The sequence below is a fragment of the Barbus barbus genome, assembly GCF_936440315.1.
Source record: "Barbus barbus genome assembly, chromosome: 2".
Classification (NCBI taxonomy): domain Eukaryota; kingdom Metazoa; phylum Chordata; class Actinopteri; order Cypriniformes; family Cyprinidae; genus Barbus; species Barbus barbus.
In genome coordinates, this window is record NC_136730.1 from 26,596,653 (window position 1) to 26,668,741 (window position 72,089).

The 72,089-nt window shown below is 39.1% G+C and overlaps 1 protein-coding gene across 2 annotated transcripts; it reads right to left on the minus strand.

Annotated features, from left to right (window-relative positions):
- Nucleotides 1-3,611: 3,611 nt before the first annotated feature.
- On the minus strand, nucleotides 3,612-55,812 carry LOC306882072 (cadherin-11-like). Of its 2 annotated transcripts, none has more exons than XM_079436521.1 (12): nucleotides 55,723-55,812; nucleotides 19,327-19,784; nucleotides 18,277-18,571; nucleotides 17,470-17,589; nucleotides 16,105-16,272; nucleotides 14,369-14,556; nucleotides 11,984-12,237; nucleotides 11,725-11,861; nucleotides 10,961-11,082; nucleotides 9,981-10,098; nucleotides 6,453-6,704; nucleotides 3,612-5,379 (listed from the first exon to the last, which is right to left on the minus strand). In XM_079436521.1, the coding sequence occupies exons 2-12, from the start codon at nucleotides 19,576-19,578 to the stop codon at nucleotides 4,883-4,885; spliced, it is 2,403 nt and encodes an 800-aa protein (XP_079292647.1). In that variant the 5' UTR covers nucleotides 19,579-19,784; nucleotides 55,723-55,812; the 3' UTR covers nucleotides 3,612-4,882. The 2 variants fall into 2 exon arrangements, with proteins under 2 accessions (XP_079292647.1, XP_079292646.1); XM_079436520.1 differs by having other exon boundaries at nucleotides 55,332-55,809.
- Between the last annotated feature and the right edge of the window lie 16,277 nt (nucleotides 55,813-72,089).

The following is a 72,089-nucleotide window of genomic DNA, read 5'->3' on the forward strand; positions in this document are numbered from 1 at the left end:
AGTCAGAGCAGTTACCATTCTTAATTGAGGGCTTAGTGCTGAATGACAACACAAAGGGAACAATGCCTTATGCTACTGATCGAAGGAAAAAAAAAATATTAATCAGGATTTATTTAGTTACACATAGCAGAGTACATTAACATCACAAATAATTAATTAGCAAAATGCACAAGGCTGACATTTTCTATCATTTATTTGACAACAGCTCATATTTCTATAATTTCAGGCATATAATATTAAGCAATTATAAGTAATAAAAGCAACATACTTAATAATAATAATATAACAATTAGTAGTTACAATTAGTACTAGTAACAGTGTTACTCATGTAATAATTATTGATTGCAATACATAATAAAAATGTGTACTTGTAATAAAATAACTGTATAGGAAAATACACGTGTAATAAAATATAATTCATAAAATATGTATATATTGTAATTATAATCAAATCATGTGATCATAATATTACTGCTAATGGGCTAATATTTGCTCACTTGTTCATAAAGCACTGTTAAACCCTATAAAGACGATAAAGTGGAGGTGCGATATGCTTCACACCCAAACACCCACATACACAAACAGTCAGAGAATTTGTTTGTTGCAGATTGCCCCTCGGCTATGGAATACAGATACCCAGCTGCTATGAGACAATGCGACCCTCTTACAAAATAATTTTGATCTTGAACCCTCATTGACACTGGAATTGATTTTGGTAAGTATGCATTGTTGTTTTCTCTGATTAGTTGTAGTGTTTCTGACTTTTACACAGAGAGTTCACTCCTATTCTGCACGTGAATCTGTCATATGCAAAGATAGGTTTCTAGGACTTTCAAGCATTTTGTGTAGGTTTGAATCAGCCTCCTCCAGCCTTCTCTGTCTCAGGTACATCGCAGTGCACCCAACCACACTTAATGCTTGCAGCGCCAGTGTCAGGAAGGAACTATTGATTCATAGTTCCCAGGGAAGAATCTGACACTTTTTGTATAGATCCTTGAGATACGAGTCAAAGCTGCAGTCTTCCCCTCCCCATCCGCTCCCTAGACACTGAGGAGAGACAGAGGTTATAGGAATCACCCATGCCCTGTTAGTGGGACTTAGATGGCCCAAAGGGTGGCAGGATAATCACCAGAACAGTCAGGCTAATGACAAGTAAGTTTTGTTGAGAGAACTGGTTAATAAAAAGGCCTATTTATACTGAAATAGGATCTGAACTGATCTAGGAACTGATCGACACATGATTTCAGAAACCACTCACAGTTCTTTGTGTTTAAATGCGAAAGTTATCTTTATCCTTCTTGTGCTCTCTGTGTTTATCAACAGAGTGTAACTCCCCTTCCAGAAGTATTTTATCCATTCATTTTCCCCATAAGGATTTTATAAAAGTCTGTAAGACATTATCCGAGCAACCAGCTAAAAGGTGAATAACAACAATGAAAACTTGGATTTGAAGCAAAATGTTATTGAAAATCTGACAAAAAGACAAAGGTACAAGACTGTGTTCTTAATGAGGAAAATAACTACAATCCCATGAACCTGAATGACAAATTAAAAATAAAGTAAAAATATAAAAATATCCATTTAAAAATTGTTGGTTGTATATATCCACCTTATTCTTGAACGCGGAAGTAATCCTACACTGTAAAACAAACAAAAAAAGTTGGGCAAACTTAAATGTTTAAGGCAACCAGCTTCAGCACATTTTTGAGTTTTCTCAACTTCTTGTTTTAAGTTTATACAACAAAAAGTTGAGAAATTTCCAAAACAAAATAAGGCTGAAGCTGGTTGCCTTAAACTTTTAAGTTGGCTCAACTTTTTTTCTTTTTACAGTGTAGGGGCGAGACTTCCGGTTCATTAGCTGCTATAGCGGAAGAACAACAATGTGCAGTAAATGGTAAAACTGTTTGCACTACAAACTGGTGTGTTCATTATTAAGATAATACATTAAAACAATAAGGTAAGACGCACCAATTTGTAATATCAAGCAGCAAAACAAGCTGTATTGTACAGCTAAAAATAGCTGGACGCAGATGAGACCGGAAGCTATAGACCCATAAATATTACAAATTGCTATGCCCATTTTTTTTACGGCAAGAATAAGGTGGATACAAACAATATATTTTAGGTTTATATAGACTATTTGGAAACACTTTAGTATAGGGACCAATTCTCACTATAAAACTAGTTGGTTATTAGCATGCCTATTATTAAGGACCAATTTTCGCTATTAACAAACCATTAACTACAACCTTTGCCTCATTAGATGCCTAATTCGCTGCATATTATTAATAGTTATTAAGGTAGTTGTTAAATTTAGGTATTGGGTTGGATTAGGGATGTAGAATATGGTCAAACAGATTATGTGCTTTATAATGTCTAATAAACAGCCTATAGGTTAAATTAAAGTGTGACTGACTATTTAAATATTTTAGTGTTTTGAGAGGCAAGGGGCGTTCGATTACAAAATTTGTGTTGCTTCATGGGAGTGGGCAGGGCTCAGCAGACTTTTAGTGCGATTTGCTTGCTGCAAATTTCTAATTGGTGGGATTCTGGGTGGGCAGTTTTTCACCAGGGATTTCACTGTTAAACACGATCATTTAAAACATAAATTCAATAATGCAATCTGATGCCAACAACAATAAAGCATTGATTGGCATGCATTTTTACTTCCGGAAACTGGCTGTTGCACTCTATAGTACAGTTAAGTTTCAAACTAAACTTTATACAATCCATACAGGGCATTTTTCAGAAACAGTAAACCACATTCCAAAACAATCAGCCATGTTGGTGGAGATCTGGCGATAGTGATTGGCATGCATCTGTAGACCACTGGTTTGAAATCACTAATCAGCTAACAAGCGTATGCCACCCGCTGCTAGTGTGCCTCTATTCACACGTAATCTAGCTCTTTGACAGAACACGTCTTGAGACATGACAAGAAAAACTCATGCAGTGACAATTTTTCCTACTCAGAAGCACAGATAGCCATATCCTTTCTGACAATAACACCGGCGGAATAAACCAAAACCAGTATTTTTAAAGGGCATGTGTTTTAGCTGCTTGTTAAAGAGGACACCCAGCAGGATTCCACGGAGGATAGCTAAGGGCTACGCTTCCATAGGGAATGGTTTGTCATCAGAGGCTATTTCCTGTGCTTCACTTCATACGCGGTTTCGGCAAATGTAGTCTTTCTGCATGGGCGAGAAGAGCCTGCAGCAGTGCTCTTCTGTTTATTTCTAAGGCCCTTCAGGGAAATTGGTGTCCAATCTCATTCAGGTGGGCTGAAGTTCGGTTTTATGTAAGAGTATTTTTCTTTTCATTCTTCTTTTTTTTTTTTACAAAGTGCACATTGACCTTTCAGTGTGTGGCTACCCTGGGAGAGGAAAGAATGCAAGCCTCTCTGCTGGGAGACAATGGGGAGACCTACCACTGGAAAGCACAGAAGCCGCTGGTGAAAAGCTCTGCACGTCTCTGCGAGTGCGAATGTAATTCATCTGCTGCACTGCATTCGTATTCAACCTTTGTTTTTCCATCATGGGTCGTGCTACAGCGGTTATACGTCGTGCAAAGCGCTGATACATTGTGTTCACATAAATGTCTACCGCCATCGATCATTTTTATAAAAAGAGCATTTATTTAAAAGTTTTTGCTTCTTAGATTGAAGCACATAATAAAGCAACAGTACAATGTTCATAAAATATAAGTGTGATGCTGTAATATTTTCCTTACATGTTGAAATACTGATATTTGTATGTATACTAAAATAAGAACTTTTAAAATTGTACAAATAGTTACCATAAAATCGACATAGAAATTAGCCATTTCTCACTGCGACAAGACAGACTGCTATTTTCTCACCAATGAGAATAACATAAGCCATTAAAGAGAATGAGAAATGAAGAAAACTGAAAAAAAATGATAGTCATAATGATTTCATCATAATGAAAAATAAAGAGAGAGAGAAAAATTTAAATAAACTGATCGGTGTAAGATTGATCCTCAAGAGACATATTTTGCACACTGTACTGTACATACGTTATAAGGACTTTAGCTTGCTTTAGGATATAGCTTTCAAGTTACAAAAAAATGCACTGCGTTGCAAGAGTGTCCATTAGTTAAGGCGATTTTTGAGCTCACAGGTCTTTCTTTGTGATTGTTCATAGATGGAACTGGGCTGAAGTTTTTTTTTGTTAGTTTTTTTTTTCTCTTGTATTCTAGATGACAAACACACTGAGTCTATTTTTGCTGGATCCATCTGCTTCCAAATATATTCATATATATATAAACAAACAAACAAAAAACAAAACAAAAGGACCTGTTTGGACAATATCTCCAAAGACAATATGGAGGCGCTACAGAAGTTACAGAAGCCTTAATTTGCTGACGTTCGCTCCAGATTACTTAATAAGGCAACTGTTTTTGTTTTTATTTCTTCGTGAGCTTGTTCACAGTATCAGCAAATCCATGTCTCTCTGTGATCCACATCCATAACCTCAAACCTGTAGAAACCTACAAACATCAAAAGTGAAACGTAACGTTCTTCAGTTCTTAAACGACATTGTCACATATTTCTTCATTTCATACACACAACAGATACACGTCCACCACAGATGTGTCTGTGTGTCTTTATCTTTTTTTTGTTGTTTTATTTCGTTTTTGTAAAATTTTTATTTCTACCCTTCTGGCTCCCCCACAGCACATTGTGATCGTACCTATGACACTCCCAGCATCTAGTATACTATGTGTATACTTACAAACAACCTAGAGTTTACTATAAAGTGAAAAACTCATGGAATACTTATAGTAAACTTCACAAAACACACAGTTAGTGGAGGAGGGCCGGGTCGGGGGAGAGATGGAAAGGGATCTATTTGAGCGAACGTTAAGAGTTGTCATCAGCGGAGTCTTTGGTGCCGTAAAGATCGGCAAGTTTCTTGAAGCGTGGCCCCCAGCTTTGGAGGTAGTCGTAGTCCAGGTCTGAATCTGTGGTCACCGACTCCAAGGAACTGAGAGAGCCGGCGATAGAGCCTCTACCTTCATAACCGTAGATCTGAATGGAGTCATACGGGGGCGCTGTGGGGTCATTGTCCGCGTCAGAGATCCGCGTTTTGATGAAGTCATCCACGTCTACGCTGTTGCCAATGGGCCTCAGGCCGGGGTGCATGGGATACTGCAGCTCAGGCTTGATGTCCTTACGGGGCAGGAAGCCGTTGGCACCGTCTGGGTTCTGTAAGGTGGCAATGTCAAACGCCTCTGTGTCCTCCTCGCCACCTCCCTCATCATCATAGGTGATGATGTTCTCCCGAATATCTTCCTCCTCAAATACGATCAAAGGCTCCTTTTTCTGGCGCCGCAGGGCCACGAACAGTACCACGATCGCTGCAGACATGCAAACAAATGTCAAGCCAATGTTAATAGGTGTGCAGCACAATAGGTAGGGTGCAGTTTAGTGGTTCACTATATATCATGGGGAGGGAAGAGAGGGGTTGTTGTAGGTATTAAATGTACGTAGTATGTTATTTGTGTAAAACAGCAGATATTGCATTGTATGTGTCCAACCCAAATTTCCTTCGGGACAATAAAGTTTATCTTATCTTATCTTATCTTAATAGCATCTTTCACGTATGCTGGAATCGCTACGATGCCTCTGTATGTAAGTAATCACATCAGAAACTGTTTTCTTAAATGTAGTTGCTGGAAAGATTTGACTCTGAAATTGAAGTGTTCCCATTAAATGCAATGTTTTAATACTGCTCTTTGATAAGCGCACAGAACTTGAGATAGCTAATATGTTTTAAGAAATGATGAACTGTAATATTACAGCTTTTGAATATGACTTGACATTCTTTACACATTAGAATAAATGCAAAATCCCACCTTTAAGTGTTTTTTCCCCTTTATTTCTTTCTCTATTCCTTTAGGTCCGCTCAAAATGTTCAATATATAAAAAGTACATTTTATATATATTATATATATTTAATTCATTCATTCATATATGCTTTTGTATTTGTATTTATTTTGTGTTTTTATTTCAGTTTAATAATTATTAAAATCAGTGTACTTCATAAGTGTACTTCAACAAGTGACTACATAAGTTTGCCTTACAATTACTCTGAAGCATTCGTCTCTGACAATTTCAAATATTACTTAAGTAAACAAGCATCTTTACAACGTACTTAGGCTCAGAATGCTTTAAGGAAACAAATCCCTAATAAGTTTATAGAGACAAGAAAAGTAAATAAATATTGTTCTCTGTAAACTATCTGTTCTATAAATACTTTACGCTTCTGTAGTTGTATGAGTGTAAAAGAATTCCAGTGTGTTTTGGGGTAAAATGCAAATATTGACATGTATCAGGTCCCTATAATGTTTAAACCAACCAAGCTGGACTTCTATTATTTACATATGGTTGTTTTGCTTGTGTATTCATATACAAATACAATTAGGCTTACCCAGTAGAATAACGATACAGGCCAAGATGGCAATCAGAGCTCCAGTGCTGAGCCCTGCTGACAGGATGAAAGGTTCCACATTGCAAGAGAGGATGGTGTCTTTGCTGTCGCAGCTGCACACACGGATTATAAGAGTATTGGTGCTGCTCATCGGGGGTACGCCGTTGTCATTGATCTCGATGGGAAGGTGATACACGTCCTGGGACATTCTGCTGAAGCCCTTCCGGATCACAAAGATGCTAGCAGTGCTATCTGTGAAAGCAACAGAGGAACATTGATGGAATGTTTACTTCAGCTGATGAGCAGGTTACAGGATTTTAGTAAAACAACAACATAGTTGTAAATGCGCTGAATAGAATTACAGGAAAGTTCTCCATTCCCTGGAGTTGAGGTGCATTAGAACTACCCACAGCCACTGGTGAGAGTAAATGAGGTGTGAATCCTCCAATATTAAATTCATGTTTAATATTGAGAACATTTATCAGCTTTTGGAAGTGTAATCAAAGTTAGAGCGGAGGGAGCGGTATTGGTTTTATTTGCAGCTGGGAGGGATGGATCAGTGCCAGCACATTTCCCTGATTCACGGTTTCCCTGACGCAAGGTCACGTTGAAGGCATAGATGGAGTGAGTTCATTTAGGGGCCTGGGGTTTAGTCATTTTCACTCCCTCTGGCACCACTTTCTTCAACCTTCAGTGGCTCTGTCAGGGAAGGCCACTAATGATATGGCTACAACGCTCATATAGCATGACGCCGTGGACAGGCTCGATCAATCTAATGTTATCCATTATAATTCTATATCATATTCTGTCAGTGAGATTACCATGGGCTGTGTGAAGTATCAATTTGCAACGTTTGAACTCGAGAGAGCTCCTGGGTCCTTGTTTACAATGATGTGCTTTTGGGCCACCTTTATTGGCAAATGCTGTACACTGAGAACCCTCATGGAAGCCTGCTTTGTGCCAGGAAGGGAGCATTAATGCATTGGTCTTGTATGCATGATGTGTGACAAAAATATGATATTAGAAACACATTTTTTCAATGTGAAGCCAAATTAAATTCTTCATTAAACATTATCTGGAAAATGGTATAAAATATTATCTGCCACTGAATAAAAAAAAAAAAATTAAAAAAAGGTCATTCTGACTATTTTTTTTATCAGAATTGTATGTTTATATCTCTATATAACAACCCAGCAGGCACAGGACATCAATATAACGTCAGGTTAACGTTGGACAGATGTTACATTTTGGTTGAGAATGAAAATCGGGTTGACGTCAGTATTTGACGCCAACTTGACGTTGACTTAACATTGGATTTTGGTTACACAACCTAAAAACATCAAATATCAATTGTCATCTGACATCCATATTGAACATCAAATTAACATAGAATTTTGGTTTCCTGACATCGAAACTGAAATTTAACCAAATATCAATGTCTTATGATGTTGTGTGCCTGCTGGGAAGCAAAGCGACTTTACATCTCTGACTTTATAACTTGAAATTGCAAGTTTACATCAAGCAATTCTGAGAAAAAAAAGTCAGAATTGCGAGATAAAAAGTCACATTTACCTTTTATCAATTACCATTTTTTTGTTTTATTTTATTTATTCAGCAGAAATGGGCTTCCATATTATTCAAATAATGTGTTAAAAATACGGAATTAGTTATTTTAAATTTTCTATTAAAAAAAGAATACATGTAATGTATTTTTACTTTAAAAAAAAAAAAATTACAGACCCCAACTTTATGGCTCTCAACAACAGATGTTTACTAAAAATTGCAATTGCTGGATGATGATTAATTCCCACATTTAAATTCAGTTGGCATTCTGAAAATGTAGTAGATCAAAACCAGATCTGATGCATATTTTTTTACTTTTTCATTATTACTAAACAGATAATATTCCATACAATTAATATTTAGAGTTCATGCACATTTAAAATCAGCAGGCCTTCATTACGTCCGTCTGATAAGAGGACCAATGTCAGAGCCTCTGTGGGGAGAGTGGAGCATAATGGAGCTTCAGATAAATGGGTGGGCAAAGCTGTTGAAAACTGTATCCATTTGAAAGGCTCCGGATCCTGATAAAGCCAGTCAATCTGAGTAGCCTAATCTGTCTCCCTAATATTGTTGGCTTTTGAAATGGCCTGCTAAAAAGTGCTCATCTCCTTTCTCATTAAAGCAGACCGAATGGGAAATGGGTCATTTCTCTCTCTCTTTCACTCCCTCAACTTCTTGGTTCACATCGGTTTGCTCTATTAACCAAGAAAAAAACCTAAACAGATCTGTGATTGTAAACATTCACTCTTTAAAAACAATTAATGCATGTTTCACTCACTCAGGCAACAAACATGTGGAGTTACTGGAATCAGCTATTGGATTTCATGATATTTCCAATCTATTGCTGGTCAATGAGAAATATAGCACAATCAGAAATTAGCCAATGGAATGGAGCATCTCAGTCAATGGCATGATTTTGTAGGCCAACCTGGAAGGCTATTTCGCCAAGGAGTCCATTGAGGTGTTCAGAAAAGCAGCGGGTTTCGATTTTTGAGTAAAATGAGGTCTGTGGTAAAATACGGTTAAATTACAAAGAGCTACAGTTGTCTGATTCTACAAGCGCAGCAGCTTACACTGTTTAGATTGTAATTTGTGCAAACAAAATGTGAAAATCTGAAGTAGTTCTAAAAACTGACTGGAAATTTCTGATTTGACAGCTTGAAAATTCTAATTCTCTTCCAGGTACGACTCAAAATTCAACAGCTCTACAATAGTTAAAATACTGGAAAATAGTTTAGTTTGTTAGCATATGTTATGCTACTATCATTATCATATCATAGCACTCATACTGAGCATTCTGAAATAACACCAAAGCTCCTTGTAAGCAAAGTAAACATGATTTACAGTTTCTTTGAAGCATACATAATTCAGCTTGTAATCTACCAAGAGCCACCACATAATGAGTTCATATAAAAGCAGCAAATTCCCCTCAAACTGAGCACCACCAAGTCACGACGACACTCCTCAGAGAGGTTCCTCAACTGGCTCTAACTTGAGGCTTCTCATTTCCCAGCGACTGACTCTCATATTACAGTAGGTGGGGCTCTCATACATGTTCTTCAGACCTGTGTCTACCTGTTTGAGGAAAGACTATTAGACTAAAGTATGGTGCTGAAGGTTTTCTGGGCACCACAAGCAGGATGCTTGAGAAACAGATCGAAACGGGGCTGCCTACCATCTGGGCTTCACCCACGTTCCGAATCCACAGATGGAGAAGCTCAAACGAGAGCGACGCTTCCATAATTAATAAGAGAGGAAGTTGACTAGAGTTTGCCCACCTCATCATGACCTAATTATCAACACGAGGTTGGCTGGGCGACACTGTAGACACTCACTCCTACACATGGTTGAACTCATTTGGTTTGGAAAGAGACAAAAAAAAAATAAAAATTGGCGTATTTTTTAGAAAGACGCAGCTGTTCAGTTCAATTTATTCTGTTATGGGGTGTTTTGTGTGCCACACACCTCTGTTGTCCTTGAGGGAGAAACTGTGGTTGTTAGCGACCTCAGGGGCCAGGCTGAAGTGGAAGTGCTGGCGGTGGGCCATTTCGTCCTTATCTGTCGCGCTAACTGTTTCAATGAGCTGTGGAGCAGAGGGTTCAAATCAGGTCATGTTAAATTGGTTAAAATCATCAGGGCATGCCTTTAAATAAACGTATGCCTCTTTTATCTCTCTTTCTTTTTTCTCTGTCACTCATTCAAACTTGCAACTGGCCGACAAAAAAAGTGAACAGTGAATTGATTAAATTTAGACATGAATATAATCTTTAATAGTGCTCATTTAAAAGTTTTGATAGAAGTTGTGACCTCTTTTAGGAATTAGCTAATTCATTACCATTTCCATATTTAAAGGCAGTCATACATCTATCTATCTATCTATCTATCTATCTATCTATCTATCTATCTATCTATCTATCTATCTATCTATCTATCTATCTATCTATCTAATATGAACTGGCAACACTTTACAGATTATTCAGATTATTACAATTTGGAGTCAGTACAGTATATATATATATATATATATATATATATATATATATATATATATATATATATATATGAAAACTACATATACATACATTATTTATATATATATATATATATATATATATATATATCCCACCAAAGCTGCATTTCATATTTTTTTAGATCAAAATAGAGTAAAAAAATTGCAATATTGCAATATTCTCAAGTTTGTAGTGTCACATGATCCTTCAGAAATTATTCTAATTCACAGATTAGTAATTAACAGATTAATGAAAGTAATTAATAAAATCTTACCGATCCCAAACTTTTGAATGGCAGTGAATGTGCATATGCATTAATAACATAAACACACTATAAACTAATATTAATGAATCTTACTGTAAAGTGTTGCTAATTGTTTAATAAATGCTGAAACATATTTAATTGGTCCTCAAATAAACAGTTTGTTGATTTACCTTTCCAGGGCTGACATTCTCACAGACAAGCACTTCGTTTTGAGTGGCAAACTCTGGAGCATTGTCATTCACATCTTTGACTTTGATATTGACTCGTACTTTTGCATCTTGGTGATGGCCGCCTGGAACAACAACAGAATTCAAAATGCGACACATTTTTAAGATTTATCAATAATTCAGTGAGCTGTAAAAAATTTAGTTAGCCCTTAGTGGAAGGACATGAGTGACAAGACAGAACCACAATTGTTATAACTGAGAATGATTCACCCATATCTCCTGAATCACATCACATAATCTGAAATGATCAGGTTTAGTAAATGCCTTGATATTTTGCTTTCAGACACAAGTGTCTTCCACATAACAAAAGACTATTTTCAATGTAGTTTTCATGTCTTTAGACATTCATTTTTTATGGTCGAAATTATCAAAGACAGTGGAATGAAAAAGAAAATGTATCACACAGAAACTTTGAATTCAGCCAGAACAAACACTAACTGCACCTCAAGTAAATCACATGCACACAAAAATAAATATATAACATTTTAGGGCCAATTACACAGTGTTCACTGAACTGAGGGTATCATTTGAAGTTTGAAGAGGTAATCTGTGGTTGTCTCTTCTGAAATCATGCAGGAGGCCTGGCGACACTACAACCACATAAGAGTAGGGTGGAGCGAGAGCTGGGGAGCTTGGTAAGGGAAAAATGAGAACCACGCAAGGCTGCTCTGTTATTTAAAAGCCCAGAAAAGCGATGAGTGACCTACCAATTTCTGCAGCACTGACAGAGATGTTGTGCCAAGCCTGTGCTTCCCGATCTAAAGGCCTTGTGGTCTTAATAATCCCGTCCTCAGTATTAATGGTGAAAAACTCTTCCAAGTCTGTGTAGCGTGGAATCATATATCTGGGAGGAAAGAGAAAAAAAAAGTATAAACTTTGGGGGCGAACTGTCATCAAACAAAGCACTGATCACAAAAACAGCCAAAGAGAAAGTAATCTGATTCTTTTACAGGAAGCAGTTCCTACCTGATTGGATTGTTCATGATGTCGGTGTCTTTGGCATGTACACGGCCGACCAGAGTGCCTGCTGGGGCGTTTTCCTCCACCTCAAAGTTGTAGCTGGGAGCTATGAAGGTCGGGGGCTCGTCTGCATCTTCTACTGATATTTTCACAATGGTAGTATCTTTGTATGGACCCCAGGCAATGAAACGTGGGTCCACGTGTGGGTTGGAGGCTTCTACCTTTAGTGTATATGATCGCTTGGTCTCAAAGTCCACAGGCTGAAAACAAGAAGTGAGGTTTAATTTAGTTATTCACTTTGATGGAAGCTGTCAATAGAAAAAAAAAATAAAGTTTTTTTGTTTTTTTTCAGGAATCACTCTACATGTTCGAATATGAAAACGACCCCTGTGTCAATTGATTCTGGACTACATGGAGAACCAAAGGTGAATTAAAAAATAAATGAGTCTGAGCAATAAAATAACCATTAATAGATTACCAATACAGTAAATCAAGTGAAATGAACTAGGAAAAGTAAACACTAGAATATGGCTAACCAGAAAAAAAAATGAAATAAAAGGAATAGTTTAAAAGAAGCAGACTAGAGGGCACTGTTGTTATACATTTGGGAAGGAGACTGAATCCACAAAGAAGCTCAAATGAGAAAAGCTTTCGAATATCAAGGCTCTTGCAGACGTCTTTCAGTTACAGACTGCACTTTTTTACAATTCTCAAATGGCACAATTGTCATGAAATTTAGATTCAAGCAAATGAAACAAGATTTTTAAAAAAGTGCGTTCAAAAGCAGCCAGTCATTTGGTCCACTCGTGTCCTGCATCGCCAGTTTTCACGCGTCCTCCTGTTTTCTGATTAGCCTGTCTCACCCGTCACACCTCTCGGTCACAAATTACCAAGTGAGAATTACACTTAAAGGGTACATATCGACTCAAACACACACTCACACGTACACATGCCGGCTAGGTGTGTGTTGATTGGATGAAAGTTGTTTTTCTTGCTTCCTCGTTCTCTTCTCTCGCATTTTCTTTTCTTTGGATCTCTTTAATGGAGCTGCCAACGCTGGAAACAAGTATGACCCAGTTCTTTCCTCCAACAGGTTGGAAACTAGTATCTGTTTATCCTGACAACAACAGTTCCCCCTCTTTTTCTTTTTCCCCTACTACAATCCTTTATTTGGCACCTAATAACTCCCGTCTGAACCTAATCAGGAGCAGATAATATTCACAATAATGCTACGTCTCCTCTTAATATTCAGCCTGCGTCGCCTGCCCGCAGTTGAAACAGAATACTTGATTAAAACCCTGGCAATTCCGTCAGTAATTTCGACTTTAATTTTCAACATGCTTTGAAGAGCAAAAGGTGATGATTTCCCAAGAGGTGTATCAGCGAGGCATTGTGTTATTGAGCGAAGCAGCATTGCATCAAGCTGATTGTTGTTGGCATGCCTTATTGTCTGTTCTCTCACCCTTCTGCATGATTCATTCCCTCCTTATACCCTTCTCGGCAATCTGAAAAAGCACTGCTGTGGCCATGATGTTTAAAAAAAACAAAAAACACAAGCGAGGCTGACAAAATCCCCCTCCAATTGTTCCTGCACCATACAAACCTCCTTTACACAAACAACATTCACAATATGCTGACGCTTCGCCAGATTAAACAGCTTAAACAGCAATAATTCTTGACTGCATACGCTTTCCTTTCTTCAATATGCTTCCCTTTCTAATGATCATTTCGTGGATGATCACTAGAGATCTTAAACTGTGGGGGTGAGAGGTAAAGGATCACCAGCAGGTGGCAGTGTTAAGGCTGCAGGCTGGGTCTCTTTGGCTCTCAGGCTAAAGCTGGTTAGTGGCTAGCAGGCTTCTTGGGGTGATGTGAGATTTCTCTTGGCCAAGGGAGGTGGGGGTACGGACGGGCAGCAGCCTAACCCGAGTGGCTGTGTAATTGTCTGCCTAATCCAGGGCCTCAGAGCAGGGGAGGAATAACCCGGGCAGCACGGCCCAGATGAGCTTCCCTCACACGGACGGAGAGAAGCAGCCATGAAAGTCAATGCTCATCTCAGACATAATAGGGAAGGGATGGGCAATGTCATTGCAATTACAGAGTAAAAATGGTGAAAAATCACTTCCCAGCTTCCCAGCAGTCCTGCACTTGCGCTCACAACCTTGCATATTTGAGCATCCATGCAAATAGGAACACAAATGAACAACCAAATAAGCTAAATGCAAATGATTCCTCAAGAAGACTAAGGAATGGACAGAGAAATTCATAGTAATGCTATCTGACAAGAACAGCCCTCACTTTCTCGTGCTCGCACTTGTTTCCATTCACAGTCACACTTACGTAACTAGACGTTGCATTTACACACTTCTTTGGCGCTCTCACACACTTCACCTTCTTTAGTTTGATGACTGCTTCCTGGGTCTCAGAGTCCTTGGTGATCTCGAAGAGGTTCATGCCGTCTCCCTCCAAAATGCGATAATCCACCAGTCCGTTCTCTGCCACATCGGGATCTCTGGCCTTCAATCGACCCACCTCCTCACCGGGAACCTTGTCCTCTGCGACTGCCATGGCATAAACACCTGTGAAGAAGGAGAGTGAGTCCCGGCAGCTCTCAAGAAAAGGGGGTAGGAGGTTATATGGTTTATAATATCTCTGAGTCACAGGCAAGAAAAATCACGATCACACTGCCCACCCGGGAATGGAGAGCCGGTTCTCTGCATGATACCGGTGCTACCTTCAGGTAGCTGCCTGGCACCTGTGAGCTCTTAGCTGGTGAGAACAGGAGTGCATGTGTGAAATTTACATTTGTGTGCTTGAGTTAGCCTGTACGTGTATGTGGGTGGGTGTATGAAGACTATAACAGACACCTGCCTGAGGCTGGAGCTCGCAGAAGGACCATATGGCTCCACTCCCTGTCTGCTAAGAGCCAAAGGCTTCAGCTGCATTTATAAAAATAACTCCCACATGGGGAGGAAGTCCTCGCGAAGAAAGGCCAGGGCATGCAAAGTGGTCTGCTTTTTCAGTCAGACCCTCAACAGACCAAAAAAAAAGTTTTCATCTACACGTTTTTTTGGGAGCTAAGTTTACAGCGAGTCATGTCTCAAAGTCTGTTTCTGATAGGGCAAACATTACTCTGGGAATCAATATCGAGCCTAAAAGAGACCCACTGCTCAAACTGCATTTTTCGGAGTGAGCAGAACCACATTAAATATCTGAAGCTCAGATTCTCACATGTGCTCAGAGCCAAACTGCTGTCCACATTAAAAAATCTATCTTGCTCCTGAAATGTTCCATCATGCAGTCGGCTCAAAACTATCGGTGAGGTAGATTTAAGGATCTGCTGGCCTAAGCTACTCATTGTGGGCAATAACCTTGCAATGTACAGTTTATTTTGGTCCATGAATAACGGTTTCTACCAGCACCAAAAACAGGGCTTGTGTAGGAGCTGGAGCGTTGGGACCATGTTGCATTCTGCTTAAGTCAGGGAAAAGCTTGAAGGCCTTTTGCTACCGAGCCTGAGACTCAGAGCGCACAAAAAAGCAAAAGCTCGGAGGAGATTTATAGGGCCGGTTTCTGGAACAAAAGACATATAAAATCTATGTGCTTAGTGTGCAGTTTGATGTTACATCGGCAACACATGAGTGCTAGCTCACACTAGCCCGTTCCTGTTCTCTTCTGTATACGCAAACACAGTAAATATTTCATCCAGCCTTTCACGCTCGAGAGACTTGATGTCATCATGCTCGCGCTGAACGTTTAAAGAACATTTGAATAATTAAGTTGTGATATTTTCATGTTTACATCTGTAGCTCATATTAGCAGATTCTGACTTGGTCCCTGAGGGCTTGTCAGTGTTAATATGTGGTTTGAGGATTGAAGTGTGGGGAAGAAAGTGCTGTACACTGGCTAAAAGCAAACTCTCCTCCCTTGGTGCATGCATAGCAGAGGTCAGAGTAATGTTGTGTGTAGCCAGCCAAAGAGCAAGGCATGGTCACAGTGACAATAATAAAACCTGACAAGGATAGAGGAAGACAAAAAATGATGGATGGAGGAGAGATGAAGATAGGAAAAGAGAGAAAAACAGAGAAAGAGGGAACATTCACAGCTAGAAGAATAAATTATCTCACCCTGAGCGAACTTCGGAGGGTTGTCATTGACATCAGTCAGGCTGATTTTAACCTGAGTGGTCCCTGACAGACCACCCATGTGTCCACCCATGTCCTTGGCCTGGATGACGACATCGTATTCCTGCCTGGCCTCCCTGTCCATGTTGGGAAGAGCTGTGCGAATGATTCCTATAGACACACATAAACACAATATGAAGTAAGATACACCCCAGACCATTAATTTATGACCATCCATTCATTGATTGATTTATTGTATGTTTCATCAACATTCATGAGAATTATTCCATCTAAGCAGTTGGAATGGATTTTTGCAGTAAACAATATTACTATTTTGAAGTGATAACCCTTTAAGTTAGATGCCCCCCTCAGAACTGGGGCAGAAAGCCCCAATTATTTAATATTTCAGTGAATTAGATGCAGATTTAAAAAATGTTTTATTGCTCATTAAACCTATAGGCTAATTCAGTGGAATCATTTAGTCTAAATGTATAAATTATTACTATTACAATAATCTGTTCAATTAAAAGTTAAATTCAGTTGCACGTTTATATTGTTATTACATGGTTATACTCTCATTATTCATTCAACTAATCTGTCAAAATGCTTACTTTGCATGGAATAAGTGATTTAGTTTTTCAAATGAATGTCATCTTATAAAAAAAAGAAAAAACAAACATTCATTATGATAGATTATATATTTTACACATTTTTTGTTAACCAAATTAGCAGATGTGTTTTCCTTAATGTACTTGATGATTGTCAAGTTACATTAAATGCATACTGTTCTAAAGGGGGCATCTTGTACCCTCTTCTGCATCTCCAAAGTTGTGCACAACATACACATGCCGTTTTTATCCAGTAGGGCAACTGACCTTGGTCTTACACTTCTGGCAAGTGCTAAATTCTAGCTTTCAACTGACACTTTACTCTTCCAGCCAGAAAAAAATATGTGGCTATTTTCTCATTCTTGTGGTTCTTGAAGTATTTAATACAAATACGCTATGAATAGTCGCATGATGGTTTTGTTAGTACCACACAGATGAGCAGCACTGAACAGGATCGAGCAAAACATCCAGCTTTAGTTTATTAGCAGCATCTGCTCCATCTACTCTGACTGCTGTAGGGGTTTCCACTGCCACTGGGACACTGTAGGACTAATGTGACCACGGGTTAATTTAGCTCAGAGAACGCAAGGTGCTCTCGCGAAGCGTGAAAGGACTACCCTCTTAATTCCCAATCCTCATACTCGTAATTGAATTGAAGCCAAACATGACTTGAAATTGCACATGATGCATAATTGAATGCATGGCTGGCTCCACAGAACTAACACAGAATCAGTGAAAATATCATTATTGACGACTGTACCTGTTTGTGGCTCCACAGAAAAGTAAGGCTGGCCCTGCAGGATGCTGTAGACCAGCCTGGCACTGTTGCCGTATGTGGGGTCATCGGCATCTGTAGCTGTGACCTTTATCACTGAAGTACCTGAAGAGAAAGTCATGATAGAGATCGCTTTTGGATATTGCACAGATCTCACAGTCTAAGATACACCTCCCATCGACATTCACAACAAAGATAAGAAAGAGAACAGCAACCTGGCTATTTCTCAGGTTATAAAGTTGATCTTGAATAACCTTTCTTAAAGGCAACAAGAGTATTTCCGAGTCTAAAGCTAGACGATACAAACCGTTGCCTCAGGTTTGAGCATGCAATGTTTTGCCTTCAGCCGGGCTAATTTCCATGAAACCTGATTCTGTTTACACACTAAAATCAATTTACCCAGCATATTTACCAACTTGTCTAAAAGTATAAGGAATTGACCTGGACAAAACTAGCCTTTCGAGGTTCCCGGTAGTATTATGTGAGCTGTGAAAGGGGGGTATCGGGGTAACAGATCGTTACCCCGTGACAGGAGAGCATTACTGATGATGTATTGCACAGTGAAAATGCAGTAAACACAAACACATGCACACAAACAAATGCAAGCACACACACACACACACAAACAGAGACAAGTCACAAAACAACAGTTGCAACAAGAGTACCGACTCACTTTCTGAGAGTCAGATTTCAGCTCTTTTGAATAATGCATGAGGAACAAGCTGTCAGGCGTAGGCTCACAGAGAAAGAGAAGAAGCTGACAAATATGCCTTTCCAGAGGCTCGAACTCACCAACATTGGACATCTCAGCCACTCGCGCATAGTAAGGACCGTGAAGGAACTCTGGTGGATTGTCGTTGATGTCCTGCACCTTGACAATGAACTCTGAGGGAGGCTCCAGGGGTTTGTTGGTGTCTCGATCCACGGCTTGGGCAGTCAGGGTGTACTGGGCCTGTTCTTCTCTGTCCAGTTTCTTTGTGGCGTGAATGTTGCCCGTTTTGTCATCGATGACAAAAATAGTGCCTGCTCCCTCCCCTGAGAGGATGTATTTAATGTTTCCATTTCCTGAATCTACATCCGAATGAAGCTGGAAGAAGAGAAAGAGCAGGTGAGTGAGAGGTTTCCATCAACAACGAGCAGGTCAAACAGGAACACTGACTCGAAGTAGAAAGCTTTTTGGCTGGTCTTCAGCAATGCATGATAGCATCTCCTTTAGAGTATCACATTAACATAGTCTATCTTACAGTAATGTCCACCCTGATGGCCGGCTGCACTGACAGTGAACTCAGCAGGGAAACATCCCTCTCCTAAATGCGAGTCTACATTACTCTCGAGCGAACTCCATCGTTTTATATTAAAATGCAAACGAACCTCATTTTCGTAATGTATGACTGTTTATATGTTGCAAGCAAAGTGTATAGAGCTGATACGAATCAAGGGATGTTGATTATGCTGGTTAAAATGAAATTAAACTCCTAACACAGAATATCCCCACTCAATAAGTTTAAACCTCCACTTGGGTTCAGGTGGGAATTTAAAGGCCAACGTGCTGCAGGTTCGCCATGTAACGATCCGGCAGCCCCATAAATTGTCCATTTCCCCTATGCAAGAACCATAGGGGACTGCACTGTTATTAAAAAGGAAATCCAATTTATAACCTTTAATCAAATGGGCCACTGATTGCTTTTGTGGAACAAATGGAGGATATTGCAAGGACTCTGTCTGTAATGAAAACCCCAATGACTTTCATTCACAGTATAACCTTAAGAGAAAAACAGAGGGGGAGGGAGATGGAGAACGGATGTAGAGAAATGGATGTAGAAGTTCCTTGTTTCTACTCACCCGACCTACTAAGACGGGATCTGGGCCTGTGTACTCCTCAATGACAAAGAACTGGTTCCAGACCCAGCCTCGTTTGGAGCGGTGAAGCACCTGGCCCTCTTTGCCTCTCTCCCTGTGTCTATGCAAAGAGAGATGGCGGCGGTGGCCGCGCTCCCGAGGCACTGAGCCCCTGTGTGTCGCTGCCACTGCAGCGCTCCATAGTGCGGCCCCCAAACACAAGAAGAACACCTGCAGTCTCAGTCCCTCCCACATTCTGCCCACACTGTCCACTTCCTCTGGGCCTTCCTGTTCACACCCCTTCTGTGTGTATCAAGGTCCAGAGAGAATCCTTGAAATGGTGTCGTCTGGGTGGTGTGGTCTCTAAAGGGCTTGAGGGGGACAGGGGGAGACCTCACTGGATTTGGCTTCTGAGATTCATCACCAAGTCATACTTTTCCAGTCTTTCTTCCTCTCTGATTCTGAAACAAAAAGAAAAAAAAACCCACCATTAGTCACATGAGGAAATGTAAGTAAGGTACAAAGGTCTACATTGTCTGCATAAAACCTGGAAATACACAGGATAATAGTTTTAGGATAATAAAACATTTAATGACACTTTGACACAAAAATATTTTGCACTGTTACTAGATCATGAGAACATTTGTGTCATTGATCATGTGAAAAAATTATTTGTAAATGTCAGATATTCTTGTTTCCGCTGAAGCACAAGATGTTCTTTGGCTCAAATCATGCTGGAGAACATGATCATCAGGTTCATCAAACACACCTGGGGGAGTTCATGCAGCTCGAGTGCTACTCTCATTAAAGCAAAAGGGGACAAACCAAACACAGATACATTTTGAAATGCATGTTAGTATTTCAATACAACTTCTAGTTAAATTGTTATGCTTCTATAATTTGTAATGAAAACAATTCATTAAATTAGAAAAATGGTGCTCTAAATCTTGGACCCCACTGTATATAAAAAGTGGCTATACAATGTGGCTTTTTTCAGACCACACTGGAGTCAAGTTAAATTGACTGTGTTGAAATGTACAAATTAATTTTGTAACAGTGTACCTTGAATTAATTAAGCATCAGAGGTTGTAAGCCCATTTGCGCCTATTCAATTAGACATTAGACACAGTCAGCGGTCTACCAGCAAACCATTGTTGTGGTAAGCTATTCTCTACGTAATATAAACCACAAGGTCTATAAGTCTCATAGCTGTGTATTTGAAAATGTAATGAAAAAAATAAGTTTCTTTTTCACTTCTAGAAGATCAGACACAGAATAAACAGCACAAAATGAATAGAAAAAATAAATATATAAACTCCTCTATAACTCAAAGGCTTGGGGTGAATATGATTTTTTAAAGGAAATTAATACTTTTATTAAGCAAGGATGCTGTAACTTGATCACATGACATTAAATACATTTATAATGTCAAAAATATTAAGCAGCACGACATAAGTTCTCAACATTGATAATAAGACATTTTTCTGGAGTATGAAATTAATGGAGTAATGGCTGCAGAATTTTCAGCTTTGCCATAACAGAAATGAATTCCATTTTAAAATAAATAATCATAAACATATTTAACATTAATATATGTCTCATTAAATTCCGAATATCAATGTCATATAAGACCTGTTCTCTCACATCTGTTAATGCCATCTTTTCCAGATCTTTATCCTGTGTAAACACTTGTCATCTTACACATCCCATAATTAACCACTTGAGGTGTTGGGTGAAATCCTATAAAGTCCGTTCATCGCTCTCTGTCTGGGTGTAGGCAGACGTTGTATGGGAGAGTGGCCCGCCGGGTATTTTCTCATCCACTGAGCCGTTAACAACCTTCAGCTCTGACAACATCAGCCACGTTGGCCTGCTGCACCCACACACATGCATGCAGCGCCATCCTTACCCTAATCATAGTAAGTCAAATCCCCACTTCACACACATTCAGAGGAGGGGTTTGTGAGAGTGTGAAAGGCATAAGACGGGTAGATAACTAAACCTAAACCTAACCAATTGCCAGTCTGCAAAGCAAAGCCCATAAATATTTCCCAAATAAAGTGCATCCAGCGAAGAACTAGGAAAGTGGGTGCCCTAACTCAGGTGGACATCTGTACTGTCAGGCTCTGATTACATTATATTGCTTCACGCTCATCTCAGTCTTGGCTATAAATTGGCATTGGCGGTAGAGAAGGAAGACATTCTATCCCCTCCTTTCATTATTGACCGGCCACCAAAATGTCAGGATGCACTGCTACTTGGAGTGGTTTTACAGCCTCTAAAGTCTTCCTCTCAAGGGTGCTTCTTGCGAGCACTAGGAATCCAGAGCATTTACACCGATCAAAATAAGATTATTTATTTATTTAAGAAGTCTCTCATGCTCACCAAGGCTACATTTATTTGATCAAAAATACAGTAAAACAGCATTATTGTAAAATATTTGCGCAAATTAAAATAACTGTTTTCTATTTTTTTATATATTTTAAAATGTAATTTATTCCTGTGATGGCAAAGCTGAATTTACTGTTACTTGTGATCAATTTGATGTTAACTAAAAGTATTAATTATTAAAAAAGTACCCTTATTTGAAGTTGAGATGTACATAACTGAATACTGTATTCAGAAACACTTTCAGTTAGACTTTTGTCTCTTAATTTCAGTAAAAAATATGGTGTAACAGGTCTTCAACAGGAGATTTGTGACCCCTTGGGGGTCCACGGTGGAACTGCACAAAGTCTGCACATTACTGTTTGATCTCAAACAAGTTTTTGTAAAAGCAAAATGAATGTATGCATTATATCCAAAAGCATAATATTCAGTGAACTTCAAATTAAGAGAATAATGTTCGTGTTCATTCTCTCATTCATTAACATTTACAAGTATATAACTGTACATTTGACAATGATTATTTTAATAGTTTTGTAATGTACTTTAAGCATAATAGAGTATGCAAATACATTTATATAGCACTATATGCATGTTGTTATAGGTCATTTTATACAAGATGTAGCAGAAGGCCCCTGCTCCATCTCTTTCTCTCCACCAAGGGAACTGAAAAATGTTGAAGACCCCTCTCATACAACCCACAGCATTCTTTTCAGAATAATTCAGCCTTTTCTATGTCACCAGGGGTAAATGCTCTTTGTCTCAAACACCAAACCACTTGACGATTTATAAAAACATTGAGAAATTACAGTAAATCGTCTAACCACAGAGTGAGTTATTATGGTCCTTACTGAAACATTTGAATAACAACCCAAGTAGAGTCACTCTGAGATGGTAAGTGATTCACCAACCCTGCAATGTCTGTAACGTCTGTAAAAGTGATACTGTTATTTATCACGCACTCTTATCGGCCAGACGTCTAAGTGTGTCTCTGCTGAGGGGATTCAAGATCTAGCATCTTAAAACACATTTGATGGAGGAAATAAAATGCAGATATTGTATTTTAAGAGCAGCAGTATTTGTGTGTCTCTGGAACAAGAAACCGATAGCATGTACTGTTACGACTAATGGAGGGCAAGGGAAGAAAATGCCTCAGTGTTTTGGAACCACAAATGATCACCCTGCCTCACAGCCTATAATTACTAGTTTAGAAGGATATATTCAGTGGAATATATTGCACATGCCTTAAACTAAATATTGAATTCTACACTATAAAATGCCAAGACCTTAATCATAATGCTGAGTTATGGATTCAGCTGCAACTGTGAGAGCCTTGAGATTAAATGAAGCAACTGTAAAATCTGAAAGGCACTGGAAGTGATCCTCTAGCCCAACTAGTATAAAGATATAAAACAAATAAACAGATGAACGGGTGGATGAATAGATTTCAGAATCCTTAGGAGACATGTCAAACCGGATCCAGAAGCTCTGTCACGGCCTATTGCAAGCATTCAGAAGTCTGAGAAGAATCTAATTTCCTATCAAATTTTCTCACAGCGGAAGGATCGAGAAAAGGAAACGGAGAGCGAAAGAGAGGAAGGGTTATGGGATGACACTTGAAATCAAACAGAAGTGAAGCTATTTCTGTGGAAGACTGAGACCTGAGTGAAAGACAGTTATTCTGTTCTTTGCACAGTATTTTCAGTTAACAGCCACTTACCCTGTTGGTTTCTGAATTTTAGTAGCTATCGCTAAACGAAAGCAGAAAATTACAGCAATTCAGCTGCAAGCACACTCTGCTTCTCTGGATCTCCAACCGCAAACTTAGTAGCTAATGAAAAGTGAAAATGGTGTGGTCAGCTCTACTCAATTTTTCACTAATTTTTTTCCTATCTTTCTCTCTTTTATTTTTTTATTTTACTCTCAGTAACATTCGCTGTTGTAGAACTGGGCAAAAGCACACCTGGGTAAAAGTGGTGTAAAGCAATAAAGATGATTCATCCCCATGTATATTTGATATATGCTACTGGCTGCTTGGATCTTAAGCTTTGCTTTCACATGAGTCTCTGAGATTGTATTTGTATCTATGTACAGTATGTGCACACATACACATTTGATATTACACTAAAGTGCCTTTTGCGCTAGAAAATGTGCCATAGATTACCTTTTCCCCTTTTTTTCTGTATAGGATTTCCCTACCAAGAGTCAGTTGTGAGGTATTATTTTACCATTACCAACATACAGGATTGTTCTTTAGTTGGCAAAGTGAAATATAGGTGACGGAGATGCTGTGTAGCAATAGCATGGTAACAGATTGTGTAAACATATTCTGATGTTTTTTTGTTTGTTTGTTTTTTAACACTAATAGTAAGACCTGTGAGTTTATTTATTTGACCATACAATACACAATTAAATCAACATAACTCCATTTAGGCTTAATGGATGAAGAGTTTTCTGTCTACTACTAACTGTATGAGTGAGCTAATTGTTAGCTCGCTACTTGAATATAGATTTGTAATACTGTTCTTCTAGCATCTCTCTTTTTCATACAGACACTTTCAAGAACATTTATCAAGCTCAATAAAGGTTTAAGCGTGTCACACAAACTAGGAATTGCTGTATAATGAACTTTGAAATACAGTAAATAGACATTCCCAAAAAAATAATGTGGCTTTCTGTTTTACTACCCATATCATTACGGTGGTTGTCAATACATTTAAGGTAAAGTGAATTTGGTAGTTCAGGTAGACTAGAATATTAGCATTACATCACCTATGAATTGAAAGCTGTAATACCCAAAACATTGTCACCATTTTCACAGTGAATTTCTAGCAACCACATCTGTCATTTTTTTTTTCCAGAATATGTGTATGTAGTAATACTGTCACTCACACACTCGTACGCTCTCTATTCTCTTTTTCAAAAGTATATACTTACATGGTGATTCATGTAAAATGATCCAGCACTGCCTTTTGCTTTGCTAAGCAACTCCAGTTAATGTCACTGGTTTTTGATGGTCTTTTTAAACCATGTCACACTGTACATTTGAATATATCCTTTTTTATATATATATTTTCAAGAGCTTCCTAAGAGAGACCTCAAGTACTGCCTACTGGTTTGGTGGCTGGCTTTTACATATTTGTTGAAGAAACGTGGGTGCCTTCTACCCTGATGTATACTGAGGGGAGGCATATCAACAGCATCTAGTAAGTGGTTACACTTTATTTTGATAGTCCACATTACTCAAGAAGCTATCAATAAATTACTAGTAGTTACATTATGGTTAGGGTTAGAAGAGTACGCTGAGTTGTACTTGCAAAGTTACTTAGTCACTAGAAGGTCTGTTGAGGGACCATAAAAATATAATTTTAGCAGATATTACGCAGACAGTCTACTAATACTCTAACAACTGGTAGTTGGCATGTTGGTGCAGAGTTACTTATAGACAGAAGATTGTCTAAAGTGGACTATTAAAATAAAGTGTTACCTTTTTTTACCATCATCCTACAGCCTTAATGGATACACAGCAGATCCCACTGTATGGCTGGATAACAGAGATATACCTCAGACTTTAGCCTGGATCAACAGAGTTTAGTGCTTTTTCACCTCCATTGAAACCTCTAATGAATTACAGCATTCATAATATTACATTATAGGTTTGATGGAGAAACCAAGAATGCCCAAAATTTATAGCACCACTAATGGTACCATAAGGAAGTAACACCACAAAATAATGACAGGACATACTGTACCCTGCCCTAGACTCATGCCATTGGACAACGTACAAATGGCTGACATAAGGTGTGCCTGGTAAATATTTGCAGGCATAATCCAGTCATCCAGCCAATAGGAAGCCATGCATTCTGAATTCTTCAGTCGGTCACTTAAATTTGACACATTTACCAATAGAAAGCTGTTTGGTTTGAAATTTACTTCTGTGTCAGCTGTACGTCATATATCTTTATATTGACAACAGACAATGGACTTTTTTTTTTTGCTTGCTAATGTGACCGCACCTTTGTAGTTACCTCTTGATATTTAGCTGGGAATGGAGAAAATATTGTAGAAACACTAAAACAATTACACATTTTACCTTTAGGTAGGATTGTTTCACCACAGACAGTGTGAGTTTCCTTCTAGCTCTGTATTTTCAAAGCCATTGAGACATTTGAACTTTTGAGTAGGTTGCTCCTCTTTTATTCGACTCCTCCGTCTTCACTTTCTCCTCAGGCACTTAGGCATCAACTCTCAAGGCACAAAGATGTAAATGCCACTGCATCATAGAGAGTGCTCATTCTAAGAAATCGGGTCAAGTGTTTAGCTCTATCAAAGTGCAATTTGAAGGATCTCCAAGTCTCATTCAAACATTCACATTACAGTGGTGGACTCACCCTAAACAAAAGTGTGATGAAGGCCAACACTTTTAGTACTTACTACCATAAATCCACAACTAAAAGTCTGATATAAAATGACTAATTGCTATTTGAGGCATAGCAACTAGAAGGCTTTTAAAAAGTGGCAATGTAACAGGAAGTCATAACCTCTAAACAATACATGTGCTTGTGATGGACCTGGGAATTGAGATGCGTATCTATTCACTTCAAAGTTCTGCCATCAAAGCCTTTCCCGATGCTGTCATGGAGAAAAGAGCTTTTTGGTTTCTCATTACCCAGCAGTACTTCCCCTGGTCAGCGATTGTGCTCACAGGGCGAAACCTGACTCTTAATTGCCGTTCAATTACAGAGACTAATCGGTGGAGGTGTTTCGCAAACAAAAATCCCTCAGCCTGGCTCACTGCAGTGCATGGCTAAAGAGCTGATTTGTATTCTAAAAAGGTGACTAATGCTCATGCCTCTTTCTCCTTCCCTACCTCCCGCACTTCCTCCGAGAGGTCTGGATTATGAATATGCTAACAGTTGTGGGCTGGGTTCCTAGTTATGAAGGTGAGGGGAAACCTTTGCTTTTGCCACCTTTGAGATATTGATGCTGCTGCCACCACCACCGCGCCATGTTAGTGGAAAACTACAGCTACTAACAGTAAGAGAGTGACGTTGGTGGCGTCTCGTAAGTCGGACTACAGAGATGAACGCCCTTATACTTTCTCATGATGTTATTTCAGAAGAGCCCAAGGCTCCGCCACTCTCTTCTGCAGCACGTGCCCTTGGAGAAGAGAACCGAGTATCACCTTACTAGGGCAAACAAGGCTCAGCACTCTACTTATATTACCTAGAACAACATGAAGGTTAGACGCCTAAAGGCAACAGTGTGTGCCTTGTATTCCCTGCATACCTCGATTATCCACTCTACGAGGCGTATTCGTTTCCAATAGAACATCAACTTCCGTCAGACAAGTCAAACACAGCTGAATGTCCTGATAACAAACTCTAAAAATGTATACGGCACCATTCCTAGCACTCATTACATTGTGAGGGTCATTGGTCTGTCCCCATAAGCAGGTGTGGCTACATTTGGTGTGGCTTGTGTTTGAGGCGCTCAACCAAGCTTACGAAACTCATTACAGCTTTAGCCATTATTAGAGAATCAGCTTTTGCTCATACCTGGTAATGATAATTCCTCTCATTATTCATCTCCGCTAACACATTATCCTCCTGTTTATTCATGCAAGCACAAATATGGGTGTATTAATAACAATCTGTAAATCCTCCCAGCCAGTATGTGCTTTTCCTGCCATACCCCCCACAAAAAAAATAAATAAATAATTAAATAATAGCAAAAATGAATGCAGCAATAAGACTGTTAATTTTCAGGAATAGATGTTTAAATGTACTGAAAAATTAATAATTTCCTCCTGCATGTATTGTAGATTATGGCATTGAAACTGAAAGCAATACATGAATAATATTTGAGCAATTATTAAGGAAATTGAGAACAACTAAACAAAAGTTGAACTGGATAATCAGTTCAAGAAGACATGACAGTATTAAATGGAGTCACTGGGGTCTATGAAAAAAAAAAAAAAAACTCATGCATGCATGAATGACTTTAAAATATTCAGCCATGAATGATGATTCCTGAGTTCTATAGCCTCTCAATTGACTTCTTGGATGTCATTTAACACGGTTTCTAATTATTTAAGATAATTGTTCCTTTCTTCTTTTTCCCCCTCTTTACACATCAATAACATCCTAATTATGTCTTCAGTTATTATGCTATTCCAATAAGCACTTCATAGCTTCACTGTATATCCAAGAATACTAATGACTAGGTTATAAAAACACTGACTAATGACAGCTGCATCTCCTCAGAGCTTCAATCACCCGCAAGACACTTCATCCATTATTAAAATGTACAAGGCTAATATAGGCCCCGTGTCTTCTCTTTTGTCTCACGCACAAGGCCGCAGAATATTTCCGTCAGACGTGCTTGCATATTTTTCTTTTAGCAGCTATGTTACAAAGAGGTGAATGGTGAGGCGCTGCCAAAGCCTCTCATTCCCAAACCTTTTAATTTCCTGGAAAATGGAGGACTAGTCAGGGTTTTCAGACAGCCCCGTCCTGGAGGATCCGGGGAGCAGGAAACTGCGGTGTCTGGAATTGATTTGAGGCAAAGGGAAAATAAAATATTTGGGATTCCTGAGGTTTGGGGGACACCAGGCAATGTAGGGAGACGAGCGAGAAATTAGACTATTATGCTACTGCGACAAACTTGGGTGGATTTAGGGAGCCATTTCAAGTCCCAGAGCCCAGACAACTTATCGTATCATGCAACCTTCACTATTTAAAGTCACTAGGCATATTTCAATAACGTCCCCTTTCTGAATTTCCTTGTAGGTTGTTTATTTTTTAAAACCTCTCTTTTTACCGCTTGCATCTGTATTGCTTCTTCCTTGCTGAAGCCACTTGACTGACAGCTTTATTGTTTGACTTTTTCAGAGATGATTGAAAAGCAAATGGTGCATTGATAAACATCACTAGCTTTTTAATACCTTTTCACCAAGCGTCTCCTTTGAGGAGAGGTTAATTCATTGAATTGGTAAACAGAGAAATTAAACCTCAGTGCCATTTCAATAGTGTGTGCAACCAAAAAGGAGAGAGACTGAAAATGATTATCCAGCTGCTCTGGCATAGAACTGCATGCAACTGAGAATGAAATGGAGAAATGTGTGTCACATTAAGTCAAAAACTATATAATAGTCTAAAGCTGGGTTTAAAACTGATCCAATTCCACAATGGATTTCATATATATTCCAGTTTTTAGAGAATGAGTGCAAATTGATTTGCTTCTTTTGCTAATTTGCATTGGCTGTACAGGATATAGGCCTATACAACAGTTCGTTCTGGTCCTTGAATCTGTTTGGCTGAAAGGGCTTTCCAATCATGAAATATTCCCCAACATCACCATGGGGATATAAGTTTACTCATCTGATCAATAAATAAACAGATGAAATATATGGAAAGGATGACTTTGAAATTTTTCTTAAAAGTCTCTGAAAAGTATAGACAGTTTTCTCAGCCAGGATTGTGGCTATCAAACATAGCAAAAATACAAAGCAACATGTTAAACTCACAATTTCATAGCCACTGAATAGATCTCATTCATGTGTGCGGGCAGCAGAACCAAAACTGTCTCTATGGTTGTTAAACAAACACAGAAGACGTCAAGGTGATGAGCAAGATGAAGCGAAGAGGAAGGGAGGGTTGAGGGTACACAACATGAGCAAAGGGAAATCAAAAAGCAGAGAACATAAAGCACTGTCAGAGAGCACTTCACTGTGTCCAATTTCCTCTTATCAATGATGAAGACATAGACTCATTTGAACAGAAGGCTGTGACACTGAATCTATATCCCTAATCCCCTCACAGAGAGGAGTATTGTGGGGGGCTGGGACTTCTAAAATGATGGCATTTCCCCAGCCTATTTCTAGACCAAGCAAACATTTTAAAGTCATAATACCAGGAAAAAGAAAGCAAACCAGCTAACAAACACAACAACAATAGTGGAAACTGCAGAGTCTGAATTTTTGTCCTTGAAAAAAATATATATATTAAGCCGCTTTTGGACCATTTCTAAAGGCATTAGAGGGAATGCATCTGTCTCTCAACACAAGCAATTTGAAGCTCAAGCTTCCCTCTTACTATGGCTTAGAGACCTTGAGAGGTGGTTAAAACAAGGATATGCCTGTCCTCAATCCTCCGACCCAATCCGCCCCTGTCATGCACCGCTGACTCAACAAAGATACTCTGTCTTCCTTAAAACATCTGGTGACAACTACCTACCAGCAGGACCCTTTTGAGATGGCCTCAAGCCACAGATTAGTTGAAAATTATTAAAAATGGGAAAAGGCAGTGATATAATAACACAGAACCTTGGACCTGTAGATCAGCAGGGAGTAAACAAAGGAAAATGTAGTCAGGGGAACACAATCACACTTGTTATCAATCTTCACAAGACCGTTCTTTGTTGAAACCAAGGGTTATAAATGAGCACTAACTTTCCCATCTGCAACTGATATGTCTATCATTAAATGATATCCTCATATATGAAACTGCACAGCTTCATGTTAATGAGTCATATTCCAGAACCAATTTGAAAAAAGCTCTTGTCTGTCAGGGCCACTATTCAGGAAATTACCCATCACCATGTCAATACACTTTTTGATTAGGTGACAGGGACACTTCTGAGTACTGAAAATCTACAAAAAAAAATTTTTCTCAGAAAAGGTTATTGGACTGGCTAACACAGCTAGCTACGGGTAGCTTTAAATAGAAAAGTAAACAGAAATCAACTGTTTTTAAATTTAAAATGTTCAACTACTGACTACTGAGTTTAGTAATGACTAATAAACCTTTTCACATAATCATTTAGAAATCTTGAAATTAATTAGAAAATTTATTAAACCTTTAAACTGTGACTCTGCTGCCCTGGCAGAGATGTGCTTATCTGCTACTTTTTTTTTTTTTGGAAAATCTCAAAAGGTAATGATAGCACTAGTAGGGACAGTGATATATTTAGATTTTTATATAACCTGGACACATAAATACCAAGACAAATGAAATTAGTATTTAAAGTTCTTAATAAAAGGGGCAAATGAGTTTTAAATAAAATGTAATATATATGAACCTAAAAGCCTGCATACGAGACAAGTCTTATAATTAGAAACAACAAAAAGCTGTTAAAATCAATCATTTAAAAGAACGACATATCTGTTTATAACAGCTGTGTGGCTGTATATTTTAACAGAAACTGTCCATAGCAAGCGATTCACAGTTTTTCCATTATTTACATTTTCAAATTGAATTATGGGACCTTGGTCTCTGCTCCAGCAATGTTTGTTGGCCGTAATGGAGGTATATGTAGCACAAAATTTTATCCAGCTGTTTCAGCAGTATTTTATTTTATTTTATTTTTTTTATGGAAAATGCAACACTGCAATTTAACAAAGTGACAGTTTGGCTCATTGAAAGTTAATGTATCCTCTCCGCTGTGTCTGTCAATCCCTGGTTGTAAACCACCAAAAAGTTGGATCTCCTTCAGCTCCACTACATTATTCAATTGAAATTTTAAAGAAGTAACTATAGTTACAAATAAACTACTCTGATGTAATTTAAAAGCTTTAAAAAAAGACTGTTGAATGATATTATCACTATTCTTCAATACCATAAGCAGTCCTAACACAGTCACAATAATATCAAATCCACATCAAATGCTAATTCATGTCACAAATCTGTACCTAGCCGAATAACATTTAAATCGCTGCAAGGCAGAGGACATCGCCTTATCATGAGGTCTCTTCTGTTGAGGAGTATCTTCCCCAACCAATCCTTCACTGAACTGAGCATTACTGCCTGTAAATCTCACCCAGTGCTTTTTCACCTTTACATAATGACCTTTTCACACACATCCAGACACACATGAATGTGCCTCGTGGGGCTTTCAACGACAGTTAACACAATCCACCATTTCAAGAGCAGCACAAAAGACGGCTCGTCTGCCTGGTTGATTCTGACCGGAGCTCCCAGGCCTCAGTGCACACCGTCACGCTTACTGTGCAGCAGAAGAAATTAAGAAGATAGTAATTTAGCAGGTTTCAAAGGAAGCAGGGCAATCCTCTCTTTATTCTAGCAAGTTGGAAAATGAGCTTGTTAATCCCCTGGGGTTTGCATTTGTTTTGTGTCTCTATGTTTGATTCCTGTGGGATTTATGAATCATTATAATCCCACGACAAGGGAGTTCTACTTTATTTATTTATCTGGGCCTTGCATTTATGTAGTACATGCTCTATTTTTTCATTACCCATATAATTCGTATAGGTTTTTTTTTTTTTAAGTACAATACTTGAATCACTTGTCAAAAACTTGAGTTCTGAAAGTACCATTACAAACAATATTCTGCCAGAGCATCTGTTGTTTGTAGACTAACTGTTATGTTTCAAATTTGAGTGTACAAATTTGATCAAAGTGGCACAAATATCAGCAATTGCTTTGAACCACAGCACTATATTGACTTGTCATTTTTGTATCTCAGTTTAATCTAAACTCTTGCTTACAATCAATAGTTCCAGTGGGTCTGAAAAACACCCGTGGCACATCAAAATCCAGGAAAATCCTTCTAGGGGATATAATTGGATGGATGGGAGGATGATATCTATTTATAGCAATAAACTGCAAACTAGTTGGGAGAAAATCTGTCTTCTACCATGGCAACAAGACAATAAATCTAGTCGTTTAACCTGCATGGCTTGAAATAAATTTATAATCTCTGTTTAAAATCCAGAAGGCTAAGTGTTTTGTTTCGATGCCTGATCCTTCGGTCAGTGGTTAAAGACAACAGAATCATTATCATCTGCACTCCTCCATAAATGTCACCAGTGCACTGATTTATCCTACGCCAGGGCCAGGGTCAGGGGTTAAGGCTCAGAGGGGGGCTAACCGCTGCAAATGTTGACATTAGCATCCAACTCCCTGGGCATTTGCTTAAATCAGGCATTTCTCCTCTTTTTTTGTTTTCTTTTTTTCTCACGTTGTAGACGGGACAGGATTAGTGGCTGCTGACAATCATGACATATGGCAAAGCCAGGCTACAAGCCAAGATCAAAATCACACCATATCACCAATCACACTCTAGCAAAAGAGTTTCATAAAACTGCAAGTTTGCTAAAACAATTAGTTAGTGCTCATTAATGCAAGTTGCTCTGTGAGAGTAGTGTGCATCTCAACTGTGTTGAGAGCTGTCACATCTTGATGCAATAAAATAATGGGAGGCGAACGCTTGCTAACCAACAGGAGTCATTTTCTGAACATTGGTTTGAGGATGTGCATTCTTTAACCACCTGACATTTACATGCATCACACATCAATCAGTCAAAATAATTCAATCAACAGCTACACCCTACCAGATGCATGGGGAAAACTGAATCAAAATGTAGGCCATGCTAACATTAATGTCACGATTCTGATCTGTTTTTCTTTAGTTATGTCTCTGTCAGGCTTCCTAGTTTGTCCCCATGATTATTAGTTAATTAGCTCCACACCGGTTTCTCCCGATCCAGAGCCCAGCCAGTCCTCACCATCTCACTGCACAGAGTGTTCGCCAGAGCCCACCGCAGCCGCAGAGCCCGAGCCAGCCGCGATTGTAGAGCCAACACCACTTAAAGTGACAGAGCCACTCATCGCCCCGGAACCTGAACTCAACGCGACTGACCAGGTGTGTGAGCAAGCAACACCGTGTGTCGTGGGAGTTATAGTGGAGATCGAGGAAATGGAGGAAATCCCTGCCCACACTCCCACTACTGAGGGTGAGCTGTTACTGGACTCTGAGCTGTTGGACTGCTTGAGTGAGGAGGATTTCTGGCTTCTCCCTTTTCCATTGCTCCCACCTCCCCATGCTCTCCAGTGCCCCTGCTGGTTCCGTCCAGTACTCCTTCCTCAGCCAGCTCCTCGAAGAATATCTCCAGGAGGTTCCCTCCCAGCCTCCCACTCCCTCCTCCTCTGTATCAGCCAGGCAGTCCATTAGCCCTCCCTCAGCTGCCTCAGGAAGGCCCCTCAGCTCACTCTCAGCACGCCATGTCCGGTGGGTCGGTTGCGCTTCGGGACTTCCTGCGACTTCTCGGGGTTGGAGGATCCCCAGTCTTCGCCTCCAACCTGGGCTCCTACTCCACCGGCGTCATCTCCGTCAGTCGGCCCCCTGGTGTCGGCGGTCCCATCCCCACCATGGCTCCTCCCGCCGTCGACTCTGCCATGGGCTGCCATCCTGGCTGGCCTCTGGACTGCCATCTGGCTCCTCCCTGGCTCCTCCCACCCTCCACTCCCCCTTGGCCCCATCTTATGGACTGTTTTTGTTTATGCCCCTTTTCCATTGTCCGTCTCCCTCTTACTCCATGCCCGCCTCCTGAACCCCCACCCTCCCTCTTCTGTTGGACTATGTTTTTCGGCGCGAGGACGCGCCGTTCCGGGAGGGGGCGAACTGTCACGATTCTGATCTATTTTTGTTTAGTTATGTCTCTGTCAGCCTTCCTAGTTTGTCCCCATGATTATTAGTTAATTAGCTCCACACCTGTTTCTGTTCTCCCTTGATTGTGACTTGCCTTTAAAGCCTGTGTTCTCCCTTGTTCCCTTGTCCGCTATTGTATATGTTACACCTTCCTTTGTCATTGAGAGTAAAGCTTATGATTTGATATACCTGCCTGTGTCTTGTTTACCTTCCTGGAGTACAAATGTAACAATTAAATGCTTGACAACACATTTATGCAAAAGATGGCTTTTTTTTTTTTTATTTTTTTTAAATAACAGACCATTTGACATTAATATCCTAGCAATTATATCAGAAAATAAATAAATAAAAAAACACAAAAGAAACCAGATGCAATATCATGCACAAAAAAACATTCCAAAGCCAGCCAAAACAAGAAATTCTTCTACGCTTATTCTCAAGTTAGATTAGTCATCTTCACACTCTCAAAATGTAATTTATAAAAATCCAGTCTATGAAAAGAACACAACAATATGAGAGTGAGAGAGAGAGCACACCGAGGAAAATGTCAGTCACGTAATGGCAGCAGTTCTCCCATGAATTCCAAAGTCTGCATGTGTGTGAATCCTTTTGGCAAACCTTTTTTTGTGAGGGTTCCACAGTGGCTGTTTGATTCACAAAGGTCATGCTGTGAAAAAAATGTACAATTCTATCCTGGCAACTCATGCAGAAAAATAATTTAGTTAAATGGACGGGTTTGCCTTCAAGCCTATAAAGAAGCAAGTCGTATATATATGTAAGTGCTGTGCCTAACATGACCAGGGGAATCATTGTGGTGTGGGCCAGGTTGCTAAGTATGTGCAATTCAGGATCATATTTGTAAGGTCTCGTGTTTAGGTTTTTCCTTTCATTTATTACCTATACATGCAATTCACTTCTGTTTCCAGCTGAGATGAACACTAGTGATAGTTAAACATTATTTATTTTCACAAAAAGATTACATGATTAAAGGGGCATATTGCTGATTAATAAACTTATTTTATATTATGTTACTGGAATAATACAATGTTATGACCTCAAAACATTTTTACTATTGTATGTGATTTGTAACCTAGCCTAATAATTTTGATGTTTGCCTCACCAGCTTCATATAGTTATGGATTTTTAATAACTCAACTGGTAGAGCATATCACTTCTGATATTTATTTTCAACCAACCAATGTAATAAAACATTGCCAAATTCATCTGTTTGGATAATACTGAATGCTCTTTTAATGGCACTCATTGGACATTTTACTTTGAAAGAGTCACAAAACATGTCAGAAACAATATAAATATAAATTTGCAGAAATGCTGTCGTTTTTTTATTATTTATTAAAAAAGAAAAACATAAATACAACTACAAACTACTCTTTCACAGAGCTGTACTTTCAGGTGCTACTACTTACTTACTTTCAAAATTGACTTGTTGGTGGGTTGCCTAAATTACTAGTGAAGTGAAGTGAAGTGACATACGGCCAAGTATGGTGACCCATACTCGGAATTCGTGCTCTGCATTTAACACAGCAGTGAACACACACACACCGTGAACACACACCCGGAGCAGTGGGCAGCCATTTATGCTGCAGCGCCCGGGGAGTAGTTGGGGGTTCGGTGCCTTGCTCAAGGGCACCTCAGTCGTGGTATTGAGGGTGGAGAGAGCGCTGGACATTCACTCCCCCCACCTACAATCCCTGCCGGCCCGAGACTCGAACCCTTTGGATTACGAGTCCGACTCTCTAACCATTAGGCCACAACTTCCCCAAGACGATTAATCGACTATATAATTAGGTTGGTTTCACGTTCACTTGACCCCAAGTGGAATGCAATTCTTATACATAAGATGCGTTCAAAAACAGCTAGATGGAGCGCAGAGAATTGGAATAGAATGTGTTTTTAGATGCTAGACTTTTTTAAATTGACATGCTGTCTGAATGTGTACAGGTGTAGTAGTGAGGGGATGAATTTCAAGACATACATTTTAAGAGAAGGTTTTATAAACTGTCTAACAGCTATCATGCTGTCTAGGACACCACACTGCCAGCATGCTAATTACCGAAAAAAGAAAACCTTTTAACTAATTGGTTGTTGACTAAACCTAGGGCTTTCAAACTTGTTGATTGCGCAACTTTGCACAACAACACAACAATTATTTTATTTTTTGTGTTTTTAAATCTCTCCATGTTACCACACACAGAGCTGAAATTAAATGTTGTTTTTATTAGTCAACTCAATTGGAATAAAAAGTCAGATTTGGACTCATATCTTTAAAGCTTTTGATACAGATGTTTGTCTAGACTTGCGAATGCAAGTAGAAAGAAATCTGCCAGCACATATATCCAATCACAGCCCATTGAGTTTTGCTGTTCCCAGCTGCAAGACTGCAAATCTTAAGGCATGAGAAGGGTAATTAACAGCGTAGTCGTGAAGCCTGGCAGAGCAAGTTATCCTCATAATTACAGCAAGTAGGACCTCCGATCAGCCGTCTGCTTTAAAAAATAAATGCTCAAATGCTCCTTCACATAAACATGAAGACCTGCGAAAAAATAACTGAGGTACGCATTTCAAGTAGAGGTATCTCTTTAACTAAGCAAAGATGGCATGTGTGTGAATCTGACGGCTCTGTTTTGTTTTGTATGAATGTGCTGCATTTTTAATGTAAAATGTCTTGTGTGCTACAACCCAACCTCAGCAAATCAGGACAAAGGATAGAATTGGGTTTGGGCAAACATGGAGCATGGGAGGACAGATTAGACTTGTTTACAGGGTAAATATGCAGGTCACAGCTGTGTGGAGCCGGTGCCACAGTCTTCATCTTTGCCACACGTGACGGAGCATCTTGCCAGACACTACTGTTATTTGTGGCAGAGATGTTAGACAGAACTAAATTACTCATGTTCAAAGCTGTGTGTTTTCAGGAACTATGAGGAAATAGCGAGTAGATTTGAGATGGGCCCAATGTTACTCCCCCTCCCACTACTCCCTTTGAATTTTCAATGTCTTTGTGAATATTACATATTTTGTTTCATAATTTATTATCGCTGTCCAATTACAACAGTTTGAAAACGGTCTGTTCTGACTAGCAATCACCAAAAATGTCCCTGGGACCAAAACACAAGTGGACATCTTGTACGGCACCGTAAGAGAATATACAAGTCAAAATACGATCAAAGCAGTGCAATAAAAAGCAACCTTAAAGGATTTGTCAAGAGACAGAACACTCGTCTATAGTTCTAGCATCGTAACAACACCGTCTGGGCCTGATTTCCAGCACTTCAAACCAGACAGGGGGAAAAAACTGCATAAATAAGCATCCTCAAACACCATGCATGGCGCCCAACACAGACAGCACAAAAAAACAATAACTGTCGTCCAATCTCCTACAGACATGAACAACAATCAAAATCCAGTGCTTCTGATAGGAGGTTTATGTGAATTCGTGTGTGTGTGTGTGTGTGCATGTTTATGTGGTTTATGAGGACACAAATTTGTATAATGACATGGTTATGACAGAGGTATTACAATATGAAGGTGGTTTATGAGGACACTGCCTATGTCCCCGTAATTCAAAAGGCTTAAAAAAACATACTAAATGGTGTTTTTTTGAAAATCTAAAAATGCACAAAGTCTCCTGTGAGGGCTAAGTTTAGGTGTAGGGTTGGTGTAGGGCAATAGCACACACAGTTTGTTCAGTATAAAAACCATTACGCCTATGGAGAGTCCCCATAAACCACACACCAACATATTTGTGTGTGTGTGAGAGAGAGAGAGAGAGAGAGAGAGAGAGAGAGCGAAAGAAAACTTGCTTTCCTCTGCTTTTCTGTGGGGAAATGGACACAATTCAATTAGTAATCAAAGGACATGTTTTATTAACATCTCACAGACGAAAACATCAGAGATTCAGTAGCAGCGAGAAAAAGAGTCAGACGGTGAGGTCACCTTGTCTACCTGTGTGACTCGCCTGTATTCACCTCTAACTATACATATTCAGTGAACTGTTGATAAGAAGACATTTTCAAAGTCGAGCCATATTCTAACAACTGTGCTTTTCTGCTTCATGTATGGGGGACAACAGTGGCGTGAAATGAGTGGCTGATGAATGGCTATCCTCTTTTCACACCTAGTCTTCTATTCAGTTTTTTCCAGGTCATTTTTTTTTCCTCTCCAAGAGGAACCCCAAGTGAGGGTGCAGCTCAAGGATTGACTTTGTCCCTGATGCTTCCAACTCGAAGCATCATCAAAGCCAGCATCAGAACCACCCTCTCGGTGAGAGGGATATTACAGATGCATTCGAATCCGGATTTATATGTCTGTATATGACTGTGTGTGTGACTACAACAACAAGAGGTCAAAAAAAAAAAAAAAAAAAATACAAACTGTGATTGCACTGGTAATATATGTAAAAGTGAAGAGCCGCAGAAGCTTAAGGAAAGCATGGGTCAATGGAACGCTGATATTCCTGGCACCACTTCTCTCTCGAGGGTGATGTTTATGGATAAGCTCTTGAATATGTATTCCACAGATTATGAGATGTGCCTCAGAATGACTGTCCTTTATTTCCCCTGAAAAAGGTCAGTGACCCTCCATTGCTGGCGATCACCTGACTCGAGGCCAAATTAAATCACTCCACTTTTCCTCCTTCACTGTCATTTATTTTGAAGAAGAGGCTCCTAGTGCATCGTATTACCTGTTTGAAAACCCGCAATTGAGGGAAATTCAATATGCTTTCAACATGCATTTAGCCTCTGCGGGACCGGTGTCAGATTTGCTATTGTGTATATCTGATAAAAAAGCAATGTTTCTCCCGGTATGCTCATCGAATTATTGCAGTTCCACCTATCTGACCCTAATTTTGTAAATCATTAGGTTTTTATTATTTGTCTATAGTTCTTCACATCAAACTGCAAATGATTTTCGCCACTCTGCTGCTTTCTAATAGGATTTGTGCAGCAGCATATTTGATTGTAGTAATCTATTTACAGAAATCTTTAGAAATGAAGAGAGCTGGAGAACAAGCTGTGAAAATTGTAAATTGCTATTAAATGGGGCTTTGTGCCTGCACAACATCGATGCCCCGTTTGCATAGCCGAGGTGCATTCTGATAAAATCATCATTAATAGAAAAGACGGCCATGCGACGAGCCTAGAGATACATGGGAGATAAACCAATATTTAGATAGGCTGAGAGATAAGTAAAGGACGCTTGAAAAACTGTCTGTCTTCAAGCCAAAATGAGCATTAGTAATGAGATAAGCCTGAAGGTAGTCTGGCACCTTTTTTAAATCCTGAACTTTTCGGGATCACAATTTAGTAGTCAATATAAACCTTGTGATTAATTAGCACTTGAACTTTCATGCTCATGGTGCATTATGGGTGCCAGGAGCTAAATGAAAGAAACATCATCTCACTAGATAAGGCATCGCCCCTTTCCCTATGATAAGAACATGCTATTTTTCTTCGTTCCTTGGCTGTTGTCATTGGAAAGTGACCTATAGAATGCACTTTTTTATTTATTTACCGAGTTATTTATTTATTTTGCTCTATTTCTTTCAGCGCTCAAAAGCTGTGAGCAGCTGAATGGTTATCTTGATAAGAGTAGGCCCTGAGCTGCATGCGTTGTGACAGCCTCCAATGAATATCAAGTGACGTGAGTCACAGTCTGCAGTCATTCTGGAGGGGATAAAAAAACCCTTCCATTATAATCGCCGCCTCCTTTTAAACAGCCATTACCTTGGGGCGCAGTAGCCAGAGGTGAGGTAGGGCCGCTGACATACACCCACTGTTGCCCGCCAAATTAAAAGAGGCTCTGGCCTGTGTTCGTGAATACTAACCGCATCCTGGAAAGCCTAATGTGGATCTGATTCATCGAGTCGGACGGCCTGAAGAGGATGGGATTCCTCCACAACCTTCTGTGAGTGCGATAATAAAAAACAAGAATGAAATCAATAAGCTTGAATTATCAATAAACACCACTTTAAAAGGCAACAAAAGTGTAAAGAGTCACTGAAAAAGGATGCGGCAAGGGCTGCTGAGAGGGAGATTTTTAGAGGACGATCTGGCTTCTGTATCTCACCCACTCATGGATGCTCCGTTAATCGGCAGCAGTTGAGCCTCATTCATCAAGGCAGTGGCTTTCAAACCCCGCTCACACCCCTCACTCACGGGGGAGAGGCAGATGTAACTCCCAATGTGTGCTCCATACTGTGGCTAATGACTAAATCTGTCATTTTCAACATTATAAAGGTTTCCGTTCTTTATTCTTACAATCTCCATCATGCTCGATTAGTTGTGGTATGCTGGATTCAGCGGCTTCCTGGCCATTTTGCCCAGAATCCCTCCATCTTTTTTGTGTTGCTGCTTCTCTTATATTCAGTTTAGTCTTTGAGTGGATTTCTCTTCCCACGTCTCATACTTTCCACAATCATTTGCCCAATTATTAAGCAGACTACAATATGGAATAATTAATGAAAATGAATTATTCCAGTGGTTTAATGAAAGTGAGCCTAGATTCACTCTGACTGTATAGACACAGTAATCTTCCATATTACAGTAAGAAGTGATAAAGAGAGAATATATTACACTGAACACTCATTGTGTGTAACTTAAAATATAAGACTATTGGGGAAGCAACTTTGAAACTGTAGATTGCAAAGTTAGAATTTAAAATAGATATGCTTTTTATTAAGAAAACAAATCTTTAATTTATTAAGGAAAGGTAGCAACATGTAATATTTTTAAGATGATTCATCTTAGGACACAGATAATAAAAGAACAATATACAAATATCCAAATAGGCAATGTACGAAGCAGCAAATACACAATATATAATATAGACAACTATGTGTGTACAGGTCTGATATGTGCAAATTTGAAATGAAAAAAAATAAATAAATAAATAAGTAAGTGTGGTGAATAAATAATGTATAATAGAGTTGTGTGTTCCGCGTTTTATTGTTGAGTGTTCATGAGATGGATTGCCTGAGGGAAGAATCTGTTCCTGTGTCTGGTCGTTCTGGTGCTCAGAGCTCTGTAGCGTCGACCAGACGGTAACAGTTCAAAGAGGGAGTGTGCTGGATGTGAGGGGTCCAGAGTGATTTTACCAGCCCTTTTGCTCACTCTGGATAAGTACAGTTCTTGGAGAGTGGGAAGGGTTCTACCAATGATTCGCTCAGCAGTCCGGACTACCCTCCGTAGTCTTTTGAGCGAAACAGTGATGCTTTCCCCACAGGATTTAATGATGAACAGAAAAGAACGGCATTTATTTGAAATAGAAATATTTTTGGAACATTATAAATTTAATTATCTGATTAAAATGATTCTTTTATTTTAAAAAAAAAAAGACTAAAACCTAACTTTTGAACAGTATATGTACTACTGTTTTATTAGGGTTATAACAAGTCAAGTCAAGTCAAGTTGAGCTTTATTGTCATTCCGCTACATGTGGGGACATACAGTGGAACGAAATGTCGTGCCTCGCAGGACCACGGTGCTACATAAATACAGACATACAACAATGAAGTAAAACAACACTATAAACCTATACACAACTAACAGTGTGTATAGAATTAACATTACTTAATTTTACAATTATCAATTATGAATAAAAGCAGAAAACAATTTTAGATAGCTGGTTTAAAATAGTGATAAAAAAACATGTTAATGTAGATAAAATAATTTATTTATTTGATTAGTGATTTATATTTATTAAAATAAACTGTGAAAAAGAAAAGTATGATTTTAGTGAATCAGTTCAACACTACACATGCAACAGGTGACAGAGCTTGTCTGAGTATTGCCTCAGCTCATTCATCTGCAGGCATAATAAAACATGATGAAAAATACTTTTTTTTTTTAAAACTGCAACTGCAAGACAAAAGTCCCTTGTTAGTGTTTTGAAAAGAACTGAGCTACAATCATATTACTGAAAAATGTAGTTTGTAGCATCACTACTTTTAGCTAGTTACTTAGTAAAATTAAATACACATTTGTGCAGTTTTTATTCTTCTCTCCCTCATTTTCAGAAATAAGCAAAAATCGTAGGCCTACAATTTTCTTTCAAGGGGTGCACAAACCCAATTGCATTTCTCCACAGATTTAAGTGTCTTTTTGAAATTTTATCCCTGGACTTAGTAAGGTGCCACTAGCCAGTCATAATCTGTTATTGTGTGCCTGAAACCATGTGTGATTAATTTCTCTTTTAAATGAACCGTCCAGCCCGGTTTGGCATTGGGGCCATGATGGAGCCGCACTATAAATGGTTTATGTCATGGCTTTTGTCAAGCGCCTTTCCCCCGCAGCCTCGCTCAGTAATTGAAAAGCCACCTCCGACGGAGCGACTGAGCGACTGTGTTTGCTGCATACTGACGATGGAGACCGAGGGGAAAATGGTCCGAGTGGGTCTTAGCACCTCAGTGTGAATAGCTACCCAACAGGATTTCCAGGGACACCTGCACTGACCCATAATGACCCACTGGGCCCCCTCCATCCAAGCAATAATGTTTTCTGTTCAGGCAGGACGGGAGGTGGAATAACTGGATGACGGAATGAATAACAATGTTAATAACGAAGCTCTCGCCGAGCTTTGTGTTAGTATCAGATGTGTTCATTGTGAATTTGATTTAATCTCAGAGGCAACTATATCTGTCAGCGTGGCCTCAACAGGCATGGAAATCGCTCTCTTTTTCGTCCCTCTCTCTCTGTTCTTAGCCTCAGGATTTGCTTTGCTTGCATACAGAAGGGTTGTGATAAATGATAGCATCTGCCTGCCTCCTTCACACCTGCATTTACAAATTCCTCACTGGGAAGAGCTAGGTTGGCACTACGCACATTGCACATGGAAGAAAAAAAAATAAACAAAATAAAAAATAAATCTTTCATTAAAGTCTTTTGAATGTATAATTGCAATAATGTTTTTCATAAAAGTGTTCTCCCTTATATACCTAAACATTATAAACATTTACACCTGATCACAAGCAATGAGCTGAAACAGACTGTTATTTTAAGTACTAAACTTATAATTACAAATTATAATTATAGACTTAACTGGCAGTTATACTACTACACATATCACTAATTCATTAAGATCTTTCTTTTTTTGAAAGAAACTTCATTTATTTCATCAAAATTACAAAATGTTGTGAACTAATAGTTTGAACATATTTTTAACATTATTTTGAACTCCAGTCTTCAGTGTCACATTACTAGGAATCATTATAATATGCTCTGATGACATATTTTGAAATCAGTGTTGAAATGTTGTGATCCATTTTGTCATGAATCTTTCGTGAATGCAATTATTTACTTTTAATATAAATGTTGTAACTTTAGAAATGTCTTTGTCACTTTGAACAATTTAATGCATCCTTGCTGAATAAAAATATTAAAATCTTTAAAAAAAATAACAACAAAAAAAACAAAATGTACTGATCAAAACTTTTGAACAGTACATTATTATTATTATTATTATTATTATAGAAAATAATATGTATTATTTGTATAGAAGAATAGAATAGAATTAGGGCTGCCACTAACGACTCGATTAATCTAACGACTAATTTTTCGATTAATCGATTAATCTAAGCGACTAATTTCCCCCCAAAAAAGCAACAATTTTACTTATTATATATTAATATTAATATTTTATTAAACCAAATGAAATCTAAATTTCTATGAAATCCTTTTTTAAAGCAAAAGTGAAGTGCAACATAGAGTGCAAGAAGCAAGTGTCCATCTCATAGTCCAAATCACTCAAATCAGAGATCAGTATTATAGTGTGAGAATGACAACATATCCACGTGTTCTAGTCTAATAATAATACAATTATAATCAAAAAAACACTTTTTAAAGGAGCATTCACCAGAAATATTATTTACCAGAATTTATTTAGGTGAAAAATGTAAATGTACTGTAAATGTACAGTATTTCTGAAAAAAAAATACTTTTTTTTATATAATAATGCTTTTTATTATTAAAATGTAATGGAACAATTAAAATGGAATCCAGAAAATAATGGAAAACAGAATTTGGTAAAGATAAAACTGTAAAACTCAATTAATTAGACAGGCTTTTTGATTAATAAAATTTAACAAAACTGAATTTGGAAATAAAACGGATTTCATAGGGCCCTATAATTATTATTATTTTTTTTGTGTGTGGTTATAAAAATGGATTTAAGTGAACAATAGCTTTTAAAATGACTTAAAGTACATATATAATAGCAATGATGCAATAATACTTAGTTCAAATAAATTATCAAAAGCAAGAAATCATATTGAACAAAACTGTTAAAATACATAATGTATTATAAACAATAGAGCTAATGTACATTACGCATAACAACAAAGGCCTGCAGGAGGCGCCGACGACCTGATGATTATTTTTACACATTACTGTTTAATATTGACCAAGCACCATTTAATTCAAACGTACACTTAATCTTTAATATTTGGCCATTCCTTTAGGACAGAAATGTTATAGCCACTGTAATTAAATGAATATGTGGACATCTATCCGTGTAAACTCAGAGTGAGGGGTTGAGCTTTTATTTTGAAATCACAATGTATTATCCTGTGTTTGTGTAGATTTATAAATGATTTGCCTCCCAAATCTGATGAAATAGCGCGTGTTGCATTCCCAGATGAAGGTTATAATAAACCCAAACTCACAACAACATGCAGAGATGAGTTTGAGACGCTCCACATGTAAATGATAACAGTTTCTGTGGAGCTACTGTGAACGGAGCCGCTGTGAGACGCACAAACTTAACCTACACTCGTGTAAATAATTAAAGCGCATATACTGTGTGAACTGCGTCGCATATAATTATTTAATTAAATCATAGCGTTTGTGAATTCACAATTATGCTTAATTATGATTTTTAAATGGGTTTAATATATCATGCAGCCTTGGAAAATAGTCTAATAATGTGTTTTATGGATTCTCGTCCGTGAAATGCGCCACTAGTATTTTGCCGTTAGTCGGCGCGAGCAAAATGAAGTTGACGATTTTTATTAATCGACTAGTCGCGACGAATCAACGAATTGCGACAGCCCTTAATACAGTAGAATAGAATAGAATGGAATAGAACAGATTAGAATAGAATAGAAGCAACCCTAAAATGTCTAAAAAAATACCATTTATATCAATTATAAACACAGCAGCATTCAAAAACCTTATTTTAGCAGTTAACCATCTGGGTCACATCAGGACAGATTAGCGTTTACACTACAAATGGGGTGTGATCCATGCATCTCAGAATGGAGTGATCAGATCCCCAAATCTTTTGGACTGTATTTATCAATGAAACATAACCACTTCTGATCATCTCAGACTGATCTTAACACCAGTTCTAAACAATTTCTGTAAAGTCGCTTTGAAATCACTGGCAATGTTTTAAACGCTACACAAGTAATGCTTGACTTGACCTCAAAGTCAGGCCAAAGGAAACAAAACATGTCTGCTATCAAGAGTTACTGCTTTCTCTATCCATCCACCCCCCACTTTCAGTGACAATATGCTGTGCCCCAAATAACCCTCAGAAGCAAAGAAACACAGCCAAGTTAAGAAGTTATAGAATTGTCAGCTTCCATGCCACTCAAAATCTCCCATTTCCTTTGCTTCAAATGCAGCTAGGAGCAATGCTTTTGAAATGTCCTATTTGTGTGCATGTGGTGACGTGCATGCCTCTATTCTGCGTTAAGACACTTCTGAGAAACAATGCAGACCACCTCACCCTGAACTGTCCACATATAAAATTCAGCAGAGTTTTTCACTGAAAGCAAAACAAAACCTTTCGCTCTTAAATTTCAGCAGTAACTGTTCTGCTCAAAGCTCAGATTTCAGAAGCAGCATGAAGAAATAAAGTAACTCAGAGTCAAATTACTTTAATACGTATATGTATGATATGTAGCATGTGACATAACGTCAAGGAGCGTATGATGCAATTCATAAGCAATGGTTTTATACTCTAGGCAGCACAGTCACTGCTTTTGCACTTTCATCTGAGCATTCTCAAATGTTACCAAGGAGAGCCACTGAAACACAGACAGCTGTCAGGTCAACAATCACACGAGTGGGCATCAAAGTAAAGATGGTTTGCTGTGGGGTAAAAGGTGCATAAAGAAGGTGAATGGGCGAATGGCAAAAGAAGAAAGCGACTGAACTGGTCTTTCTGGCATAAAATGAAAGACAGTGTTTTACATGACAGTTGAAGGAGGTACAGCTTGTTTGCTCTTCGTGGGAGTGGTGGTTTGATTTGTATGGATAGTGGTCTGTAAATTAGGGCCCCCCATACACCACACTGTCCTGGTCTCTCAGCAGGGGCTGGGCTTCTCCATTACAAGCCGGTTGGGTTTTCCGACACCAGCCTAACTGTCACGTTAATGAACGCCTTGCTGGCCTTCACAAGCTCTGTGTCCTTGTGGAAGTGACAAGCAGTGTACAGCCCTTTACCGTTCTCACTGAAAAGGACATTACATCCTTCTCCTCCAACAGTTGTAGTGCTAATATTTAGCAGCCTAATTAGAAAGGGAAGTGGCTGCTTTTCTTAAAAGACTGTCTACCCATGGGCCACCCACAATGTCAGGCAGCTGGAAATAATTTCTGCCTTACTGTAACCTAAAAAGCCCAGCAAACAGGGGTCAACAGGATGTGGACACCCCTGCATTAAATTATAACAATTAAAACCTCAGGCTGGACGAGTCCCTGAAGCCCCAAACTATTTACTACAGATTTTGTCCGTGACAGAAAGAGGTCTAAAACGAGCCTTCCTGACACAACAGAATTTACAGAGGTGTGAAATTAAGTGCAATTTGGCATTCCAGTGTTCCAGCCAAACCTAAAATGCCTTCTTAATGCGAGAGTGAAGAATGATTCAGAGAGGATATAAGCAATGGAAAAGCTGTTGCATCAAAGACAAACAGCCCCACAAATAGAATGACAAAAGTTCATGCTACAGAGGTAGTACTGCAACGCTGGCAGATTCCCGAGGGTGCTGGATTCAAGAGTGTGAATGAGTTTACTGATGCAAACCTTCATTGACAGGCACTAAACAAAAACGGGGCACTAGATGGAGAGACAAACGCTCCTTTTCTGGTGCATTTTGTTTTTGTGGTCTTTTTCCCACATTATTCTCTTTTCTTTGAAATCTATAATATATTTTATTTCATTATTCAATATTTTTTTTGGTTCATTTAATAAACAAAACATATAACAGTATCAATCAAATCAATTAAATATATTAAGATGTTTGAAAATAGATGAGCTGTGTAATCCATTAAAAACAGAATGTATTTTATAAAATAAGTCCAAAATGATCAGAAATCAACAAAAGGTCCAAATATGTACCTTATAATTTATAAGGTTACACGAAGAGAACCATATCCTACTAAACTAATCTTGTTTATGCATGTAGTAGGAGATGTCATCATTTTTCAAATGGTAATAAACCTTAATATATGCTGAAGTGCATTTTAGATGTTCAAATTGAAAGTTGAAGACAAGATTTACAGAAAATCAGGATGATCAGCAAGATTTATGTTTATGCAAAATTATTGGGCATATCTGTACATGTTGTCATGTAGAAAAAAAGTCATTTCTAGCATTGATTTAGCAGAAAACAAAAGGGGAATCCGTACACCAAGTTCAAAGTCCAAAATGATTGAGAAAACATGTCACAGAAGATCTTCATTTAAAGTGACAACAAAGTACAAAAAGTTACTGTGTATAAAAGAAAAAAAAATCCTAACCCTAACCCTAGAACTTATTTAGTAACAATATGTAAATGTTTTCAAAAATAGTTTCTCAATATGTCTAGAACCCTTGAGCATTTGTGAAACCTTTGAGGCTGGTTGAGGTTAGACGGTGGTCAGTTTTGAAGCATCTGCCTCCTGGTCTCTAAGATCTCGCCGGCAACGCTGAAGACTGAATCCGCCATTGTGGCTGCTCGATAAAGAGATTAGGGCACTGTGAAAGGAGGCGGGACAGCATCGCCGTGCATCTGAGATGCTTAGCTGAAAGGCCCATTGTAGGCCCAGTACACATCCTGCCTTCCCAGAGTACTTGACAACCAAAACAGCCAACAACAGAATTCCTGTGTCAAACAAAACGCTCCTTGTCTACCCAAAGGTTTATCTGCCTCATTTACAAATGTATGCCTTTGTGACCAAACTGCTTCCCATTAACCCAGCCACTAGAAGCAGAACTAAATAAATTATTCACTCGTTCCATGCTATTTTTGTTGATCTCAGGGTTAAAAACGAAAATGACACAAATAACGTTTAGAGAGATGGATTGACTGAATGCCCCTCTCTTTAAAATGTCAATAGGAAGGAAAACCAGGATCCGAGAACATGTGCTGGGACTGTCCCGCTACTCTTTTGAGTGCTTTTTTCTCTTTCGCCGAAAAATTTAATTAGCATATCAAGTCAAAAGAATTTATACATTATAGAACACCAGATGTTCCAAACCAACTGAGTTCATACACATTTCTTTATTTTTCTCTTTTCTTTTCTTTCTTTCTTTCTTTCTTTCTTTCTTTCTTTCTTTTATTAAAAAAAAATATATTATTCATCCTTATTGATTTAGCTGCCATTTCCCTCTGAGGAAATGAGCTCTTCAGATAGTTAAATTTAGCTAAATACATGTAATCAATCATGCATCTTGTCCCATTATAATTCCCTGAAAAAACTAAGAGGTATAATAGAGAAAATAATATCATTTACATATCTTTTCAAGTCCTCAGATCCTGGCAAAGAAAGGGCCACATCTCAGCCTGGATCTGGGGCCCTGCCATTGGCTAAAGTAAACAAAATACTGATTAGAAACCCCTGGGATTATTTTTGCATCATAATTCATTCAAGACAGATTTCCATCCAAAAGTTAATATGAGACCTTGGAGATCGCGGATACACGGCTGTGAATGCCAAGGACTACAGAAGGTTATCAGTGCCGTACTTGTTAAAGTCCCGGTAGTGCAAGCTCAATTTATTCTACTTATTATGTATAAACACAAAAATTGGAAGCCTTTATCCGTATCCCTCGCCTGAAATATTGGCCCACCAGGTTATTCAACAAATTATTTTATCTTTCACATCATCTGTTCCATAAACCTAGTTTTCGCTCACCGTTTGGGAGTTGTTGTTCCTCGCAGCCTTTTCCCCTGTTCTTTTGGTAACTGAGTTGTAATTGGCCTGCTTGTTATTCACTGTTGACAAAGCCCCAGTGCTGCTAGATTTGGACCTCTTGTTTTCTCTAAGTGAACCAGCCAAACGCTAGCATTGTGGCCAGGTCTTTAGAGAAGGCTGCCCATCAGATGGTCAGTGGAATGGAACATAGCCTGATTCTTCACACACCATTTTGTCAGCTTAGGGATTAAAAGGGATGAATATTTTATCAAGGCCACCAAAATGGCCAGGAACGCACAAAACTGAAGCGCTAAGTGCGTGAGGTGATGAGTTACGTCTTTTTCTATCTCTGCTAATAAAAATTACCATGTCCTCTGAGGACCAAATAAAAAATATATAAGAAACATCCTGTGCAGCCATCCATAACCATATACATCACGTGTCAAATTAATTTTGTTTTGGTGGATTTTCTCTGGCTTTCATCAGATAAGGGAAACAAATGGTAGTAGAGGGGAGATGAGTGACAAAAAAAAGGCTGATGAGGTGGTAATATAACATGGAAAAAGCTCAGGTTATGGCTGAGTGGAGGCCAGGGCTCTGAGACGAATTCTGACAAAGGTTGGCAGAGATAGAGGGAGCAAAAGAGTGGGCAGTGATGAAGAGAAATAAGAGATTACTGACTGAGATAGACGGGGGAAAGTTCAGACTCTTTTCTCGCAGCCGTCTGACATTTACAGGGCCAGTTTGGAGGAAAGAAGCTGGAGGAAGCTCTTGACCTCCACTTCATTACAAGCCCAAAAGACCCTCCACCACATTAAATATTGAGAACAGGTGAGGCAGCAGCTCTGAGGAAATACAACAGAGTAAAAGGACAGCAAGCAATGAGGGATGCATTGAACTGTGAGAACAGCAATGCACTTTTCCTCCCTCTCTTCGCCTTTCTCTCTCTACAGCAAACTTAAAATCCAATTTCATGCCTCATGTCTTAAAGTGAGCTAATTTTAAGAGATTTCCCTTTCACTATTTTGTTTCTGCATATCAACAATCTGCAGCAATATTCATTACCATTAAGTAGGAAACAATAAGCTACTTGAACATTGCTATGAAAACTCGTGTGATGGCGTAGCGCTTGCAAACTGCAAGAGACAACTACCTAAGAGACAAATACCAAGCATTAGCCGGTGTCATCATGACTGGCATTCTCTGTCTTTTTCCTTTTGTTCTGGTAATTTCTGGGCTGGTGAGGCAGCAAATAAATATTTAAAGACAGAATAACATAGCGATTTACGCACCCCACACATTCAGAGACAACCCTCCAATACACGTCGAGCCAAATTACAATGATCAGATTGTGAATCAAGGTGTGTTCTTCCCTATTGTTTCATTACCTTCGAAGACTTAAGAACAATGAGTATACATCTCAGGGAAAAGTTTAATTGCGCCATATCGTACATTGACAATATCACAGTGAAGGATAAAAGGAAGAGAGTTGGAGTAAGTATTAGCGTATTATGCAAATGCATCACCATATGCCACCAGATAATGAACCCAGAACACTTAACGCTCTGATTGTGGGCTATGGGTGATCTGTAAATTAAAAGAAGTTAGTTCACTTTCAGAAGGAATAGGATGAGGTATTTGTGAACCATTTTGTGCTGGTGTGCTCTTTCTGATTGGTCTACAAGGAACCACACTCATTGTCTTCAGTGTCTTGAATATTAGTGTTATTGTGCACTGTGTCTATGCTGGGCTTAAACAGGGGAAACCCAACAATTAGCTTTATTGCAGATGCAAAGAAGGAGTAATGGAGCGTGTCATTGCAGATCAGTTCATCCTCCCACCCCTTTCTCACTCCAAAAAGGAAGAGTTGCAAACCTGTGAAAACCCTCAGCAACACTAACCAGATGGCTGGTATCTGGACTCACAAATAAGCTACTTGTTTACTTACAGGGATTCATGGAATGGCAGGGGATTTTCATGCAACCACATGTCGTCATCCTTATAAAATAAAATATTCCTGTGCTTCCTGTATCTGACCCATCACGTCTGTTTTATTGGTGTTATTACAGCTGGAATTCAAACCGAGAGGGAAAGGGGGTGGCACTACTGTCGTAGGATTCATTATTGAAGAGAAGGTTACGCGTCTCATGTCTAATTGTGCTGTGTGGAAATGGGTTCAGGATAATGCTATCTGCTATTTTGCGGCCAAGCAAGCCTGAGAGAAGAATTGGGCCTATTACTGGCTATACACCTAAGACACATCAGTTATGACCAGTGCTTTCTTTCTAAAGGTCAGCTCTGTGAGAATGCAGCAAAATTTGGTATTTTGGATTCATTTCAACAAAAAAATACTTTAATGACTGGGTCTATAGGACAACATATCACTGGCAAAATTAGCCTCTTTAAATATATTTAAATATTATATGAAGTCCACTTTTATAACAATGATAAGACTGAATACATTAAGAAAATAGACTACAGATAATGCCAATCCGAAATGTACTATTATTAAATTAATGTGAAGTAATACCACAAAATAAAAATAAATACAAATAAAATCTGTCCACATGCTTGATAGTCCCTAAATAAAATAAAAAAGTTACTTTTCATCATTTTGTTTAATAATTGCATTATATTTTGTTGCATTTAAATGAGAAACATAAAAATAAAAACGAGCATGAGAACACCAGTGCACTTGAATCATTTTAAAATATGTGCTATATTATCCATGTATAGCCATCCATAAAAGAATACAGGATACAACAGTGAAAGAAGGGCGAGTTACATCATGGTCTTCAAAGGCAAAGGTTAAAAAAAAGTATGATGATATAGTGCTAGATCAAAGTGTGTTCTTGACATCAGAAAAAAAGTATTTCCAAACTGCTTTGACAAAATCTACTTGGCCTGTCACACTCCAGGCTATTCAGGGTAAATGAAGAATATTAACAGTGAAGCCTAGTAAAACTAGCATGCCATACTGTTGGCAGCAAATTCACAATGCGTTTCTGTGTTTTCATTCATAATCCAATGCATTTTCAGAACAGCAGGCTCCAGATTGCCAACATTTTAGTGTGAGATCACATATCACACCAAATCTCATAAAACAACAAACACCAAACTGCAACTGGCACATTGCGGCCGTAGTTCATATGAATTCATCCTCATATACCTCTGTATCACTAAGATCCTCTCAGGTATTATTCAATTGGCATCCTTTCCAGAATCTCAACAGCTCTGTACAGCATTAGTCGTGAGATCACAAATGATGAGTAACATTTGTCATTGCACCGCCTTGTAAAGTAAAGTGTTAAAAGAATGAAAGGAAGAAAAGAAAATCACCCCCTGCTCTAAAAGTTAGCATATAAAAGGGTGTATGATTTTCTGCTATGCTAATTGCTCTTCATAAGGGTGAATGGATGTATTCCATGCACCCACGCAGTGATTAGTACAATCACTTTCAGCATGAAGGCTGCTTTGTATAAATGAAGCTATAATTCTCCACTGTGTCAAATACTCTATTAATAATTCTTTGAGGGGAATTTTTAAAAACGAACGTATCCAATTTATTCTCCTGTTGCCACATTTCATCCACCATATTTTAAAGTGGTAATTGTAGACTCTCTTCGTGAATCTTTGTAAAAACACTTAAAGATGCAGGCCATTGTATAAGCTGGTTATCAGATCAAACGAAGCACTTTAATCGATCACCAGGAAAGACCCACTAGAAAGTGCAGGGTTCTCTTACAGCACCATGCTACCAGTCAGAAAATTGTATTTATGTGTTCCAAGGTCACTAACAGATGGCATGAGATTCCTGCACTGGAGACAGTTGGCACAAACAACTTGGCCCTGTCCAAGTGCCGGTATAATCATCATTATTCTGCGCCTGAGTAGAAACCACCACAATGAGACCATACTGCCGAGGAGGCTGCCAGCAGAATCAGAAGGACTTTCTTCATGCATCAACGTGACTGAATTTACCTAGGTGTGGAGATTCATTTACCTTTTTTTCAGCAAAGCTAAATTTTGGCACTGATTGTCTGATCTTAACTTTGCTTTTGCCTTTCAAAAGACTGGCTTTAATGAAAGCGGAAATGAAACGCTCCCTCACAGAATATGGACTGATCAGAAGAGCTCTGAAAATCTGTTCTAGCTGAGGTATTTATTCCTTTAATTGAAAATTTAATTCAGCACAGAGATCCCTCTACCTTGTTTGGATTTGGCTGGTGGTAAAAAAAAAAAAAAAAGGTCTATTTGAGAAGCTTCACCAGTCATCATAACAAATGCCTTTATTTGTTGAAAATGACTGAGTCTCTTCCTCTATCGACCCGCAGTGATGTGGGACTGGAGCAGCGCAGCACCCAACACAATGCAAGCGCAAGATACCGGGGCTTCATTTTTTCTCCCTGCACACAACTCCAAGGTGGTAATGTGACACCAAAGGTAACAGAAGCCACTGACTAGAGAGATGTTAATCCTGACAAAGTGCCACAGCATTAGCCAGAGCCTCTGCTAGATTGAATTCTGCATCCCTGGGGAGCATGAGCAACACAGACGGTGGCGCTCAATCTTTTTGAGTGGTCCTCCGAGACAAAACTGTGGTAAGCAAACTGGGCCAGGACTAAAAAGAACAACAGCACCCTCTGTTGAATGCATGTGAGCGTACATGGTGTTCTTCAAATATTATTAGTGTAATTATTATTATTACTATTATTATTAAGAATAGTAATACTAACACATTTTTTATGTTATTTTAAATGCATTAGTATTGGATTGCTGAGATAAGTATATATATATATATATATATATATATATATATATATATATATAGTTTCCATATCTCTTGTTAGGCCTATATCTGAGATATAACTGCCAAAAAAACAGGCATCCTTTGCCTATAGTCTGAACTAAATTCTAGTCACAATTCTAAAAACATTTTAATGGCAAAATAGGCTTATCCTTGACAATGTAACTATGACCAAAATATGAAAATATGATTCTGATTTATATAAAGCATAATTTGTATTGTAAATGCAAAATTCACGTTTCACGGCCTTTCCTTAACAGTCAGATCCAGACTGATTCGCTTCACTAAATCATTCACTGTCTTCACTAGTTCTACGCGTCCTACCGAGGAAATGCAGAGCTGATATTGTTCATAAAAGATTTGTGTAATGATTCATGGTGTGATTCTCATAGTCGGGGGTATATGACTGTTTTTATGCCCGGGGTTGTGCTCTCTCACCACCCGCACGACTCCTTCATTCCCCACCGTGAATGCTGAGGCGTTTGTGGATTCACTCCAGCGACAGGCGGCTCGCATTCCCTCAAGTACCAGAAACTCGTGATGGGGGAAAACCCCATTACTTCTATCAAAATAATAATAAAAATCGATTTAACTTCTCGTTGAATAAATTAACAAATAAACAATCCGGGGACTCAATTCCTGTATGCAACAGATGGAATCGTTATTATGGATACAGGCTATTAAAGCGGCATGGAAAGTTGTGCCCAACACTCTCGATGATCGACAGTCTTGTAATAATGGCAAAGTCACAAAAATAAATCAGATAACCTGAATAGCTAATAATAACGTCCTGTAACCAATAAAAATCAAACCACAGCGTATTTCTGCACTGCGCATATAGCCTATATTTTATTAACTTGACTTCGTGATTTGAACGCGGTGCATTTCCACCACGTCGTGCTCACGATCTGAAGAGCAGCTCAAGACTAAAAGTTGAGCTACTCGCTGAGCCATGAACAAGAGCTCCATGGTCCAGCAAACTGTCCACGAAAGCAAATCGCTCCTCTGAATGCCATCTGAGGCGCTCACATTTACTACAGACTAAGTGTGCATGGTTTACAATAGGTGAGTGCAGTCACTGCAAGAGAGCTGACTTCTGAGGCATGGAGAAAACCTTTGGTGAGAACGGCTGACCTGTCCTCTCCATTCCTCAGAAGACAGCTTTTTTTTCAGTCCAGCGTTGGTATGATGCGCATTTCAGTCTTAAACAGCAGCATCACTTCCTACCTTTGAACACTTTCAAAGACGACACCGGTTGTCCAATGATGGTCCCAACAGCGGCTAAACGCTGCCACTTCTTCTCTCTGACCAACAATCAACATCCAACAAGAACAGTCTGTGTGTTAGCACTCCAGACGCAGGGTCCTCCTTGCCAAAGTCCTCTCCCAGAATTGAAGAAAAACATAAACCCCCGCTTGATTTATTTATTTTTGTTTGTTTGTTTTGTTTTCTTCCCCTCTCCCTTTTTCAAGTAAGTACCGAAGGCAACTGTTAAATTAAGCCTGGTGAAATAAAGCAGGTATGTCCACGATCAGTCACGTTCGCTCTGCTCCTCCAGCAGTCGGAATGATGATGATGACCGGTGCGATGTAACGCAAGCAGGATGTGTGTGTCTTACCGCCGGCGACTGAGTCGAGTCGACCCTCCTTCTCTCCCTGCGTTTCCAGATGGAAGCAGTTTCTCATCTGTCCTGTCTTGCGGTCCCATCTGAAGCGAGCGGCCAACGCAACTGTTAAACCGGCCTCTAAAATCCTCCTCCAATCAAAACAGGCGGATGAAAGCTGAGCCCCCACTGGGGAATGAAAAACCCGCTCGTCTCAGTAAAATAAAGAATATAAAATTGTAAAAGTGCCACAGTTCTCTTTGAAAAATCAATCTAATAAAACGAATAAAGACCGTTTGCGGATCCACAAGAACTCTTTAAATCTCGCACTCTTACTCGTTGTTTATTTAGCTGATGTGACACCGAGGACTGCTGTAACACATTTTATGTATTTGTTTGTAGTGCAGTTTATTTATGTATTTTTGATGTAATATTTTAATATCTAGCAGCTACAAATTACTCCTAAATATTTATATTACTATACAGCAAAGTTATAGGTGGATTTATTGTGTTAATTTTACTTTTTAGTTACAAGAAAATCATGTCCTCCATTTTTAATTCAGGATAAATCAATAAAATAAAATATTTGAATTGTATTTGGTATGTTTTTAACAAATAGGTGAAATGCTTTGGATATTCATGGTATCATATTTATTAAATAATAATAATATTAATAATAAACAAATAGTGGTGACTTCTGATTGGTCAATACAATGTTAAAGCTGTTCTATGATGCAAAACATTGTAACAACTCTGGCAGAAACACCTGTTAACCATGTATTTGCACAGTGTCTAATTAATCAATGATAATAATAATAATAATAATAATAAAGTTTAACAAAAATCTGTTCCCAATTTTTATAACAATATTATAAGGTACTCAAAGCCATGCTGCATTTTGAATGTACAGGTGAGTTACAACTGACTATCTTTTCAGAGTAATGCATTTTTTAAGGTTGAATACAGTGTTGCACACATAAAATTACAAAAAAATAATAGCACACCGCTCACAAAAACTCATTTTGCAAATAGGTCATTATGTTGTAAGACCATTACTCTGGTCATCATGTCAGAGCTTAATTGTAGGTTAGGTCTATAATTATGGTATCCATTACTGCCCTGCTAATTGGAATGTCTGCTCTTAGCATTGTGCATTGTTGATTGAAATTGGTATTCTACTGAAACTGCAGTTTGACCCACTTCTTTTCCATTTGTGGCTTAAGGTTGAGGCAGGGAAGTGAATGTGGATCATGCTGAAAAATAAAACCTATGTAATATTGCTGTTCAGGATCCCATTTGGAGTCTATAAAGAGAAATGCAAAACGCTCAGTTTAGATGAGATGAAAATAAATTTCTTCTCTCTCTTCGGTGTTGTTTTTGCAACACTGTTATAATAAAGGAAGACAATACTGATTTTTTGTTAAAAAAATGTATTTCCTTAGGCATATTTATGACGTCAGGTTCCACAGCCTCAGATTGAGGAAGTGTTGTGGTGTTTATTAAGAGCAGCTCCTGGTCATATTGAGCATGTGTTCTATTCCTGTTGTTACGGCAAGAAATCTCTTAACATGATCCTCTCTCCATCAGCCATTTGGCTGGGGATATAGTGAACAATCAATTCAGTCAGATTATTAGCCCGTCTAATAATTGAATTGAGCTGTCGCTCGGGTAATGGATTCACTGCTTACACGGTCGCTTCAGCCAAGGCTGGTTTAAAGAAGTGTGAGAGAGAGAAAAGTAGCGGAGGAGGGTGGGGGTGTGGATGGAATAGAAAAAAATCAAAAAGAAGCAGAGCGACAACATTGGCAGTGATACCTCAGGATGGCAGAGCAATCAGATCCATGTCAGTTTTTAATCAGGTTCCTTGGAGGCACAAATTAGCCATCACATAAGGAAAACGGCTTGCTTTGCCTTTCCGTTTCTCAATTGTATCAACTTACAATTTTACATCTGAGGAGAGACTGTCGAGGTTTCCCGGGAGGATTCCATGGCACAATTTATGTAGTTTGTCTTATTAACTTTCCACAAGAGATTATCCGACAGTGGCAGCATTGTTTTGAAGTAACACATTAAAAGACCTGCTAAACTAAAGCCACCATTTAATATGCCTAAAAAGCCAAAGATGAACACGTCTTTTATTGTTTTATCATTCATTCGCACAAACAAACGGCTGCCAATATCAACTGCACAGTCTTTGGGTAAATAAAATCAGACACCCATGCCAATGTACATCCCAGCAGCTGAATCAAACATGGCCTGGATTCCGACACACTTCAGAACTATTATTACTCTGTCTCTGTTGTTTTGATCATGTATTCACTGCAGAAACTGAGGAAGCAACCAGACACATGCACTCTTTGATATAATATCCACTGTGTCTAACCCTATTTTAATCCATTACGAGACACTAATATCTGTCGGTGGATCAGAGACCTGCCGGGGGTCTCGGCACAGAGCACGGAGAGGAGCTGATTACTCACTTTATTGCGGTGGGAGTTCAAATGAAAGAAAAACAGAACAACCTCAGTCACTGTAATGGAGTGGTACATCTGACACCTTATCGGAGGTGCTCATCAGAGAGAGCTCGCTTTATTTTCTTTAAGAGATTTTCCACAGATATGGTTGCGTGTGGGGTGCCGCCTTTCTACTTGAGGTGATTCTGGAAACATGGGGTCCTTGCTCTTTATCAGGTTGTGTCACATCAGACGAGGCACGGGAAGACTGTGAACAAGCAAACAAACAGTCATGTTTTTCTCGTTCTTCCTCTTAATTTTGCTTTGTAAAATCTGAAGTTTTTCACTCCTATATACTCACTATTTTCTTACTTGTGGTCCACGATTTGAGTGTGAGATTTTGTTCCAGAAAATCAGAAAAGACCCCGTAAGAAGAGTTACACAAAATATGCCAGGAGCTTCATCTTCGTAATGAACCTTATCATTCTAGATGGAAAATATACAAGCAGGAGGAAGCCCTATGAATAATTTAATGAGGAAATCATGAGGAAGGCCTTTCACATTACTGCAAATGATTACTTTTTTTCTGCTGATACGAGTCTTTATGATGAAACTGGCTAATTGCTGGTGCAGCTGGATGACAGTTTCACTCTTAGGCATATATGCTAATAAGGAAAGATTTCAGTGGTGTCATTTAAGCGACAGATAATTCTTTGAAAGAACACAAAGAACTTCTATAGAAACCTTTGTCTCCCGAATGACAGCGTGCACCGACACTTGCTTCCTAACTAGACAATTAAAGCTTGAGAGTTTCTTTTATACAAGCTGTACACTGACATCATTGCAAGTGTATGTAACATCCTTCAGAAAGACTTCAGAAATAAACAATTCACAACATAAACTGTTAGGCATAGTCTTACTTTGAGGGGGTAAATGGATTAAAGGGAAAGTTCAACCAAAATTGTTGTCATTTACTTTTACATTTACTTACCCTCATATCATTCCAAACCTCTAAAGAAATCCATACGTTGAAAGTCAACAGGGTCCAATCTAATGTTGTTTTGGACCCCATTGATGTTAATTGTCAAAAACTGCTGAAACAGCCTTTGAAATAGCTTCATTTGCGTTCCAGTCATACAGGTTGGAAGGACATGAGGGTAAGTACATCATGAGAGAATTTCATTCATGAGTGAATTCCTTTAATCTATTTTCACTTTGCCACTCAAACTAAGTATTAGTCTCTATTAGCTTCTTAGAGTCCTTAAATTTAAATAGGTAAAAGTGAGGTCTGCTTTAGACAGTTGGCAATGAGTGCAGGACATTGGCAGGTATAGCGGATATAATTGAATGGGGCTGTGCTGCAGCAGCTAATGGAAAGGAAACAGGCTGCTAGACTCAAATGGGAATCTTTGCCACCATACGGAGGGCTCCTGCTGTTATGGTGATATCCAGTAAATGGGATTGAGCCCAATGGGGTTCATCCACTGGATGCCATGGAGTCTCCCCAGCCCCACGGCCATGTGTCACCCACTAATCTGAACACAAGAAGCATGATACCCTGAAACTACTTCTGAGGGCATACAAGGAGAATGATAACATGCTCCAACAAATGGACTGATTAGGCAATACAAATATGGAGCTGGCAGAGCATCATTCACACTCATTTTAATATTTTGCTTACATTTTTCTCAAATTAGTGACTGATAATAAAAAAAAATCTTTCTTTCTTTCTTTCTTTCTTTCTTTCTTTCTTTCTTTCTTTCTTTCTTTCTTTCTTTCTTACATTCTCCAGACCTGTTCTTTGGGGTTATATGAATGAACATAGTTGCAGACAAACCTCTCTCTCTTTTTTTATTTCTACTTTTTATTAACAAGATGGCAGTGCATTGTCTTTATTATTTCAACATATTGTCACATACCAGCACACATGCTCTAACTTATAGCTCATGGCTAGTTTTCTTTTATTGTTTCTAGCAAGTTGGTTATTATAGTACTTCAGTCTTGTGAGCATAACCCTGAAATGACATAAGGAATAAACTAGTTCCTGTAAGCTCTAGGTGATGATGATTATACTTTGATGAAAATTAAGTCTTGGCCCCAGGCATGCATTTAGTAAAAATTAGTTTATCCGACACTGTCCATCAAAAATTGAGGGCTCTATTTTCAACTCCACCAACTATAGTATAGAACTTTTTAACTCAGATTTTTGTTTTAAATCTTATAAGAAGTACATTGCTGGAGAAGGTTCACTTTAATTTTGATCCTAGCTCATACAGGCATCATGTCCTGTTCTGTCTGTTTTCTGTACCAAGCTAGTTCCTAGGTCCATCAAAACTGAGCTACTGTTCTCACTGTCTAATGTTGTTGTTCTTGGATTTCTTCTGTTTCAAAAGAACGGAAAGTGCAGCGTTTAATACTAGGGATTTCTCCCCCTTTTTTTTTGCACATGAGGATGTTTTATTTTACAGATGGATAGATTAAAACCTAAAAGAGGCACACACAGAATTGGTTGAGTAGCATTGATCTATTGCACGCCCACCATCTCTCTCTCTTCCTTTCTCACTCTCTCCATCTCCCCTCATGTACATTCACAGACAGTACATATCATTTTGTTCCTACAATTTATTTCTGCTTTCACTGTGCTTGGGTCTTAAAGTCATAATCAGCCACACTGAGGCTCAAAGCCCATTCAGATAACAGCAAAATGCACAACCATAGGCTTGTTTTCATGATATTGATGCTCTAGTAATCAACATACACCCCCCCCCCCCCCCCCCCCCAAAAAAAAAAAAAAATTAAATAAAAAAAAGGAATCATAATTTTTTTCTCAGTCAGTCATTTGTCATTTATGTCATTTTAGAACATGCAATATGATTGCATAATAAAAGGGTCCTATGCATATTAAAGGAATGAATTTTGCTGTTTTGCTTTATCATGTCTCCAGTTTATAGAACAATATCCTGCTTTGTTTAAAGTCTGAGCTGGGCGAGTTAACAGCTGTCACTGTCTTAAACAAGGTGGATGAGATTTGCACTTCCTTTCAAACACCATCCCGGAGTCACCTCAGACAGTGTCTGGGCCATACCTGTCACTCATATGCCTTGTTTTTGTCACTAAAGTTTCCCCTCGCCCAGTAGGGGACACTCAATCGAGCCACACTGTCACAACCTATTGCCCCTTCAGTCCAACTCATCCATCAATCTGATCAGAGACACGACCCACCGCCAAGCCACAGACGCAAGATCTCCTCCGAAATTCATCTGTCGGTTAGTGCTGCTACAATTAGATTCCCTGTAACACCGTGTCAGCTATTGCTAAATATCCTTAAAGGGGACATAACACACACAGTTTCGACCAATCTCATTTTAATCTTGAGTACCTATAAAGTGGTTTTTAGTTTTATAATATTTATAAGAGAAAGATCCAGCTTTACAATTCTCTCCGAAAAAAGCCGTGCTCCTGGAGCCGCGCCGTGGGCGGAGCTAAAGTGTGACGAGCACTTGCGCCGATCGCCAACAAAACAGAGAGAGACATTTGATGCCGTTTCACTTACCATCTTCAGTTCCGAATCAGGACCGGGATCTATTATAGCTGGGACTGCTCCATCTTTCAGTATCAAACGATGTGCAAATCCAGTGTCGAACTGGGCCTTGTTTATAAAACGTTCATCAACAAACACACCTGAGAAACTCCGTTGCTGCCCTGGAAAAACAAACTGCATTCACTGCTCATGTAACGCTGGGTTCTTTTGGGAAGCTGAACAAGGTTATTTTTCCCTCACAACCAAAAACACACTTCTTTAGAAACATTCTTCCAGAGCGAGTCCCGCGCAGTGCTGCCGAATGAAGCACGTTGATGGGGGCGCTCTCGTGCTGATCTATGTGTGCAAGGGCACATTCTTCCGGGAGAATTGCCCATATAAGGAGTTCCACCGTCATTTACGTCAGCAAGAGCCACGATCGAAAAAAAACCTATCCGAAACTTGGTTCCGAACTCGGAAGTAAGATGACTTCCAAATCGTTTTTTGAAACTTTGGCCATGCTGAGCATGAAATTCCAACCGCCCCCCCCAAAAGCTGAGCTTAATGACTGAATGATAAACATCTATTACCTGAGACTAAAATAACAGTTATACAACAAAAATATAGCCAACATGTAAAGGACTATTAACATTTAATTCAGATTTCAATACAAATAGCTTCTGAATGAGTCAGTTTTTTGTTCTTCCATCCCATAACAACCAGAAGGATGCAACAGGCCAAGGTTTCAGCATTCAGAAATCCCTGTTTCAGACTGAAGGGGATCGAGCCATCCAGGGCCAGCTGGCATACTCTGACACTCATTTGCAATGCCAAGAATTGGCATGGGGCATTTCCTTAGTGACAAGGCTGGACCACCGTGGCTAATCACTAGACAGCTTGGATAAAAATTGGAGCGTTATTTGCAGGGAAGGAAGAACCCAACAACCCAGATTGGAGAGCTGCATGTCATCCTCACTTGTGCTTCCTTTCAATTTTATTTAAAAAATGTATTTGTAGACCAAATATGCCGACGAAGGAGGTTTATGTGTACCATATGTGACATGAACATACAATTTCTCTTCAGTCACTTAAAGGGGAAGCTCATCCAACAAATGAATATTCTGTCTTTATTTACTCACCCTCATGTTGTTCCAAAATTGTATGACTTCCTTTTCTCCAAGGAATACAAGAGAAGATATTTTGAACATTTTGAGGTCCAAACAACATTGGACCCCATTACACTTCTTTATGCATATATACAGACATGTAGCATACTGCATGATATACTGTATATTGCCCTATATCAAGAGAGATTACCATACAGTACGTTACCTGTAAGTCGACATATAATTTTCACATAAATACAGTTTCTGGGTAAATGAAGATATGACTTCTTATACTTATGCGCCTATAAGTTCTGTCATGAAACTCTAGGAGCCTAGGCGCAGGCTGATGGGTCATTAATGCAAACTGAAGATATTAACAGAGTTAAACTACTTGGCATAAGCTGATTGATTTATGTTGCTTATACAGCCAATCAGCATATCGCTTTACATTTACATGGCTGGTTAGCATTCACTAGACCATTTTGCAGAGTTTCCCTGAAACCTATCCACCTTCCCCAGCTCCACCTGTATAGATATGCTACAGGTTATTTTATATGTTATTCGTGCAGCAGCAGTATGTCTTAAATACTCACAGCACTGTATTGGCAGTAGCAAGTTCCTGTGCCTCTACAATTACAGCAATAGCCAACAGCAGCAGCAATTCAGCAGCAGCATAGCAGATCTATTCCACCAAGACCAAATACATTAACATTGTCATATCCATTACCATGCCAAAATCTTTAATATAATTATGTTGTCATGAAAGAAATACTGTAAGTTTATAACATATAATCCTCATAGTACAACCCAAATTCCGGAAATGTTGGGACGTTTTTTAAATTAGAATAAAATGAAAACTAAAAGACTTTCAAATCACATGAACCAATATTTTATTCACAATAGAACATAGAGAACCTAACAAATGTTTAAATTGAGAAATCTTACACTTGTATCCACTAAATGAGCTCATTTCAAATTTAATGCCTGCTACAGGTCTCAAAAAAGTTGGCACGGGGGCAACAAAGGGCTGAAAAAGCAAGACATTTTGAAAAGATTCAGCTTGGAGAACATCTAGCAACTAATTAAGTTAACTGACATCAGGTCTGTAACATGATTAGCTATAAAAGGGATGTCTTAGAGAGGCAGAGTCTCTCAGAAGTAAAGATGGGCAGAGGCTCTCCGATCTGTGAAAGAGTGAGTAAAAAGTTTGTGGAATACTTTAACGTTCTTCAATCTCAAGTTGCAAAGGCTTTGCAAATCTCATCATCTACAGTGCATAACATCATCAAAAGATTAAGTGAAAATGGAGAAATCTCTGTGCGTAAGGGACAAGGCCGAAGAACTTTGTTGGATTCCTGTGGTCTTCGGGCCCCCAGATGACATTGCATCACTCATCGGCATGATTCTGTCATTGACATTACTAAATGGGCCCAGGAATACTTCCAGAAACCACTGTTGGTAAACACAATCCACCGTGCCATCTGCAAATGCCAACTAAAGCTCTATCATGCAAAAAGCCATATGTGAACATGGTCCAGAAGCGCCGTCGTGTCCTGTGGGCCAAGGCTCATTTAAAACTGACTGTTTTAAAGTGGAAAAAATTGTTCTATGGTCAGACGAGTCCAAATTTTACATTCTTGTTGGAAATCACGGATGTCGTGTCCTCCGGGCTAAAGAGGAGGGAGACCCTCCTGCGTGTTATCACCGTTCAGTTCAAAAGCCAGCATCTCTGATGGTATGGGGGTGCACACTGGTGGTGGACGAGGAGACACCCCCCTTACTATGTAAAGCGCTTTGAGTGCCTTGAAAAGCGCTATATAAATGTAACAAATTATTATTATTATTATTATAAGTGCATATGGTATGGGCAGCTTGCATGGTTTGGAAGGCACTATGAATGTTAAAATGTATATGAAGGTTTTAGAGCAACATATGCTCCCCTCCAGACGACGTCTATTTCAGGGAAGGCCTTGTTTATTTCAGCAGGACAATGCAAAACCACATTCTGCAACTATTACAACACCATGGCTTCATAGTAGAAGAGTACGGGTGCTGAACTGGCCTGCCTGCCATCCAGATCTTTCACCTATAGAGAACATTTGGTGCATCATTAAATGAAAAGTACATCAAAGACAACCATGAACTCTTCAACAGCAGGAAACCTATATCAGGCAAGAATGGGACCAAATTCCAACACCAAAACTACGGAAACTCATAACCTCGATGCCCAGACGTCTTCAAACTGTTTTGAAAAGATGCTACACTATGGTAAACATGCCCCTGTCCCAACTATTTTGAGACCTGTAGCAGGCATCAAATTTGAAATTAGTTCATTTTGTGCATAAAATTTAAAATTTTCTCAGTTTAAACATTTATGTTATCTGTGTTCTATTGAAAATAAAATATTGGCTCATGTGATTTGAAATTATTTCAGTTTTCATTTTATTCAAATTTAAAAAAATGTCCCAACATTTCAGGAATTTGGGTTGTAAAATTTGTATATGGACATACATTATGTTTATAAAATCTATATGATCATTTATTATGATATTATATGTAGCAACCATAAATGTCAACAAAATATATTTTATTTAAACATGTAACTAATCTACAAAACAACATATATACAAAAATCTGTATGCTTACATGTGTTTATGTCTATATTTACTTTTATTATTTGAATTATATTTATATTTAATTTTAAATCTCTACCGTGCGACTCCACCGGGCAGGGACACCGGCAAGGGATAGTAGTAGCTTTTTATTTAATTTTTTCATTGATATGTTTATTATTGAAATGTTGTTGTTATATGCATGTGTTAATTTTATTTAATTTCTTTATTTTCTTAAATATGTGGGTAGATAGTATTTATAGAGTTGTAACTTTTTAGTTTTAGTTACTTTTTCTTATTTGTAAGTCGCTTTGGACAAAAGCCTCTGCTAAATGACAAAAGTAAAAAAGTAAAGAGTGTAAAGACCATCGACTCTACCGTGCGACTCCACCGGGCAGGGACACCGGCAAGGGATAGTAGTAGCTTTTTATTTAATTTTTTCATTGATATGTTTATTATTGAAATGTTGTTGTTATATGCATGTGTTAATTTTATTTAATTTCTTTATTTTCTTAAATATGTGGGTAGATAGTATTTATAGAGTTGTAACTTTTTAGTTTTAGTTACTTTTTCTTATTTGTAAGTCGCTTTGGACAAAAGCGTCTGCTAAATGACAAAAGTAAAAGTAAAAGTAAAGTAATATATATTGTGACGAGTCGGCTGCCTCCCCCCTGTCTATCATCACCACCCCGTCCCGTATTCGCCGCCCTTCACCAGGCTCCCGACGGGAGTGGGTGTGTGAGAGAGGAGGGGCGCTGAAACAGCTAGGGCTGGCGGCGTGTGATGAGGCGCACCTGACGTGAGTAGAGCCTCATCACCGCCGCCGTTTAAACGCCGAGCGCGCCTCTCCTCGGGAGACCGGTCTCTCCCCCGTGCATGCACGCTGGTGTCCTCGTGGGTCCAGGAAAGGGAGCGTAGAGGGAACTACCTGCCGCCGTCAGAGACGCGAGCGGCCGGACCCGCAGTCCGGCCGACACTGCACCCGCGATGCGGCCGTCGGGCAAGGACGCCGGGCCGTGGAATCCCGTCGAGCACCCGGGGATGAAGGAGTTGGACGAAGCCGCCACAGAAGCCGCCGTCACCCGCGCCCCGGGACCTCCAGACGGGAGCGCGTGCGGCCGCCGGACTCCGCCCCTTACCTGGACCCTTCCCTCCTGAACACTGCCCTCCTTCACGAGCCCCGCAGCACAACGAGGACACCAGATCCCTGTTTATTTTGGACACTTTTTCCCCCTTTGGACACTTTATTTTAAATATTGTTTAATAAAAACCTCTCCGAGGCTTGACGCCACGCCCACTGTGTCTGTCGTTGGCTCCTCCCGCCACAGTGGTGGAGAATGCGGGCAGGCGGAGCCTAGACAGCGCAGTTGGGCAACATCTGATGACGTCATCCCCTCTCGCTCGCAAAAAGCCGTGGAACCCGCACGGGGACAGAGGAACGACGGGGACAGCCTCCCAGCCACCGAAGGGGTAAGTGACGTTCTTTCTATTGGTCATTTACCCTGTGGCTGGTTGAGGCTGACAACTAATACCCGGTTTCTCTGTCCCGGTTCCGGCGCGGTGCGAGAGGGAGCGTTGCCCGGAGAGGAATCCCTGCCCCGCCCACTCCGACCGCTGGAGCCTGGTGAAGGGCGGCGAATATGGGACGGGGTGGTGATGATGGACAGGGGGGAGGCAGCCGACTCGTCACAAAATATATATATATATATATATATATTTTTTTTTTATTTTTTACATAATAATAATAATAATAGCAGCTTTGGATGACAAGAGGATGAGTAAAGACCGAATTTCCTTTTTTTTTTTACTATCCCTTTATGTGTAAGTTCAGTGTGTTGACTTTTTAGCATGTCCTCTCTTAACCTCTCTTGTCCCACACACACAGGCACAAAACATTTGCATGGCTTTTATGCTCTGACTCGTCAAAACAGAGCATGCAAAGAGGAAGGACAAAGGGAAAGCCTCTGGCTGATCCCGGTCACTTTAGTTCAGATTCATTCAGGTGGCACTCTCCTTTCATCTCTGTATTTCTCATTATAGGAGCACAGGGCTGCTATGCAAACTATACTGGCGTTAATCTGCTGTTCATAATGCCTCTCATCCTACTGTTATTTCAACAGGCAGTGAAAACTCATTTGGCACTGTTAGCTGATTGCTGACTGCTGTGCCTTGTCTCATGGAAATATAATCTAGTATTTCAATGTATGTATTTGTCTCTTTGTCTCTGCACTTAAAGGTCCCATGGCATGAAAATTTCACTTTATGAGGTATTTTAACATTAATATGAGTTCCCTTAGCCTGACTATGGTCCCCCAGTGGCTACAAATGGCGATAGGTGTAAACTGAGCCCTGGGTATCCTGCTTCGCCTTTGAGAAAATGTAAGCTCAGATGGCCCGATCTGGAATCTTCCCCTTATGTCGTTAGACGGGGAAAGGTTACCTCCCCTTTCTCTGCTTTGCCCGCCCATGAGAAAATGAGCTATGACCGTGTGAGGCGAGCGCAATTTATTTTTTTTCGAGAGAGACATCATGGCTTGCAAACGAGAGAAGCACTGTTTTGCATCTGAGTAATAAACTGCATATTAACAGACAAATTATGTTCATATTTAAAAGTCCAAACAGTCAGCTTGCGACAGATGCTTGGAAACGCTGTTTTGTAAATGAGTTATTGATGAGTCTGCTGCTTTAAGGCAAACTGAAAGCGTTGCTTCTCTACCACTCGCTGCTCAGAACAGACGCCGAGAGAGGCGACACTGCGCCGGGAGAGTCAGACCTCGCTCTCGCGGGGCAGTACTGGAGACATCTTCCAACTGAATGATAAGGTTTTTTTTTTTTTCAAACGCTAGGTTTGTTAGTATGTTGTCATAGGAAAAAAGCTGCCTAAAGGGTCTGAAAGTTACTAAATATTGTTCTAAAGTCGCACTCGTGTGTGTGTGTGAGACACGGGAGCTAATGGCAGCGGGCGGTGGATATTGTTGCGGTAAAGTCTATGTGTGGGAAACACTGACCGTATCCAGACACAATATTTTAAACTAACCATTCGGAGACATCCTGCTGCTACAGTTGCTGAGTTGCAACTTCTTCATCTGGTGCTTCTCCATCCGGATCAGATCCTGGGTCAAACTGAAAAGCTTGAACGACTGCGTGTCTACGAGCCATTACCATACATCCACTGTCAACATTAGCGCATGGTACCGTGGCCGTAAGCTGCAGGCCACACCCCACCCTCACCTTGCCCCGCCTCTCTCCTCATCATTAGCATTTAAAGCTACAGACACAGAAATGGCTCGTCCTAAGGAGAGCTCATTTTGGGACTGGCTCGTAGTGGCTGAAATTCTGCACCAAGGCTGAATTTCGGGAATGAGACTTCAGATACAGTACTAGGAACCACTTAGGCCTATATAAAAGCATCCAAAAAACAGCATGTCATGGGACCTTTAAGCACATGCTACATGCAAATTGCTGTGCTAAGAGGGTGATTTATACTCTTTTATGACTGAATCTTTTTCATTCTTTCTTGTCTAAACCAATTTAAACTCAATCCAAACTAGAAAGCTCATAGAAATCAAAATTTACATGTAAATGCCTTCCCTTAATGAAATTAGCAAAAACAGTTGTTTTTTTTTTTAGATTTCCAGCTTTGTTCCTTTTCTCTCAGTTGTGTTTTATGCCTCCTCAGCATATTGCAACATTTGTCAACACCTGTGTCATGTTCTCAGTTTCCACAACAAAGTGAAACTACCCAATAAACATACAGTGAGTGTCTGAGAGGAAAGCTTACAAGGGTGAACCTGAACCAGATGGTGAAACGAATGCCTCACAGCAGCACAGCAAGATGGCCCAAATCATATTTGAAATTCACCATAGTGATTTGGATCAGTGTAACAGTGGATCAAAGTAAAAGACTATGTAATTGTGTGCAAGTACATGCATGTGTGTGGACATGATCATATGCGCATGTGTAAGTCTGTGAAATGTCATGCCTTGCAGGAATCTGTATGTCTTTGTGATAAACATACATAATTGTTTGTTTATGACAAAAGGCTAACATCTCAAAACAGACTGTTCCCATGGCATGAAAATTTCACTTTATGAGGTATTTTAACATTAATATGAGTTCCCTTAGCCTGACTATGGTCCCCCAGTGGCTACAAATGGCGATAGGTGTAAACTGAGCCCTGGGTATCCTGCTTCGCCTTTGAGAAAATGAAAGCTCAGATGGCCCGATCTGGAATCTTCCCCTTATGTCGTCATACGGGGAAAGGTTACCTCCCCTTTCTCTGCTTTGCCCGCCCATGAGAAAATGAGCTACGACCGTGTGAGGCGAGCGCAATTTTTTTTTTTCGAGAGAGACATCATGGCTTGCAAACGAGAGAAGCACTGTGTAAGTCTGTGAAATGTCATGCCTTGCAGGAATCTGTATGTCTTTGTGATAAACATATATAATTGTTTGTTTATGACAAAAGGCTAACATCTCAAAACAGACTGTTCTAGACAATTATAATGTAATATCCAATCAGACATAACTACAGCATCGTTATTGCTTGAAGTTTACCACACATAAGTCTGTGGATGTAATATTTTAAGAAAAGCCACTAGCAAAACTGTTAGTTGGCAACATGTGCTATCCGTGTGAGTCACATATGGAAGATGGAAACTGATCCATTTAAATAACCAAGTTACCAGCTACTTTTAATTTTGTCAGTGGCAACACTCAATGTTCAGAGGTTAAAGGTCTGGGTCAAGACTGGCCACAGATGTCCATGCTTGGCCTGAAAGGTGAATTTAGTCTATTGAATACTCTTATAAAATAACTTAAACTGGTTAACTCCACCAATGAAAGAGGTCAAGGGCACAATGTAGCAAATAACCAACTAAATATCTGCACGTTTTAATGCCGTTTAAAAAGTACATGTTATTGGCATTTATCTTGACTGAAATGGCAAAATATGTGACACAAATGCTTTGGCCAACCCAACTGAATTTTTGCCCGCATTATCTAAGGGAACCAAAACAAAATAATTGGATCATTTAATTACTTTCAGGGACACTCAAATGAGTTCAATCTATCAAGGTCTCGAGACCTTGTTTGTGGCTTCTGTGTTTAATTCGGTCTGGATAAAACACCAGGTAACTTGGAATACACATAGCTAAGCTAAATTAACAATTGATCTTCACCCTCCTGAGCACAAACAACCGTTTGTCACAAAAAACATGGATTTAACACTCAGACACTCAGTGTTCACAAACCAGGAACATTTTAATACTTTACCGGAAGTTTATTTTGAAATGTCAAGGCTCAGACTGATTTATGCAATTTTTAATTCTTAATCTAGTTGCCCTGTAAATGTGCTGGAAGTATTTGATATTTTTTAGTTAAGATATTATATTATGCCTTTTACAATTTAACTATATTTGTACACAAGTTATATTTCACATTCACTTTCCATTCAGTACGGTTTAGTGACCATCAGGGATATTAACAAAGTTCGTAGCTTAAAGTATGACTACATAATACATAGTTTTAGTTATTTAAGTAAATAATAGTTACAATTTGACATGTGAACAATTCAGACTGAAGAGTGTGAACATCAGACAAGTACACATATATGAATGCTTTCCACATGTACTGGTATTATTCTAGAAAAGTACATCAGAAACATCTGACTGTTTGTAATCCAAATGTGCTGATGTAACTTCCTGTCAACACACAAGACTATGAATGAATCATGGTCATGTTCTGTTGAAAGTCTGCAGACAGCATCTATACACAATGATGATTCCAGCCATCTGGGTTGAAGAAAGAGCATGTCTGATTGGATTGAATAGGAAAACTGGACATTGCCTAGAGGTCTTCCTGAAAGAAGCTCATCTGATTGTGAGTACCACATTCTTGGAGACGCTTCAGTGAGGACACTCATGTACACTCATTCACGAAGCCCCATTATCTATATTCCTGCCTCTGCCTGGTCTTAATCAAAGTCTAATTATCTTAAATTTTTCTCTTTTTCATGAATACCTTGTTAAATGGACAGATTTTCTATAATAATCTCAACTCTCTTCTCAACAGTGTTTTATCTCTGCCTTGAGATTGACATCATATGGATCTTGTTAGCTAGGCCAGGACAGAAGGCTACTTACTACCTGAGGAAATTGAATTGGAGGATGGGTCACTGCCGATACCATTGAGTCGTGAGTGGTAGTAAAAATAAATATTTTCATCACGACAAAAGCACTATGTCATTATTTAGTATAGTATTATATCCTAACGGTATTCTGCTGTTGGTTTTGCTACCTCTGGCATGGTCAAGAGATCTTTTTTTCTGCTTTTAATATGGACAGATTAAACTTTGTCCTGGAGAAAATTATATTGTCAATGTGGATTCTCCATCAAATGTCCCATTTAGCTCTCTATTAGTTTAATCTGTGTCTGGGAAAGCAGCCCTTCTAGTATCAATGTGAAGTAAACACACCTTGTCTGTTTTCCTGTTCTGTGTCCAGGCCTCGTGTAGCAAGTTTAATATCCTGTTCATATTTATCAATGTCATAATGCAATTATTCACTACGAAACATAGTCAAAGCCAGCTGTCTCGCAAGGAAGATGAAATTCCCGTAAACATGGGCTGGGGCTGCCGTTTCTGAGAGGAAGTGGGGGTTAAGAAGTGGCCACGTCTCATCCGTACTCAAGAAC

Bases quoted from the DNA above. Each gene is read 5' to 3' on its own strand.
- LOC306882072 (XM_079436521.1), bottom strand. From the start codon at position 19,578: ATGTGGGAGGGACTGAGACTGCAGGTGTTCTTCTTGTGTTTGGGGGCC. The intron at 14,557-16,104 runs GTGAGATAATTT...CCTTCTTCACAG, and splicing joins CCCTCCGAAGTTCGCTCAGG to GTGTTTATGCCATGGCAGTC. The intron at 12,238-14,368 runs GTGAAGTGTGTG...TCTTGTTTTCAG, and splicing joins CAGTCATCAAACTAAAGAAG to CCTGTGGACTTTGAGACCAA.